General features: G+C 40.6%; 1 protein-coding gene across 1 annotated transcript; it reads right to left on the bottom strand.

The window, feature by feature from the left end:
- Positions 1-27,493: 27,493 nt before the first annotated feature.
- On the bottom strand, positions 27,494-71,805 carry SAMD5 (sterile alpha motif domain containing 5). Its single transcript, XM_040350580.1, has 2 exons — positions 70,387-71,805; positions 27,494-28,234 (listed from the first exon to the last, which is right to left on the bottom strand). The coding sequence occupies exons 1-2, from the start codon at positions 70,849-70,851 to the stop codon at positions 28,226-28,228; spliced, it is 474 nt and encodes a 157-aa protein (XP_040206514.1). The 5' UTR covers positions 70,852-71,805; the 3' UTR covers positions 27,494-28,225.
- Between the last annotated feature and the right edge of the window lie 284 nt (positions 71,806-72,089).

Genomic DNA, 72,089 nt, shown 5'->3' with positions numbered 1-72,089 from the left:
ATGAGCCTATTCTACATCCTTAAATTTTTCCAGAGAAATTGGTGTGGTTATATTCAATGGAAGCTCAGAACTGAACTGAAAGCTACAAGCATTGCATTTCTGGAAATACAGTAAACAATAAACCTAGATGTTATCATGCTTGTCTGTAGTCAGACAAATAACAAAGTCATCTACACAAGCCTGCAGGTCGGCCTTGTGTAGTGTGTTGCGGTGGTTAAGAGAGAACAGAGAGAGACAGAGAGACAGCATTTTTTGCAGGTAGATAGAGCAGGCAGGCAGGCAGGCTAGTCAGTTAAAGTTACAGTGTGTAGAGGATATATATATGCATCCCAGGTGTTGTATATATATTTATACACTGTATAGTTTAGCTAGATCTGCACTTCCTAATTTACTGGCAGGCAGGTGATTGTGCTAGCTGCATTATTCTCACATGGTGTACTGCCTGTGTCCTCTGCAGTGTGCACCTAAAGCTATTTGGTGTGTACTGCCTGTGTCCTATGCAGTGTGCACCTAAAGCTATGTGGTGTGTATTGCCTGTGTCCTCTGCAGTGTGCACCTAAAGCTACGTGGTGTGTGTACTGCCCGTGTCCTCTGTAGTGTGCACCTAAAGCTACGTGGTGTGTACTGCCTGTGTCCTCTGCAGTGTGCACCTAAAGGTACGTGGTGTGTACTGCCTGTGTCCTCTGCAGTATGCACCTAAAGCTACGTGGTGTGTGTACTGCCCATGTCCTCTGCAGTGTGCACCTAAAGCTACGTGGTGTGTGTACTGTCTGTGTCTGTGCTATTTTTCTCAATGATTTGCATCCATATTGCAGGGACCAGACATTACATTAAAGCCACAAGCAGTTTTAAATTACTTTTTTCTTATAGTAATCTCATTTTGTGCAGGGACAGTTCTACACAAGTTCACAGGCATACTATAGACACCCAGCAGGTAAGATATTTAAAGGAATTTTTTCATTTTTTTTTCACTTTAGGCATCATTAAAATCACTGCTCCAGAAAAAAAGAACCATTTTTAAAACTTTCTTTCAATTGATACATGTTCCCTGGGGAAAGACCCGGGTTCTCAAAGACGTTTTATGACAATAACTTGCATATTAGGCTTTATAATGAGCACTTTTGAATTTGAACGTTCTGAGTACTCAGGGCTGTCTTAATGAGAGGGCACACCTGGGCACTGCCCAGGGGCCCTGAGAGTGATAGATACACAGGGGAGGCAGTCTGCCTCCTACCTACTTGATGTCTGTTTCCCTGCACTGTCACCATTGTAGGGGCCCCAGAGCATTACTTTGCCCAGGGGCCCATGATGCTATTAAGACGGCACTGTGAGTACTTCTGGGTTCAGAACCTTCAAGCCCTGGACACTCTGGCCAGGAGGTAGCTGATCAAGCATGGAAGCTCAACCAGAATGCAGTAATGACATTAGGGATCTAAAAGGCTCCCGGTGTCTCCTTAAAGAGTACCTATCACCTGCACTTTGTTATCCTCAGTATTTTGAAAATTTTAGTTTAATAAGAAAAAAAAACATCCCCATTCACACACACACATATGGATGCAATTTAACCACTTGACCTCTGGAAGGTTTTATCCCCTTCATGACCAGGTCAATTTTCTCTTTTCTCCAAGTCTCAAATGGAGGTTAATGAGGACGTATTGTGCACAGCGGGAGAACACTGTTTATTTAGATCCCCAACCACTGCGTAACCTTTGCCTAGTCTGGTGCGTTAAAAAGTGGAGTTCAACAAACTGGTCCAATACAAAATTGTGCATAGAGCTCACTACACGCCTCACAGGCTGCACCAGATGTCGCCGGCACATTCTCCGGCGTGCTGGCGTTGCTACTACCAACCGGGTGACTTTTCTCAAATTTTTGGGGTTTGCCCAGCAATCGAACATTATTGGAAAGAAGTACTCCAGGTCATTGCTAAGGTCACTAAGACTCGTGTTCCTTATGATCCTAAATATTGTCTGCTGGGGCTGGTGGAACAACTGTCAATGCTCAGAGCCAGGAAAATACTAATATCCCTGCTATTGTACTATGCTGGTAAGGCCATTACGATGAACTGGAAACAATCGTCAGATTCTGGAAAAGCCTAGTGAATGACAGTTTACCCCTGTATAAAGCCACCTACTCGGACAGGGGTTGTCCACAAAAATTTGAAAAGGTATGGACCTGTTGGCTAGATGACAATACCACGGCAACTGATGCAGTAACCAATTCCTAGATTAATACTATGGCCCAGATTCACAAAGCACTTACGCCGACGTATAACAAGATACGCCGACGTAAGTGCAAATGTGCGCCATCATATCTGTGCGCCGGACCCACAAACTAAGATGCGCCTAAAAACAGGCTTCATCCCGCCGACGTATTTCGCCTACGCCGGCGTAGGGTGGGCGTAAATTTAGGCTGGAAGCATGGTGACGCTCCCATTGATTAGCCATTCAAATATGCAAATGAGTGAAATACGGCGATTCACGAACATACGTGCGCCCAACGCAGTGCGCGTAAGTTGTACGTCCGGCATAAAGTTATTCCCCATAAAGGAGGTGTAACCCAGCAGCAGACATGCAAAGGTCTGCACCAGGGAACACAAGCCGGCGTATTTTACGTTGGACATGTCTGGCTGGGCGTAGGTTATGTTCACGCCGTACGCAGTGATCCGGCGTAGTTTAGGCATTTGTTCCGACGTGGTTGTGAGCATGCGCAGGGGGATGTGTCCACGTCTCGGCGCATGCGCAGTTCGTGATACGTATCTGTCTGGCGCGTGGCCCATTTGCATGGCTCACGCCCACTTCCACCTACGCCGGCGTACGCCTTCGAAATCCAGCACAGCGCTGGGAGCACTGGCTTGGTGAATTCCATGCTGCCTCTCTGCGCTGCGTTGGTGTAGCGTACATTGTTTGCGCTACAGCGGCGTAATGTGCGCCCGCTCTCTGTGAATCTACCTATATGTCTCTAGTCTGTTGTATATTGACCCAACTATTCTCATTTTGCATTATCCTGTTGGTACCAATTTGAGCACAGATTCTCCTGAACTGAACCTCTCCCCCTGTTGGGGTTATAGTATAAGTTAGTTTGTTTATGTTGTATGTTGTGCCCTGTTGCGGTATGTTGCAGCATCAGAAGAACTGCCCTTGCATGGGCAAAGGTTTGGCCCCTGCGTGGGCTAGTTTTGTATGCTAATGAAAAGTTTAATAAAAAAAAAAGTGGAGTTCAAATCTCCAGTATGGATTATTACTACCAGAAATGCTACTAGACCTGCTGGGGTCTTCTTTTGAGCTAAGAGGATGGGGGACACTATTGGTGGATTGCACATGGTGGAAGCAAATGTGATTACATGTTTTAAGAATTGATGTTTGTTTCTGCACTGGACTTCCACATCTACTACCAATTTAATTTTATTATTTGGATTACACAAGCACCTTCTTTGAATCTAGGATTAAAGAAACACATTTAATTTGCACATGCTTATTTTGCACATCTTATGAATCACTGTTTGGACTTAAAGGGGTTGTAAAGGTTTGTCTTTTATTTTCTAAATAGGTTCCTTTACCTTTTCCTTCAATTTCGCTTCTAAAATTTTTTTTTCTTTGTTTGAATTTCTCACTTCCTGTTCCTCCTCAGTAAGCTTTCCACCATCATCCGAGCGGTGGAAAGTCATTTAGAACAGCTTACTGAACACCTTACTGAGGAGAAACAGGAAGTGACAAATTCAGACAAAGAAAACAAAGAAAAAAAACATTTAGAAGAAAAAGATAAGTGGACCAACAATGCCCTAGCTTAAAGTAACCTATTTAGAAAATAAAAAACGAACCTTTACAACCCCTTTAATTAAGGACTTCATTGAATATTGATTATATTTTGTTGACTTAAGCAATTTACTTAAAGTTAGCTTCACATTATTAGTATTTTACTTACTCTGTTTGTGGGGATGCTTTTTCAATGTTGGCTGCCACTACTTGACATTCTTGTTTTTTTGGTTTGCACATTCGTTTTTTCTCAATCACATTTATTGACCTTGTGATCACGTGATTGCATAACAGATTTGGATTGGCATCAGAACACTGACAGAGGGTAAGAGTCGGTTCACACTAGGGCGACACGACTTCCAGCGCGACTTTCAGAGGCGACTCTGACACGACTTGAACATGAACCACAGGGCGATCTGGGGCGATTTACAACACAACTTGAAGTCGTCTCCAGGACAGGAGACTTTCCAGTGGCCAATCAAACAACAATCAGCTCTGGGAGAGGGAGGGGGAGGGAGGGGGGCAGGAGAGGTTTGCCTGAGAAATGTATGTTATCTTCCTGGAAAGTCGCTTCAGTTAAGACAGTGATCAGACTTGGAGGCGACTTCCATTGAAATCAATGGGTACAAATCGCCTACAAGTCGGATTGAAGTAGTACAGGAACCTTTTCTGAAGTCGAATCGCCTTGAGTCGTGTGTATTAACACCGCTCCCATTCACTTCCATTGTTTTTCTCTACAGCGCAACTTGGGACGACTTGAGGCGACATGAAGTCGGATCGCAAGTCGCCCCAGTGTGAACCAGCTCTAAGGGGAAATCTTCCAATGAAGACACTAGTTCTGGTGACACACCAGGATTCCCATACTTTTGGGGGATTTCCTCTCACTTTCTGTTTTGGCTATGGGACAGGAAGTGATGTAAAATCCCCCCAATAGGACAAATATGGCAAAAAAAACTGATAGGGTTATAACGCTCCATTACTCAATCACGATATTAAAGAAAGTTTTGTCTTTCGTTACATTTTTAACAGTCTTATCATAACCAAAATCTCAGCATTGCATATGTATTAGCAGTCTATGTAGGTGGTTGGTGGCCTACAAGGCAGAATATTTTTTATTATTTCCCAAGTGGATTTATGCTCATATCACAAAACAGTTTTTCTAAGACAGCATTTTATGATAGCTGGGATTTTAAATACTAAGAATATTACAAGGAACTAATAAAATAAAATAACACAAGAAAAGTGATTAAATCCTTCATCTACTGTACAATCTGTATACGGTTTAATATTAAAATGATGCATATACCTGCAGAAAATAGATATTTTCTATTACAACATGAAGCAGTAAATGCGTCTAATGGACAAATGCTTGATTGCAACTGCCAGATCTCCTAAAATCAAACATCGTAAAATGCTTATGCTGCATTGCTGGACTGTAATTAGTCTAGATTCACTCTGCGTGCTTTCAATTTTCCATGAGAAATTGTGTCGTGTGTATGTGGACTGCCATTCTGACCTATATACTACATTCATGTTAAATATATTACTTTTCATTTTTGCCTTCTTAAGAGACACTCTTATGCTTTACACGTCATGTACCTTCAGTATCACAATGTTGGCAACATCATTGCATGGTAAGTATCCAACTGAAGATCATAAAAACCACATAATAGTCTGGTCAACTTATACACTAAAAGGAATGTCTCCCTGGCAATACTAGTTACTGTTTTGGTCAACACTTGGTAAACTGTTTTGGTCAACAGAGCTTCCCAAAGCAGCAGGTCTGGGGTATAGCCATACTCATAAGTATTCATGTTACATTTGTGATCAAGGTAATCAAGTGACCAATTAAATTATTCTAAAAATGTACATAACATTATTAACCACTTGCCTACTAGGCACTCCTACCACCTTCCTGCCCAGGCCTATTTTCAGCGCTGTCACACTTTGAATGACAATTGCGTGGTCAAGCAACACTGTACCCATAATACATTTTTATTGTTTTCACACTTTCTTTTGGTAGTAATTAATCACCACTGGGTTTTTTTTCCCTAAACAAACAAAGTAAGACTGAAAATGTTGAAATTATAAAATTTAGCAAACAGGTAATTTTTCTCCTTTGCTGATGTGCACTGATGAGGCTGCAGTGATGGGCACTGATAGGCTGCACTGATAGGCACTGATGAGGTGGCACTGATAAGCACTGATAGGTGGCACTGATAGATGGTGGTAGGTGACACTGATGATGAGGCACTGATGGGCACTGATTGGAAGCACTGTTGGGCACTGATAGGTAGCACTGGTGATCACTGATTAGAAGTACTGATGGGCACAGATAGGTAGCATTGGTGGTCACTAATTTGGAAGCACTGGTTGGCAATCACCCTTTAACAGAAGTCGGTTATCGGCTTTCCTGTCAGCGTGAGAAAATAAATCAGATAACCGGCTTCTGCTTATATCATGTGATCAGCTGTCATTGACGGACAGCTGATCACATGGTAAAGGGCCACTGTGATTGGCCCTTTACCCTGATCTGTGATCAGCCAAGTCCGAAAGAATCGACAATCACAGAGTGTGCCGCTTGCGTACAACTTTTTATTTTCATATACAGTGGGATTAAAATCCATGTCATGTCCCACAGCTCTGCCCTCTGCACAGCCTACATAGTGCACAATGCACAGTGTAGCACAGTGATGAAGTCACTACCACTATTACAAGGAAATAGCTGAGTTTGCAAAGGCATCTGGTAGACACAAACTAGATGTATATACTTTGTAGCTATTGAGGACTATTATATAATTTCCCCAACACAGCTAATCTGAATATTTGCAAACAATTTTACGATCAACGAAAACTATTCTGGCATGCAGATTTCTGGAAAATTCGAGCCCAGGGCAAAAAAAAAAAAGAAAAGAAGAACTACAGTGGATGTATACTTGCATATCAGAAAAGCCAAGTCAGCATGTGGTGTTGTTAAGATTCGAAATCTATCATTATATGGATATTAGGAAATCTCACTGAGCTCATCTAATTGAGATTGAGGTTCTAAATTTTCACCCTGAGCAGACCCCGTGTATCTGCAGGAGCTGTTGCCAGACATGAAGTTGCTTTACATGAAATGTGTGGTAACCAAGGTAATAATCCAGAAAGCTGAAAACATTACAGTCAGCTGCAATCCCAGAATGAATTAGCTTTCTGACATGCTCTGTGGGTCTTGTTTGGATAACACAAAACTCATATAGAGTTATGGTTGGAATGAAAGTCTTTTTTACAGTAAGCTTAAGCAAACTAAAGGAAGCCATTTTTTTTATTTTATAAATGCAACTTTTCCATTAAATGTCACAAATTAGTTTTCTTTCATATTGAGTGTATTGACATATTATGGATCTTTTCATAATTGGATCTCCCTTTTCTGACTTAATTTCGGGTGAGTACACAAATTATGGGCTTAATTTACTAAAGAAGTAGAGAATATTTATTAAGCTTAGTAAATTTGGTGAAGCTGTGTTCACTTTAGTTATCCAAGTCGTGTACAAGCAAATATTCAGCTTTCTTTTTGCAATTGCACATGGTTGTGAGTGAACACACCTTCACCTTATTTACTATGCTCAGTGAATGTTCACTTTGTAATGTGAACATTCCCTTTGTTCAGAGAATAGTTTCTACCCCATTATTAAAGCGTTTTTTTACCCTAAAAAAAATTGTTCATGTTTCCTTAAAGCATGAATAACAGAACAATGCTTCTGCTGTGTAATTTGGCCCCTTTGATCACCTAAAAAACCTGGCTGATCCTGCCCTCCCCCCTGTAAACTGACCACAGTTTATCATGGCTGCTGAGCCCTGACACCGTGGATAGTTTATGTGCCTCCATCATCCATAGCCCTGCTCTGTCCTTCTCTGTCCTCCTCACCTCCCTTACTTCCCTGACTGTCTGCTTGTGACAGTGGCCGCCTCTTCAGCCCCTGCTGCTTTAAAAACTATAATATATTCATGCCATCCGCTCTTTTATATAACAATATGTGCCAAGTGTCTGATCTATATAACAAAAAGGCAGATTATACCCTATATCAGAGCGTCTCCTGGTGCTCACATGACTCCTCAGCTCTCTCTCCTCCCTTCCTCCCATGTCAGCTGATGTCAGCGGGAGTGGTTGGCCCCTCCCACTATAGCTGTCAGTCTGGGAGAGGAGAGAGCAGAGGAGTTACGTGAGCGCCAGGAGATGCTCTGATATAAGGTATAATCTGCATTTTTGTTATACAGATCAGACATTTTTGCCAAAATACACCAAAAAACATCCCTTGCCTATTTTTTACTTTAGTTTCAGCGCTTTTAGCCAAAAACAAGTGAGTAGGTAGGAGGTTAAAATCGTTGAACTTGTTTTGCCATTCATTTTGCCAGAGATCACCATTCACTTTCAGTCCTGCAGATTCAACAGGAAGTGAGAGGATGACTTTCCAAAGTGATGGAAATCCACTCTTAGGCCTCGTACACACGACCGAGGAACTCGTCGTAAATGAAACATCGTTTCCTCGACGAGTTCCTTGTTAGGCTTGTGGAGAAACTGGACAAGCTTTCTTTGCGTATACACTGTCAAGATAAAATCTCGCCGTTCTCAAACGTGGTGACGTAAAACACGTACAATGGCACTATAAAGGGGAAGTTTGATTCCACTGGCGCCACCCTTCTGAGCATGTGCGGGTTTCTAAGCATTCACACTAACATGTTTCTTGTCGAAGAACACGACGAGGAAATTGAGACTCCCAAAGAGGAAAAAGAGAACGTGTTCTCTTTTTTTCTCATCAAGGTCCTCAACAGTTTTCTCGATGAAAAACATACACACAACCATTTTCCTCGGTAAAAAAGCTCTGCCACCAAGTTTCTTGATGGATTCTGTCGAGGAAAACGGTCGTGTGTACGAGGCCTGATGCCTTGTACACAGGGTCGGACTTTTGACCGTGCAAAAGTTCGCAGTGAGTCCGTTGGAAGTCAGATGGAAAGAAAAAGAACAGATTCTATATCTAAGGTCCGTCGGACTTACGACAAAAAAAGTCAGATGGAGGCTACACACGGCTGTAATTTTCGAGAAAAAAAGCCTGTATGAGACATTAGATAGCTGTCACAGTAACAAGTGTTCCCATTGGAAGATTTTCCATACATTTCCCCTACTTTCATTTCCAGCGATATTGGGGAACAGAACAATTTGAGAGAGTGAATCAGCATAACATGTATACAGACAGTAAGAAAAATTTGATATTGGTTGGTTTGTATTCTATCCCCTCACTACCACGGTACTATTCTAATCTCAAAAAAAGTTTGCATTTATTTAAACTATATTAACTGGGTAATCAAATCACCCTAATGCCTTGTACACACGGCCAGACTTTCTGAGAAAAAAAGTCAGACGGGTTTTTTTTCTTGGAAAGTCCGGCCGTGTGTAGCCTCCATCTGACTTTTTTTGTCGGAAGTCCGACAGACCTTAGATAGAGAACTTGTTCTCTTTCTTTCTGTCGGACTTCCGACGGACTCTCGGCAGACTTTTGCATGGTCAAAAGTCTGAAAGTGTTTACGAGGCATAATAGTTAATTTTCCCTTAACTTAAACTGGCCTTGAAACCTAAGCTTAACTTTAACTCAAACTTAAAGGAAGCATGTCCTGAAAGACATGTGGGTTACCACTGCTGATTTCTCCATCTCCAGGAAAATTGTGGATCTCTATATTTAAAAATGTTTGATGGTTGGCTGGGGGTTCTCTTCATCTTGCATTTTCTGCATGATTAGTCTGGGTCTGTAAATCCTATACTTCTCTCATAACAAGTTGACTTTAAATAGAATGTGAAATTATATTTTAGTTGCTGATTTGAAGCTGAGTCACTCATTAGCGTCTAATACTATTAACAGTAGAGAGATCAATCTGTCATTTAATTCAATTCTTAGTCATCTTGCCGTATGAGGTATTCCTACCAACATTGGGTTGTTCCAACTCCTTCTATAATATTCTACATAAAATACATTAATTATTTACCAGGGATAATTTCATCCCCTCATGGCAACAGCAAATAAGCAGAGCTGGGAATTCTGTAGAGGAAGGTAGGTTTACCTTAAAGTGATTGTATGCGATCACCTTGTAAAATGACACATTCCATTTAAAATAGAAATAAAACGCAAAACATTTTTGTATGGATATAAAAATACATTATAAAAATGTTGTTTACCTTTTTATAAGTAATCGCATACCCTCTGTTCTCAGCTGCATAAGAGCTATGGAGGAGAAGCAGGAGCTCACTGAGCTTCCAAGTGAATGGCTGTGCAGTGGCTGCATGTCAGAAGAAGTCTGATCATTGGAGGAGGGCAGGCTGAATTCCAAGCATAGCTAGAGAACTGACCACAGTGAGTTCTCCTGCTTAGTGTGGTCGGTTTTTAGTAGGAAAGCAAGGTGACCGGCAAGGTCATCAGGGATTTCACTCACAGGAAGTAATACAAGGAGAACATGATACTTTCTCATGCAAGTACATAGCGCACCATGTAGATATTTGACAGCACACCATGGAACAACGTAAATAGTGTCCAAACCGATGATTTATTGCATGATCACAACACAGGAGAGTGCAACGTTTCAGAATCACGTAGGACCCCTTCGTCAGTCATGTGACCACATGCCTAACAAAGGGGTCCTACGTGACTCCGAAACGTTGCACTCTCCTGTGTTGTGATCATGCAATAAATCATCCGTTTGGACACTATTAACGTTGTTCCATGGTGTGCAGGCAAATATCTACATTTTGACTTGAACCAGTTCGCAGCTGGTTGTTGCTGCAGAACCCTAATCTGAGAGCTCATCCAGGAATGTGTGCAATGGGAATATGAAGTATGTGTTACATGGTGCACCAGACACATATCAGGAATATGACGTTTTGGGATAACAAAAGCTTTAAGCATATACCCAAATTGGATAAAGATCTGATATAACATAAACTTTAAAATAAACCTTCACCTGAAACCTAACAATCATTGACCTAACAAAAACAAAAATTGGCCTAACCTAACAAAAAGATAACCCCAGTCTGTTAGGTGGAGCCAACACCTTGTCAATGCATGTTAGACACATATGCTGTACATATGGTACGGGGCTCCCATTCATGCAGTTAACAACTTATCCAACACTCAATACAGAACAATGCATACACCAAACGCATGCATTGCATTATGTTGGGAAAAGGGTGATGGACTTTTTTTTTTTGGTGCATGGACACATGTGGGGGACACACAGGAAATTAATGTAAATAGGTCACACAATATTTCCTGATGCATTTGACAAAACAGCAATTAGTAAGGGTTTAAGTCAAGCAGATATGTTACGCCTGTCATACAGAATGCATAATTCTTAGGAAACCTAACTAATTAACAAACATGTCAAACATGTTGCAAAGCAGGTAAAATGCTAAATTATGAACTGCCTCACTTGCATATGTGATAATGCTCTGCTGCCTGGAATCAGTGTTATAAGTGAGCACAGGATGTACTGTAGATGTATGGGCTGGATAAATGTTTCTCAGGATGCATGAATTTTCTAGTACAAAATTAACCAGTAAGACGTATGTCACTTTGTACCTTGCATAAGTGAGGCCATTCATCTGTGCTTAAAGTGAATGACTTCTTTCAAACAGCACAGAATGATATCATGTATTCTGCAGGAAAAAGCTAAAAATAACAGACAAAGGTTCAATGATGACATCAATTTAGAAGCAGTGTTATAAACAAACATAATATTATTGCGTATTCACAGATATATGTCAAAATATCTCTGATATATCATATTATTTGAGTTTAGAACAACGCACAGTATTAAACCATGGGTTACGTGAATTTCTTTGCCAGGAACAATTTTTTAAAGAAAGGCTAAATGTCACAGAACAATGGGCTGTTTCAGAGTAAGATAAATGTTTAATCTCAGGTACCTGGTTGAAGCAAAGGGATTTTACATTCTAATGCCGCATAAACACGATCATCAGAAAAAAAACGAACGCGTTCTAAATCTAAACTCTGATGGAATTCATTGGAATTTCTGATGAAAAACTCAGATGCGGCTACACACGATCGGAAATTCCGATCGTGTGTACAGGGCATAAGAATTTCCAGAGACTGTTTTAGCTCCAAATCAAAGATTCCGCTTTCTGTGTTAGACTAATCTAATTTTAAATGAACTTTCATTTTCACAAAATTATTTTTATTTAACCAACTGAAACAAACTGATTATTATGATTATGATCTTCCAATCTAAAAAATCCTCCAAGGAACACCGTCTAAGTCATAACTCCACAGAAGAAATGTTTGTTACCACTTTTATCTGTATTACCCAACCCACCTATAAATATCAACTGACATATCAGTACATTACACCACCAAAGAACTTTGCTGTATGTGGATTTAATGATGCGCAGTATAATTCTCACTACGTAGAATTTTATGTTTTATGTAGCGCTACAGATACACCATCTGGGCCTTAGTTATTTCTAAGAATTAAAGTTACTCTGGCTATTAAGAATTTTCAGTCTTTCAGGAAAGAACTGGTGCTGATTTCTGGCTGAGAAGAAGAATCATCAGTTCGTACTAAGAATTTATTGGGGTTGATTTACTAAACGCATAGAGGCTCTATACCCTGAATGTTAAATATTCACTTTCAAACACCCGTATTCCTTTAGTATGTCATCGATTTATAGGGTTTGCATGACATAAGATCTGGAATTTTTGGCCTTGTGTATACTGAACGTACTGAATGTGGATCTAGGAACTACATGTGGGGTATTGTAACCACTTCAGCCCCGGACCATATTGCTGGTCAACGACCGGGCCACTTTTTGCGATTCGGCACTGCGTCGCTTTAACTGACAATTGCGCAGCCCTGTGATGTGGCTCCCAAACAAAATTGGCGTCCTTTTTTTCACACAAATAGAGCTTTCTTTTGGTGGTATTTGATCACCTCTGCGGTTTTTATTTTTTGCACTATAAACGAAAAATGAGCGACAATTTTGAAAAAAAATGAATATTTTTTACTTTTTGCTGTAATAAATATCCCCAGAAATATATAAAAAACAATTTTTTTCCTCAGTTTAGGCCGATACGTATTCTTCTACATATTTTTCATAAAAAAAATCGCAATAAGCGTTTATTGATTGGTTTGCGCAAAAGTTATAGCGTCTACAAAATAGGGCATAGTTTTATGGCATTTTTATTAATATTTTTTTTTACTAGTAATGGCGGTGATCTGCGATTTTTATTGGTACTGCGACCTTATGCCGAACACTTTGGACACAGCACCCCAGATGACGATCTAGAGATTGAAACGCGTCGGGACTCCATGCTGACCCTACTGCTATACTGTTACATGCCTGTTTGTATCTACTAAAATGTGAGTGCAACCTTTTATACTTTTGCTGCCAAGTAATTTTTAAACAGAATTACACTATGTGCATTTTTGCTCCTTCTCTTTTGCCCTACACGCTCTGAGCCTCTGGATTTTCTGGATACTTCCCATGGTCTTCATTGGTTGCTATTTGGTATCATCCTTCATCAATCACATCGCATATATAGTGGAAACCCTCAGAGGTTTACCTCCCTGTCTACAAGCTGTTTTGAAGTTGGGATATCGCTATCCGCTTTAAGCGTTTATGACCTATTAAGTATATGCTTATTTAGGTCCACTCTCTCTGGTAAGCCTCCAGTTTATACCTTGGTGGTGGATCTACTATCAATTCTTCTTTCTACAATCCACAATATGTCACATCTGTTTTGGAACGTTTTAGATTTTGAACTTCACTAATTTTACTGCCGTTTACCACTTATTATGGACTTTGGAGCACTTTGGTGTTAACTTTTCATGATTATAAGACTCAATTTTTATAGTCTCTTTTTCATTTGATGTACATATTTAGCGCTACACTTTTTTGTTTACTTCGGACACTTTTGACACATTTTTGGGACCATTGGCATTTTTATAGCGATCAGTGCTATAAAAATGCATTGATTACTATGAAAATGCCACTGGCAGGGAAGGGGTTAACACTAGGGGGCGAGGAAGGGGTTAATTATGTTCCCTGTGTGTGTTCTAACTGAAGGGGGGGTGGGACTGACTAGGGGAAATGACTGATCGCTGTTCATACATTGTATGAACAGACGATCAGGCATTTCTCCCCCTGACAGGACCGGGAGCTGTGTGTTTACACACACAGCTCCCGACTCTCGCTCTGTAACGAGCGATCGCGGGTGCCCGGCTGTGATCGCGCCCCCGGCTCGCGCGTCGGGACCAGGGGCGAGCGGGTGGCGCGCACGCGCCCCTATTGGCTGAATCGCGAGATGATGTATACCTACGTGATCTCGCGCAGCCGAGCCGACCTGCCGCCGTATAACTGCGGCTGGTCGGCAAGCAGTTACAGAAGCAGTATCTGCAGAAGAAAAAAAAAGCTTTGTCAAGTCCTTCAGGGGTCCATGTGCACATAGCACTTGTCCCAATAAACCACAAGTAGTGGATGTTAAATAAAATGTATATTTATTTTCTGCCATTGCTGGCTATTGCTCCACCTCCTGAAGTCTAATGACTCATACACACGATCAGTTTTCCGGATGGGAAAACTATGAGGAGAGCTTTTGGCCGGGAATCCCAGGCGTGTGTATGCTCCTCGCAGTTTTTACGATGGGAAAACTGTCCAAAAACCACAGGACAAAAAAAGAGAACCAGGAAAAAATGGCAGACTTTTGCCCGGTGGTTTTTGGCAGTTTCCCTATGGGAAAAACTGCGATGGAGCATACACACGGCTGGGATTCCCGGCCAAAGTTCCATCGCAGTTTTCCTGTCGGGAAAACCAGCCGTGTGTAGGGAAAAGACTGAACCGAGCAGGTTCTCGGCTTTCCCCTCGGGATTTCCGACAGGAAATTTTCCTGTCGAGAATCCTGCATGGGGCATTAAACTATGAAAATTCCTATGGGGGGAATTAAACTGATGTTTCTTCTCTCCAATCTGCAGCACTATGCCTCCTCATCTCTCCTGTTTGGCATGCATGGAATCCAGAATTGCCTTCTGCAATTTAGGGCAAAGAAAGAGTGGAGTGTCAACTTGTGAGCAATTGCAGCTGAAGAAAAAGGCTTTTATTCACAAATACAAGCTGACCGCACACAACAGCTACTACACTAATCACACAGGGACAAGTGTAGTAGCCAGTGTGTGCTGTTGAGGTTGTAAAGTGGTTGTAAACCCTCACATATACCCAGTGAAGTGACTGGCCTCCGGTGATACACAGAGATGAAACAAATCCTCCTACATATGTTGCACCTGTTTATCTGCGGTCTTCTCTTGTCTACATCCATTCAAATTCCATCATTTATAAAGCTTGCCTGAGCTGTCAGAAAAAAGGGAGCAGAGATCTGAAATTACACACTGCAATACCCAGTGAGTGGGGAGAGCTCTGAGAGCTGATTTGAGAGAAGGCACACACCCCATTCACACAGCACACAGGAACAGCTGAGGCTGTCAATCATCTGGATCTCCCTCCCCGTCACCTTTTATCTCTTGGTGTCAGGAAAACTTGTCATAAATAATTCATGCTGATAGCAGAGGAACAAAGCAGCAGACAGAAATGACACTTAGTGCTCTTAATTGAGACAAGTACTGTACACACTATAGAGGGATATGCATGTTTCACGTCTAGGGTTTACAACCACTTTAAATTCCAAAACATATTTCCATTTTAAATGTGGAATTTCATAGCCATATGGACTATTCTCAGCCATACTGACCCTAAAAGCAGCACCCAACACCACAACCATGTGATTTGTTACACTTATCTGTGTGGCTGTTTGCATTTAGACCCACACTAATCATATTCATTATTTTATACCGCTATGTTATTTTAATGAAGTAGAAGACAGAAACAGGATCCTGAAGCTAGTGCCTATAAACCCAGTCCAGCCCTGGAAAAGTTGGGTATTGTGTCTGCGTGGGAGGCAGGATTTTTATTGTTAATAGCCCAAGGAAAGCCTTGGGAGATGAAAGACAGGAAATGTTAATAACTAAACATTAAATTAAAGTTAATAATGTTTAAAGTACACTTGATAACATACCAATTATCTAGGTATATTTTGCGTGCAAACATTTCCTAAATATTTATGAAAGTTAAATGTAACAATTAGCGACTTGCTGATAGCAACTATATCTAGCACATTATAGGTAAAACCTTCACAGATGTTGCATATACTGTATTTAAAGCAAACAACATGTGTAACTGATATAAGACAACAGCTACACCATCAACATCTTGTCACAAAGAAGCATCACAGTTAGAATACTAGCAATTGTACATGCTGTGTGTGGTCTTACAATGTATTTGTTTTGCGTTTTATTTAATTGGCTGAAATGTACAAGAGAAAAAGAGCACAGGAAGATGTTTTACTACAAGAAATAGAATACCCCATGTGACACAGCAATTTAAAAGAGGCCTCCAGCAGGACAATTTTAAATAGCAAGGCTATGCCTAAATTTAACAGAGGCAAAGCACACTGGGGCTTTACACTGATCCTAGATGATGCCAAAACCACAATGGCTCCATCCTTCGAAAGAAAAAAAGCAGATGTAAGCATTGTCAGTGCTGTGATCTCTGTAAGAGGTAATAAATATATACAGTATCTCACAAAAGTGAGTACACCCCTCATAGTTTTGGAAATATTTTATTATATCTTTTTCCGTGACAACACTGAAGAAATGACAATGTACAGTAGTGAGTGTACAGCTTGTATAACAGTGTAGATTTGCTGCCCCCTCAAAATAACTCAACACAAAGCCATAAATGTCTAAACCGCTGGCAACAAAAGTGAATATACCTCTAAGTGAAAATGTCAAAATTGGGTTGATTCTCATTCTCATTCTCATTCCGATCGTGTGTACACAATTCCGATGCACAAAATTCCACGCATGCTCGGAATCAAGTAGAAGAGCCGCACTGCCTATTGAACGTAATTTTTCTTTGTTTTTGACGTTCGGAATTTCCGACAACATTTGTGTGACCGTGTGTATGCAAGACAAGTTTGAACCAACATCCATCGGAAAAAAATCCACGGTTTTGTTGTCGGAATTTCCGATCGCCTGTACGCGGCATAACTCTCTCATACTGGTCACTGGAAGTCCAACAGGGAACCCCATGGTAAAAGAACTCTCTGAGGATCTGAAACAAATTATTGTTGCTCTATGTAAAGATGGCTTAGTCTTTAAGAATATTGCCAAGACCCTAAAACTGAATTGCAGTATAGTGCCCAAGACCATACAGCAGTTTAACAAGACAGGTTGCTGCAGAGGTTGAAGGGGTGGGGGGTCAGCATGTCAGTGTTTAGACCATACGCTGCACAATGCATCAAATTGGTCTGCATGGCTGTTGTCCCAGAAGGAAGCCTCTTCTAAGATGATGCACAAGAAAGCCTGCAAACAGTTTGCTGAAGACAAGCAGACAAAGGACATGGATTACTGGAACCATGTCCTGTGTCTGATGAGACCAAGATAAACTTTTTTTTTTTCAGATGGTGTCAAGCATGTGTGGTGGCAACCAGGTGAGGAGTGCAAAGACAAGCATGGTGGTGGGAGTGTCATGGTCTGGGGCTGTTGGCACTGGGGAGCTACAGTTCATTGAGGGAACGATGAATGCCAACATGTACTGTGACATACTGAAGCAGAGCATGGTAACCTTCCTTCAGAGACTGGGCCACGGGGCAGTATTCCAACATGATAACGACCTCCAAGTTGACCACTACCTTGCTAAAGAAGCTAAGTGGTAAGGTGGTGGACTGGTCAAGCATGTCTCTAGACCTAAACCCTATTGAGTATCTGTGGGGCATCCTCAATCGGAAGGTGGAGGAGCGCAAGGTCTCTAACATCCACCAGCTCTGTCATGTCATCATGGAGGAGGGGAAGAGGACTCCAGTGGCAACCTGTCAAGCTCTGGTGAACTCCATGACCAAGAGGGTTAAGGCAGTACTGGAAAATAATGGTGGCCACACAAAATAGTGTAATTTTGGGCCCAATTTTTACTTAACCTCCCTGGCGGTCTTCCCGAGACTGACACGGGGTTAGATTTTCTTGCTACTATCGGTAACCCCGAGTCAGTCTCGGGCTTGCCTCGCTAGATCCACAGGCACTTTTTACTTACCTTGTCCCTGGATCCAGCGATGCCACCGCGCTGTGTGAGCGAGCGGGACCTCGCTCGATTCACATAGTGCCTCCGTGTGACGCCGATCTCCGTTCCCTGCGACGTTACGACGCACGGGGACGGAGAACGGCGCCAAATTCAAAAACGTAAACAAACACTATACACACAGTATACTGTAATCTTATAGATTACAGTACTGTATGTAAAAAAAACACACCCCCCCTGTCCCTAGTGGTCTGCCCAGTGTCCTGCATGTCATTTTATATAATAAAAACCTTTTTTTCTCCCTGCAAACTGTAGATTGTCCATAGCAACCAAAAGTGTCCCTTTATGTCAAAAATAGTTTTAGATCAGCTAAAAAACAGCGATAATAAATTATAATCACTTGCAGAATTGTGCGATAGCGATTTGTGGGGAAATTCGTCATAAAAAAATAAAAGTAATGACAGCGACAATTCTGCAACTGAGCAAATTTCAGTGATTTTGATTTGATTACATTATTGAATAATTTTTATTATAATTATATTATTATTTGTTATAATTATTTATAATTATTTATTATATTATAATTTATAATTTTGTTTTTAAAAAAATGTAATACACGGGATGCCTATTAGAATCTTGTTTGGTCAGATTTAAGTGAGTTATTTCTAAAAATTACAGACCTACAATATAAAACGCCAAATTTCCTTGCAAATAATGGTACCGCTTTTAGCATGTTTTTTCTGAAAGAATCATACCGCCAGGGAGGTTAAGGGTGTACTCACTTTTGTTGCCGGCGGTTTAGACATTAATGGCTGTGTCTTGAGTTATTTTGAGGTGACAGCAAATTTACAGTGTTATACAAGCTGTACACTCACTACTTTACATTGTAGCACATTTTTATTTCTTCAGTGTTGTCATATGAAAAGATATAATAAAATATTTACAAAAATGTGAGGAGTGTACAACCATAGAAATGGGGATGAAAAATGTTAATAAAAAAACATATTTGTTCCCAAAATTTGCTCTAAACTCTGTGTTCCAAAACATAAAATGCACCTTCAGTGCTCAGAGTACTGATATCTTTGCCTGACATCAATCTATTCCTAACTCAAACATCTACTTATGTACTGTATTTGTTTCAGTTTCAGTATTTGTCATTGAAAGCAGTGGTTTAGAGAGAGGGAATTAGGGGTTGATTTACTAATGGAAAATAGGCTGTGCACTTTGCAAAATGCAGTTGCACTCTGCAAGTTCAGTGCTCCAGAGCTTAGTAAATGAGGTTAAGCTTCACAAACAATACCCAATCACATGCAGGGAATTAAAATAAAAAAAAGCACTTTTGCTTGCACATGATTGGATGATGGAAGGTAATGCTGCTCATTTACTAAGCTCTGGAGCAACTGCAAAGTGCACAGTCTATTTGCCGTTAGTACATCAGCCCCTAAGGCCCCGTACACACGGTTGGACAAAACCGATGAGAATGGTCCGACGGACCGTTTTCATCGGTTCACTTCTAAAGTGGCCGTACGGCCTGATGTGTGTACACACCATCAGTTCAAAATCCGATCGGGTCAGAACGCGGTGACGTAAAACACACGACGTGCTGAATAAAACGAAGTTCAATGCTTCCAAGCATGCGTCGACTTGATTCTGAGCATGCACGGGTTTTGAACCGATGCTTTTCTGTACTAACCATCGGTTTGGTCCGATGGGGCAGCGGTCCATCGGTTCGGTTTTGAAGCATGTTTAAAAATTTTGGACCGAAGGAAAACAGACCGGTAGCCTATACACACGGTCGGTTTGGTCCGATGAAAATGAACTTCGGTTCATTCTCATCGGACCAAACTGACCGTGTGTACGGGGCCTTAGGGTTCCCCCGTGTCTTGAAAGAGACTCTTTCCCAGTATCCTGGCCACTTGAGCTATTTCACACTTCTGAGTATATGAATACCAGCTCCTCCCATCGCACCCTGTATGTACTCCAACTGTCTTGTAAATCACTGCAGGATGTATAAACTGGCAGGAGAAACCACTATGTGGCAGGTGGAGCAGGTATTTAACGCACTCAGAAGGGTCAAATACCTATAGCATCCGACGATCGGTAAAGTGGTGGTGTTTGAAGATGCAGGCAGCCAGAAAGGTAAGTATAGATGATCTTTTTTTAAAGGGCTTCCCTTTTGATGGCAGAGTCACTTGAACTTGTATATGTACATTTCAGCTTGAGCTATTAAGCTCTGTAAATAACATAATTTTCATAAAAAGAGGACAAAAGAAACAAAGGAAAACACATACCAAGAATCTTTAAACTTTACCTGCTGGATGCAGAAGAATGCATATAATGGTACCTTTTAGACTAGAAAAAACTATGTACAAAACGTACTATATGATCATTTTAAAGTACAATTTCAGGATCGATCTAACTAATCATAAAACTGCTCATATCTCCCTTTAAACATCTACAATATATTTACTACCCATGGAAGAACCAACATCAGAGGAAATATGTATGTATATACATACATATTTCCTCTGATGTTGGTGTTCCCGCGATACGCTGTGGCTACTAATTTTATTTATAGACTGCTGCTAGGGTACAAGGTGAAGTGTCTCTTTATATATGCTATGTTAAACCCAGCGCTGTCTTAAGGCAATGTGATACCATATATAAGGGTAATCAAGTTATACAAAATCTCAAACTCACTCTGTGCAAATTAAACTGAAATTCAAAACAATAAAATAGTAAAAATAGTAGAATTCATAAAATAAAGTACATATTTGTGCTGCCTTCTAAGTACAAAAAAAAACATATAATCTTGTAAAGTGTAATATTGCTCCAATATTCTTATGACAGTAAAGTGCAGATGAGGGCAATAAGGTGCCGTGCTCGCCTCCTCATGTGCCCTCCCTCACTGACTCCTAATGGATATTGTGCCTGTCAGTATAAAAGCAATCCTCAGGTTCTTATGACAGATAGGTCCTAATTCCTCCATGTGTCACAGCAGGACAATAGATCTCTCAATTAATGGCATGTAAGGAGATTCAGGAGATTTCCATTTTACTAAAAGAATAAAAAACAAAACAAATGTAACACTCACAGGTAAAACTCTTGTAAAATAGCTTGTAATGCCGTTTTGGAACACAACTCCACAGAGTGCGCTCCAGGTCCTGTGTACAGTCACAAGAATATTGGAGCACCAATTATATTTTAGAAGATTAATCTGATTTTTTTGCACTTAGAAGGCAGCACCGAATATGCACTTTATTTTATGAACTCTATTAACTGACATATGGTTTTTACTATTTTATTGTTTTCAATTTCAGTTTAATTTGAGTGAGGCCTCGTACAGACGACCGTTTTCCTCGACAGAATATATCAAGAAACTTGGTGGCAGAGCTTTTTTGCAGAGGAAAACGGTCGTGTGTATGTTTTTCATCGAGAAAACTGTCGAGGAACTCGACGAGAAAAAAAGAGAACAAGTTCTCTTTTTCCTCAACGGGAGTCTCAATTTCCTCGTCGTGTTCCTCGTCGGGCTGGTTTTTGACGAGAAACACGTTCGTGTGTATGCTTACAAACCCGTGCATGTTCAGAATAAAGTATGAGACGGGAGCGCACCTTCGGTAAAAGTAGCGTTTGTAATGGAGATATCACATTTGTCACGCTGTAACAGACTGAAAAGTGCAAATCGTCTCTTACCAAACTTTTACTTAACACGCAGTAGCATGAGATTAGCAAAAGCAGCCCCAAGGGTTGTGCCAGTGGAATCGAACTTACCCTGCCGTCGTATGTGTTGTACGTCACCGCGTTTGAGAACGAGGAGATTTGGTCTTGACTGTGTGTACGCAAAGAAAGCTTGTCGAGTTTCTCAACAAGCCTAACAAGGAACTCGTTGAGGAAAACTATGTGTCTTTTCCGACGAGTTCCTCGGTCGTGTGTACGAGGCCTCAGTTTGAGATTTTGTATAACTTGATAACCCTTATATATGGGATCACATTTTCCTAAGACAGCTCTGGGTTTAACACAGTACATATTTCCTGCCCACTCTGGTCCAGTCACGTGATCGGTTGCCAATGTCAAATGGAGTGGCTTCAGCGGAGAGGAGGCAGCGCTGACAATGGAGGACCCATAGTAAACCTATGGGTGACGTCAGTCCTTGGACATTCCAATCGTCTCCTCTACTCAGTACTGGCTAACACAGGGGAGATCACGTGACTAGACTGAGTAGTTAGTATAGGTATTAGAAGGGGGTGGGCCATTTTAGGATTAGATCAATCCATGAATTCTACTTTAAATTAGGTGAAAATCTGTATACTGCAAACTAATTACATGTTTATTATGTTCTCATGCAAGGTCTATTGGGAAGGATTATTACAATGTGTAATAGCACAATGTATAGGCATCAATTTAACTAAAACACAAATTACATAAAGACCTATTTCAATAGTATAATATTTTAGATATTGGAAATCAGTAGGGGGACTGTATGGACAGGTACATAGAAGCTATGCAAACCAAAATACAGAAAACAGATTTCTGGTAAATTGGATTATATTCTTACATTAAATATCTCTTCCAAAATAGAGCTTTCTTTTGGTGGTATTTGATCACCATAATTTTTTGAGCTATAAACAATAATAGAGCAACAATTTTCAAAACAATTCAATATTTTTTACTTTTTGCTATAATAAACATCTACATATTTTTGGTAAAAAAATCGCAATAAGCGTATATTGATTGGTTTGCCCAAAAGTTATAGCGTCTACAAAATAGGGGACCCAATTGACGTCTATGGGACTCGAACGTTCAAATTCAAAAGTGCTAATTTTAAAGCCTAATATGCAAGTTATTGTCGTAAAAACGTCTTTGAGAACCCGGGTCTTACCCCAGGGAACATGTATCAATGGAAAAAAAGTTTTAAAAACGGTAGTTTTTTCAGGAGCAGTGATTTTAATGATGCTTAAATAAACAAAAAAAAAAAAAATTCCTTTAAATATTGTACCTGCTGGGTGTCTATAGTATGCCTGTGAAAACGTCTTTGAGAACCTGGGTCTTGCCCGAGGGAACATGTATCAATGGAAAAAAAGTTTTAAAAATGGTCGTTTTTTTCAGGACTGAAAAAACAACCGTTATAAAAAAAAAATCCATTGATACATGTTCCCTCGGGCAAGACCCGGGTTCTCAAAGACGTTTTCACAGGCATACTATAGACACCCAGCAGGTACAATATTTAACGGAATTTTTCATATATATTTTTTTTATTAAAATCACTGCTCCTGAATCTTTAGGTGCAAACTACAGAGCACACGGCCAGTACACACCAAGTAGCTTTAGGTGCAAACTACAGAGGACACAGGCAATAAACCACGTACTGCAGCTAGCCCAGTCACCTGCCTGCCAGTAAATTAGGAAGAACTGATCTAGCTAAACTATACAGTGTATAAATATATGTACAACACCTGGGATGTATATATATCCTCTACACACTGTAACATTAACTGACTAGCCTGCCTGCCTGCTCTATCTACCTGCAAAAAATTACACTCTCTCTGTCCTCTCTTAACCACTGCAACACACTACACAAGGCCGACCTGCAGGTGGCCTTTTATAGTGTGGGGCATGTACTAAACCCCCTGAGCCATAATTGGCCAAAGCCACCCTGGCTTTGATGAACTTCTAATAAAGAGAATGGTGATTCATCTGCATATGTGCTTAAGGGCCAGGTACATAAGTGTGCTTTTGCAGTGAAATGATGGACAAGTCCCACAGTGAAGTCTGCCAGGAGGCTATATTTCAGGTAAGTGCATAGATTGGTAACTGTTTAGACGATTGAAACATATCACTAGGGGAAGTAAAGAAAACAAAAACAAAACATAAATCTGGAATGGAATGAAGATTCCTTTATTGCAATTAATACAATACAAGACCAAAAATTTTCATTGATAAACACCCTAAGAATAAATAATTTTTTCATTGGCAGCTGATGAGCAACAGTCACCTACACTTGAAATGTATTCAACTGTATAAAGTAGAGAGAAGACCTTAGCGTGTACTGATTTTTACATTAAAGCCTTCATTGCTGTGATTTTAAAGTTCTGCTTATCTTCTATTTCTGCTCCATCCACTCCATCTATTCTAAATAGCAGACACTTTAACCTATACAAGATATTTCTAAAACCCAGAAAGAGATTCGGAAGGAAGATAGAACCCAGAAGAGCTTGGGACTTAACATATCACAAGAGGGGGACCGGAGAATTTAGTAGTTTAGCCAATAAGCCATGATATTTGTCTTGATCTGCAGAACTGCAACAAATGTGGAATGAAATGTTGGGCCTATGTTGGGCCTGTTATGAAAGATGTTAGAGCAGAAAACATCTACATGCTGCTAGAACAAGGAGTGTAAAGTAAATGAACACTGTAAAAGTAAAAATTAGTTTTTACATTTTAAAGAGTTTTTTGAGAAAACATATTGTCCAGTTTATCTTCCATGACGACTCATAAACAAGATATAACTCACACGCTATTGGGTCAGGAAGCTAAGTTTAAGAGTTCAAGATTAAAACAACTTTAACCTAGTGGGAGTCCCAATTGCCTTAAGAGACTGTGGATAAATCTTTTCAGAATACAAGTTATTCAGCCTAGCTGGGCCTTATTGTGTGTATGTTGGAGGGGCAGGGGGGTCTCTAATCTCTTCAGCAACTGTAGAGGGGCCAAGCGAGCTCTTGGGGCATCTCTATATCAGACTATCAGTCACTGTGTTGCATTCCTAGTATTTATTTAGCAACATCAGCCCATATAGACAACATATGGTTTACATTTGTTTCTAAATAGATTATTGGTCCAAACCAAAATTTTGACAATTTTTTTTGCCAAATCCTCCTTTAATGCAACTCTAGCATGAGTTTTAAAAATAAATCAAGTCCTTTCCAGCTGCCCACACCAACTAGTTCTTCTGCATTGAAGAGAGAATTTTTCTGGAAGATAATCTATTAATTCTTTAAAAAAAGTTGGATTCTGTCATTCCCCCTTTTTAGTGCTGTGGATTCTTCCATCATTCTCCACCAGATACAGTAGTGGTGTGTGTTCTACAGTAGGAACCACAGGATGCAGCGTGGGGCCAGATATTTCAGGAAGCGTCTCTTTTAAAGGCAGAGGAGTTTGAAGGTGTTGGCAATGGGACAGGTTACTAGTAACTATTTACTTTGCAGGGAGCTGCTGGTTTCAATTAGTTTAGTTTCTTTTTCAATATTAACTATTTATTTTTAAACTCTAGTAACTTCTTTACATATCTCTTTCGGGACAACAAAGGAGAATGAATATTGTGTCTTTTTTAACTACCTCAGAACAATGTTGTGATTACATCCAGTATAGTATAAAAGTATCTCACCTCTACAAATGTGATTTTATAATATAACTTCTGTCTTATTTCCCTGTACTTTTTCTTTTAAACATTCATTTTGGGGTTTTCCAGAGGAAAGAACTGCAAATGAAGACTTAATCTGATCAGTAATTTGGAATCCTCCATGACAACCCCAATACAATTTCCTTTCTAGAATAGAACAGTTATGAGACTTTTTTTACCTTGTTTCTAAAAAACACAGCAGAGATGTGGTAGAGTATGGCATTTAAACTCTCTGCCTTTCATCCCAACAAGAAAGTTGGAAAAATGTTTTGGTTATGGATTGCTGCGATGGATTCTTGAGAAACTGATTTTCAGTAAAAGTAATTCTTCATTTAAGTAACCATAATGCCTCGTACACACGCAGGACTTTCAGAGAAAAAAAGTCAGACAGGCTTTCTTTCTCAGAAAGTCCGGCTGCGTGTATCCTCCATCGGACTTTTTTTTTACGGAAGTCCGACGGACCTTAGATAGAGAATCTGTTCTCTTTCTTTCCATTGGACTTCCGATGGACTCACGGCTGACTTTTGCACGGTCAAAAGTCCGGCCGTGTGTACAAGGCATTAGAGTACAATCAGAAGAAACTTTTCATGTCAGAAAATTTGTAAAATTAAATATATATATATATATATATATATATATATATATATATTAGGGCTGTGCAAATTAACTTTTAATTAATCGATTAATTTTTTTGATCGATTAAAATTCTTTTGATTGGTACTCACCTCTCCGCCGGCTTCTGGGCCTTCAGGGAGTTCCGTCGGAGATCCGGTGACGTCACGGACACCGGCGGGGTTTGCCGTGTCCATCTGAAGGGCTCCTTTGCTGTGCCTTCATATCTGCATGCCGACGGGACCTTACTATCTGCCACATGCAAGGGCTGTTACACTTCCCTCTATCAACCTGGGATTCTACAATCATCCACTGGGAGTTGTGATAGTTCCCTTCATAGGACATCTACATGCCGACAGACTGATGTTAACCCCTCCTCATCTGGATTCAGCAGTGGTATCGTTGTACACATTTTTATACCAGTATCATACTTAGCTACATGTTTTTATGACTGCTTTTGGTACCATTTGGTATTACTCGCACCATTTTTACAGTTTATGTAGCTACATCGATTTTATCTCCAGTGCAATATTTATTTGGTTACCTACTTGAAGACTATAAAAGTTTTAATGCTATTCCCATCGAGCGCTGCCTTTGTTTGTTTTTTGTATCCTGCTATCCATTTTTCCAGTGGTTGGTAGCTGCACTGGGAATCAGCCTGCAAGGAGATCAGCTAAAAGTAGTTGGATCTGTCTGTTCGTTATAATTAATCAAAATTAGTCGATTAATCGATTAAAAAACAATTGATTAATCGAACAGAAAAATTTTGATCAGTAACAGCCCTAATATATATATATATGTATGTGTGTGTGTGTGTGTTATGAGTTGGAATAAAAAAATGTATTCAAATAAACAATAAATAAATAAATCAGTTAACGTCACTAAACTCTCCTACAGCTCCCCCAAAATTAACACCACCACTTTGAGAGTACAAAACTAATAAAAGTCTATTTATAATAAAAGTCTATTTATACCAGTGAATGCCACAAGAAATGTGTTCCAAAAGAAAACTTCTCTTTTTTTAATCTTTCTTCAAAAAATCTGAACATATATTTCTCTATTGCAGTGTGAGATCACCACCCTCCCTCCACCCTAAATCAATTTCACTTACAAAAATTTTTGAATGGAGGGATGTTTTCTTTTGGAACACATCGGTTTCTTGTGGAATTCACTACAATACACAGAACTTAATTAATTTAATTTAACTGATATTTATTTGCATATTTACTTATATTTATGTTACATAGTAGGTGAGGTTGAAAAAAGACACAAGTCCATATAGTCCAACCTATGTGTGTGATTTTATGTCAGTATTACATTGTATATCCCTGTATGTTGCAGTCATTCAGGTGCTTATCTAATAGTTTTTTGAAACTATCAATGCCCCCAGCTGAGACCACCGCCTGTGGAAGGGAATTTCACATCCTTGCCGCTCTTATAGTAAAGAACCCTCTACATATTTCACTGAAGGTTGTGGTGCTAATTGTTTTAGAGCACTACTCTTTTATATGCAATTTAAATTGTGGATATTGCGTATTGTTTGAAATGAATACTGGAATTCACTTTATCTTTTAAAAACCATTAATAAAAACGATTGAAACAGAAATGGTAGAGCAGTACATCATGACACAGTGCACCATAGTGTATTTTTATGCATTACATGTAACACTTAAATTTTTTGGGATATTTTCGTGCATCAGCACCCCATTATTTGTAATAGGCTGCCTTAATGCAATATTTTATTTTATACATTAACTGAAGGAAAAGCTGCTGGAAAAGCTGTCATGTGACCCTAAACTTAGTCACCAACTTTTCTACTTCCTTAATCAATTGCAGTTAATTCAAAGAATATATATTTGCAGTAAACTACATATTGTCAATACATATTAGGAGTTATTCAACTTTGCATAAATTTATGTGTAAAATGTATTTGATTAAAAAAAAAAACATTTGTATACTGCAGTCCATTAGAAAATGTCTTAACCTAATGCATTAAAATTTTAAATGATGTGTTTTAATAATCTTCAGATGTAGGAAATATAATATGTAATGCAAGGACTGTAAGAATTAAACATTTAATGTTGCTATAATTTTAGAATTTGTTTCTCAGACCGTGCCCGGTAAAGGTTTATTAAATAAAACTTTAATTTAAATTGCATGTGATCTTCTTCTGCATAATAAACCACAATGGTCAAAGCAAAGGATCCTGGGTCTTGAACGTCTGTCTCACATCAGTTTCTTTCATCAAATCAGATACTCTGTGTGTTGACTCCTTGGAATGGAACCATGTATTCTTTAAAACTGCTAAAGAAATAAATAAAAGAAAACAGAGTTGTAATAATTGCATCTAGAAGTTTATCTGTATTATCTGTTGGAAAACTGATACTCCTATTAGGTGATAAGGTGAGCATACTGTGTATTTTTACAAAAATTGATTTGAAAACATTGACATTGATTTACTAAAGAAGCTTCTCACTATAAAAAAAATATTTTCAGCTTAGAAACTGAATTTATACTTAGCTTAGTGAATGAGATAAAACGAAGTGAAAATTTAATTTGCAAAGGATACACAATCAAGTGCAAGGAATAAAAAAAAATATATATATATATATATATATATATATATGTTAACTTCTATGTGATTAGATGATTGAAGTCAGCATAACATCTCCTCATTCATTCGTTTAAGTAAATTTTAATTTTGCAACGTGAATGTTCATGTAGCTTCACTAAGCTAAGTGTAAATTTACTTTGCAAAGTGAAAATTTATTTGAAAGGCTAAAATTCTTCACTTCTTTAGCAAATCAACCCCATCAAGTTGGAATATCTGTGTGCAATACATGAACTGTATCCAGATAACATTCTGTAGCAGGGAATATGGTTTCCTGCAGCACAGTCTTGTCTGACAGATTTATGGATTTAACTTCAACCCTAAAGCAGATGTAAACTCTTATTAATATGTTAAAAAAATATGTAAAAACAGTATAGCAAGCACTGCAATCACATGATTATTTTGGTATTAGTCACACAGTCTTTGCCAAAATGTGCATCATAGTTTGTGTAGAGTCACTGATTGGTCAGCTAATTGGTAACCATTACCTGAAAACCTAAATAACTTTTTAGAAGGACAATAGGATTCAGGCCTTATGGCAAGCACTTATTTATAAAAAAAATTATATGCCTTTTTTATATATTTTTTTCACAATCATTCAGCCTAGGTCTTTCTTCCGGGTTCGCACGCTCCGGCTATGTGATTTGGCTGGAGCCGCAATTAGGTTGCTCCTGCACATGCGAGCAGGAGCCCTCAAAGCTCTGAAGGTATGCCAGACATTTGGAGTGCATGCACCGGTGACATAACTGGCTGCATCGAGGGTGAATATCTAACGGTGTATGCCTAGGAGCTATTCATTTTCGACCAAGTGGGATTTACTGACGCTTTAAAGGTACAATTTTTATTACTAAAAACAAAATATGAATTGATGAATGAAGTATTGGTCTTTTAAAAATAAAGACATTTTACCAAACCCAATCAGCTGGTACCAAAGTCACAAAGTTGTGAACAATTTAAAAGCCAGAGAGCTGCTGGGAGTGAATTAGAAATGTTAATATTACTGACATATTGTGAACCTATAAAGGATCTTATGACAAGATAATTGTTACTTTCATACATAACTGATCTTCCATTGTGTTGACTTTTTGTTGTTGTTGTAAATTACAAAGACCAAATATTTAAATACCCATTCAAATGTCATAATCCTTCATAGTCATTTAATTTTTTCTGTAGGGACAGTTTATAGCTCAAGTTCCTCTGATTGTGATGACTGGTAGAATTTATTGGTCTTTTAGTTTTCTTGGGAACCCTAAAAGGGTAAATGTTTCCCATAAATACTCTTCTACACATAACCCCCTTTTGTTCTTAAAGAATGGACAAACATCCTCATTACAAACGACTCCTACTTACAAATGGAGGGAGACAACAGGAAGTGAGAGGAAATCTACCCCTAGGAAGGGAAATCCACTCCTCTCAAGCCCTGTACACATGATCGGTCTATCCGATGAGAACGGTCTGATGGACCATTTTCATCGGTTAACTGATGAAGCTGACTGATGGTCAGTCGTGCCTACACACCATCGGTTAAAAAAACGATTGTGTCAGAACGCGGTGACATAAAACACAACGACGTGCTGAAAAAAACGAAGTTCAATTCTTCCACGCATACGTCGACTTGATTCTGAGCATGCGTGGATTTTTAACCGATGGTTGTGCCTACTAACGATCAGTTTTTAACTATCGGTTAGGAATCCCTCAGTTAAATTTAAAACAAGTTGGCTTTTTTTAACCAATGGATAAATAACCAATGGCGCTCACACATGATCGGTTTGGACCGATGTACGCGGCCTAAGGCCCCGTACACACGGCCGAGGAACTCGACGTGCCAAACACATCGAGTTCCTCGGCGTGTTCAGTCCTGGAGCCGCCGAGGAGCTTGGCGGGCCGAGTTCTCCCATAGAACAACGAGGAAATAGAGAACATGTTCTCTATTTCCTCGCCGAGGTCCTCGTCGGCTTCCTCGGCCGAAAGTGTACACACGGCCGGGTTTCTCGGCAGAATTCAGCTCTGAACCGAGTTTCTGGCTGAATTCTGCCGAGAAACTCGGTCGTGTGTACGGGGCCTTAGAGTTATCATCGGACAAAGGTGTCTCTATACTGGAGCTGTATCACCAATCCTTGTTTCCACAATAACCCAAAATGTTCAAAATCCAATAGCCACAGGGAAAGAAAGTGGGGTGAAATCTCCTGAGCAGGGGCACAGCCAGCAAAACAAACGTTACAGGGGTGTTAACCCTTCCCTATGCTATTAAAAAACCGTAAAAATTCTTTTTTTGGCTGGAGCTACACTTAAAAAAATGTACCTGTTCCGACTCACAAACAAATTAAACTTAAGAACAAACCTACAGACCCTATTTTGTTTGTAACCCGGGGGTTACCCGTAATGCGATTTGCCTACAATACTTAAATGCTTTATATAAAGAATTATAGGCAATATTATGTTAACATTTTAAATTATTAGGCATGCTAAGGTGTAAATGCATAAAATATATAATACATTGAACTTTCCATTATGTACTCAAATATGCAAATCCCTTTATTTTATCACTTGTGTACATTAGAGAAAACAGTGATAATACATCCTATTTTAACACATTTTAAAATATTTTTTAAATACATTTGAACACAGTGTAATTCCCCCGTACACACATCACTTTTTGTCATGAAAGAAAACAACGTTTTTCATCATGAAAAAAAACGTTGTTTTTCCAACTTCATCATAAAAAACGACATTGCCCACACACCATCGTTTTTTTAAAATGCTCTAGCAAAGCACGGTGACGTACAACACGTACGACGGCACTATAAAGGGGAAGTTCCATTCGCCTTTGGGCTGCTTTAGCTGATTCCGTGTTAGTAAAAGACGATTTGCGCTTTACTGTCTGTTACAGCGTGAGGAATGTGCTTACTCCATTAGGAATGGTAGTTTTAACAGAACGAGCGCTCCCGTCTCATAACTTGCTTCTGAGCATGCGCGGGTTTAAAACACACACGATCATTTTTTACAACACAAAAAACGACATTTTCAAAAACAACATAAAAAATGTAAGCATGTTCGAATTTTTCAGAAGACGGAAAACGATGTGAAGCCCACACACGATCATTTTAAATGACGTTTTTAAAAATGTCATTTTATTTCATGCCAAAAAACGACCATGTGTACGCGGCATCAGAGTCTTTACACTGATCTATATGCCTATCATTCACTGAACTTTCCTTCTGTTACCCTTCACCATAACAAAAATCTATTGAGTTAATCTACTAAAGGGGCAGCAACTGTTCACTTAGCAAACCTTTTCTAGTGAATGATATAAAGATTTCTTCACTTTAATCATCCAACCATGTGTAAGCTCAAACCCATTTGTTTTCCATTTTCCTTGCACAAGATTGGATATTGAAAATGAACATGCATTTTGCTATGGGAACAGTCTCTACACCTTTAGTAAAGCAACCCTTTACTAAAGGAGGAGAAGGAGGATGCCGTATAAGCTATTGCAATCTGCTGAAAGAACTGAGTAACATGCAGGATTATATAACATGAATCTTGTTCATTTTATGTTAAAATCTCAATGCATTCACATCAGGGAAGTGCACACTAGGGAGAACATCTGTTTCTACCAGGACTCCTAATAACTATTGGCATTATACTGACAGCCATTGCCAGATAAGGTCACAAGTTCAGACTTTGTATTCAGCCTGTGAAGGGTATGTGTAAAGGTTACATAGGGCAGCAAGATTTTATGTGGTGGCCCTCTTTGTTTTATTCTCCTAACATATGACTATTACTTACATACTGTTGTCTCTGGGGAATATAAAATATAAGGTAATTTACTTTTAGCACATATAAAACATATTTATGTATATTACTTGCAGTTTTTAGACATGTGAGGCATAGAGGATTACAGGGAAATTGAACCATAGTCCTGTGGGCAAAACTAAATTCCCTGAAATGCACATGCCAGAAGTAGGACGGGCTGGCTCTCCAAACGTTATATAAAGGCATTGTGGCTAATATTGCCTGAAGCATTTCAAGATATGAACATTTAAATGTGCTAAATGTTTCATAGCAATCTTAGGCCCCTTTCACATGGGGTGGATCCGCCCAAGCAGAATCCACTGATCCCCGCTGATTCCCACTGGGCAGGCAGATGACAGGTCTATGTCCGCTCTGCATGTCCATTTCCATCCGATTGTCATTCGATCCACTGGATGGATGGCCAACGTATCGTGATATATCTGTTTTCAGTGAATTTTGACAGATCGGATGCCCGGTGGGTTTCAGCGGACACCCCATAGAGAATGGGTGGTCCAATTGGGGTCCGCCTGAAAAAATGACGGACAGCCCTGATCGATCCGACCTTGTGAAATGGGCGTTATAGATGAGATAACATGTTGTGCTCTTCTTGTTCCTGGGGCCAGGTTTTTTTTCACAGCAATCCAAATTAATTACAGACAGCTCAAACCTTTTCATAGAAACATCTCAATGGCAATATTACCCTGTTTATAGTTACATAGTTGATAAAAAAAACTTATTCAACCCATAGTAAGAAATAAAAATAGTAAACCTCACACAGGAACCTATAACCACTGTTGATCCAGAGGAAGGAAATAAACCAGAGCATGATCCAATTTGTTCCAGTTGGGAAGAAATTTCTTCCTGATCCTCTGAAGGCAATTAGATATTCCCTGGATAAACAATCTCTGGTATTATTACAAATCAATGTTATTAAAACAAATAACAGAGCTGGCCGAAACTATTTCTCAAGGGATTCTATTCCACATTTTCACAGCTTTTACTGTGGAGAAGCCTTTTCATATGTGAAGGTTAGGGCGTATCTTTGGTCAAAATGTAAAATCATATATTCATTTGCACTGTGTATTTCAATTATTTATCTTCTAGTCCTAATAATATGAATAATCTTGAAGTTTGTAAACTTACGTTATGGTGATCCCCACAGATTTACTTCCTTGAATTCTGTGGCACCTATTCACTATGCCCTTAGAATTCACAGAGCCCTGAACTACAGAGGTGCTGAGAGGAGGAATCCCAGGAGGCGGAGTCAGTACAGGAATCACTGCTTGAAGGCAGGGAGGTACCATGGGGTATGTAGTCCTTAGAAAATTCAAGTAAACAGTAGAGGAGAAGCTGAAGCATGCAGGGAATCCAGGAAGTTGTGTAAAGAGATGACAAGAAGACAGGCAGCACTCACAACATAAAAGGAGATTTTTCAAGGAAGCTTACGATGGATTGTCAAATATAACTGTTATTTGTATTGTTATTACAATGCTAATGTTATAAAATAAAAGTGCATGCTGTGATCATAGATTTCTGTAAATCTAATTTCTTCCTGATGTGGAGAGTCTTCCTTAGTTTTTGTAATGACCTTAAAGCGAATAACTTTGCACCAAGCTCACTGTATGATCCATTTAAGTATTCATTAGTGGTGGTGATAATCTTGCTCCTCAATTACCATAATGACTGTATATTTCACAGTTATCTATACTTATAATATAATATAACAATAATGTTGTATTAGTAATGCATCTGTATTATAATGATGATGAGCATTATTATTATTATTTTAATGATTTAACCATTTAGTGTGATTGCATTGATATGCAAGCAAGTTTGGCATGATAATCTAGCATTCAATACTACATAAAGAGGACTATCCAACATTTGTGAAGCCAATAGACTGTAAATATTCAAGCCTGCCTCAGATTAATTTGTGATTAGAATTGATTGTATTAACAGCCTAAGTAAGCTTGCAATTATTATAGGCAATCAGTACATTTTTGGACAATGAGCAACCCTTTGTGCAACTTGGCTCCTACTGTTTGTATGGTCTTCCCTGGTTATAGCCATGCCTTTCTTAGAAAAGCATGTAATACATTATACAGTATGTAAATTATTGTTATATGTATTAAAATGCTTATACATCAGTTCCCCCCTTCAGTAAATCGGGAACTTTAAGGTTTTATCACATTCATTTTACAATCCAAATTTTAAGCCACACACGAACTGCTTTCTTATTTATTTTCTTCAGGTAATACATTTGCCTGAAACACAAAAAGTTGACAGTACAGAAAAATATTAAAAATAGAATGCTTAGACTAACAGTCAATATAGGTTCAGAAATTGCCACAAGATTTCATATGGTTGGAAACATATGTTATGAAATATGAATCATTTGGCAAATAAAGGGTGTGCATTCCTAATGATTCCCAATGGATAATATATGCAACTGGCTTATCCTTTATACACGTTCATGACACCTGCAATCTGCTGGTACAGATTTGAATTATGATCATATCTGCAAAGAACATTTAGGGTTTTGTAACAATCAAGGTAAAATAAATAAACGAGGAAAGCTATGTGTTTTAACTATTTGATATCCTATACAATATGCAGCTCAAACTGGTCTTTAAATAATTTTTATGCTTCGTGGCAATATTTAAAAACCCTTCTCCTGGTTAATAAGGGACATGGATTGCCTTGCCTATACATACATACAGCTATTCTATGGCAACAAGCAATCTCTTAATTTATTGGAGTGCACTGATATGTTTGCTCCTAGAAACCTATTTACGACAGATGTTTCCTATTTAAAGAAAAGCTGTCCAGCAGGAGTCATTCTAATAGGACCTTCCTTGTTCCTTTCAGACTACCAGTAGAAAGGTTGGATCCAGTTTTGTTGCTATTTTTTCAGTTGGATCTAAGCTAGACCAATTCCCTCTTAAAACACTTCAAATGTAGCCAAACCTGATATTGATGGTTGCGATATTATCTTTGTAAATAGCTAGCTAATATCTAATTTGATCAATGATCCCTTGTGCCAAGATGGAAATGATCAGTCTTTGGTAGCCAATTTAGACAAACCAAAACTGCCCATTGTAGTTATTAAGGGCTCATTTACACTTGCTTTGGCTTCAAGACACATTAAAGCGCTTACCGCTTCAACATGCTTTTATGATGTGTTTTTGATGTTTTTGGTGGTGCTTCGATGAAGCTTTGGTGAATGGTGATGCACAATTTCTCCAAAACAAAGCAAAGCTAAAGCTGAATTAAAGCCTCTCAAAAGCCACAAGTGCTTCAATCAAGCTTTGTCATAGAGTTTTCTTTGGAGGCTTTTAAGACGCTTTCAAGCACCACTAATGTGACCAGGGATATAATTTTTGAAGTGAAGCAGAAGCAAAGCAAATGCAAGGTGTAAACAGGACAGTAAGCTAACCATTTTATTTAGTGACAGGGGCTTTGACTGGCCTTTAGAGAGCTTTAACAAAGCCTGTCTGAAGCCTTGGTTTGAAGCAAGTGTGAACTAGCCCTTTGAGATACTTTACACTTGCTTCAAACAAAGGCTTCGGACAGGATTTGTTAAAGCTCTCTGAACGCCATTCAAAGCCTCTGTCACTAAATAAATATGGTTAGCTTACAATCCTGTTTACACCTTGATTTTGCTTGGTGCTTTGGTGGGGCTTCGATGAGGCTTCAATGATGCTTTGGTGGGGCTTCGATAAGGCTTTGGTGGAGCTTCGATGAACCTTTGGTAGGGCTTCGATGAGGATTTGGTGAGGCTTTGGTGGGACTTCAAGCGAGCTTTAACATAGACTTCTATGGAGGCTTTAAAGACACATTGAAGCATAACTAAAGCGGCATGGGGTATAATTTTTTATGCAAAGTAAAGTAAACCAAAAGCAAAGTGTAAACAGGACTTTAAGCTAACCATTTTATTTAGTGAAAGGAGCTTTGACTGGCTTTCAGAGAGTTTTAACAAAGCGTGTCCGAAGCCTTATTTTGAAGCAAGTGTAAACTAGGCGTTAATGGAAATTTATCACTTACAAAGCTCATTAAGGAAAAAAGATTTGCAGGCAGGGATAAGTGTGCCATGAATTATCTCACTCTCTGACACGCAATGACATAAGAAAACTAAGTGCAGTGCCTTGCTCACTGCTGCACTTATGGAGTTAAGTATGAAGGTGATATGTAGCAGTAGGAAGTGGAGGAAGAAGACCAGGGTAATTTCTTGAACCCTGTGAAGAGGATGACATCGTTAATGCTGAATCCTAGATGTAAAACTTGTCACAAACGTGAAAATAGAAATAGTTGGCTGTAGACTAACGTCTCTAGCAAATGTGCCAAGGGTGACTATGATGTTGATGATGATTATAATGGTAAAAGAGTCTAATGAACTGGCAGAGGATAAAGCAACTTAATTACTGAGGTTATTTCTTGCAAAGTGATGATTGTGCCATTGATATTACACAAGGAAAACATCCGGGCAACCAAGTCCTTAAAATATTGGACTTTTTAAAGCTATTAAAAGTAGCACCTTTTACAGTAGATAGTGGAAAATCTGATAAGGCACCACCCACTACTGCATCATTACGGCATTATCAGTGTTGGAAAAAGCAGCATTGCCAGTTAGCAACAGGAGCAGCTGTATAATCTGCACATAATAATAATAAAAAATCAGCAACAGCACCACACATAACCAAAACAGTGCTATGGACAGTGCTAGCAACAAATAGCCATAGTGAAACTCAACTACTCCCTGGTCCCTGAAATGCTAACTCATGACCCAAGGGGCTACTGATTGTGCACAATGAACCAATAGTTTGAACGGACCCACTTTGCCATCCACATTTTAGATCACTAATGGTCACTAATATGTTAAAGTTTTCTACTTTCTTCTCTTGTTTCTACAAATTAGAAATAAAAATGACAGGTAGATATATAAAGTGGTTACACACATACATAGCATATAATGTTAGTGACTGAATTTTCAGTATGCAATATGGGATTAAGAATCAGTGCTTACAAGTACTCATTGATCAGTGTCTGTTTAAGTACAAGTATATACACAATGTTTTATGTGAATACCCAAATCCATAATTCTCAGTATCACACAGGTAACATGATGCTCACTATTACAGTTAAACGTTAGCATTATATGATACCCTGCAGATTTGTCCTACGATTTTTCTTTTGTTAGCTCACTTCAATTTCTCATAACTTTTATTTGTTGCTTTAGAACTGTGGTAAATTGTGCAGAGCAGAGATTTCTATTATCTTTCTTCTGCTTCAGAAGACACACACTGCCTGTATGGCCATGCACTATTAAGAATGGCCCTGTCAAACGGTTGTTCCTTTACAGGCAATTAACATTTTTTTTAGGCGCTGGGTCCACAGAGATACATCTGCTGTGGTGCAGTTCACTGATCCACATTGCCCTGTCTGATCTGAGTCAGCTTTCATTTGCCCAAAGCTATGTTAAATGAAATATAAAATATATTTTTTATTCTAGCCAGCTTGATTGTATAGTACTTAGTTTTAATTTAAAATCAACAGAAATGATTTACTGCATATTAATGGGTAAATCTCGGTTGAAACCACAATTCTACTTTTGCATACAGTACCTGTTATGAGAGAAGAATCTTGAATAGAGAAGACAAGGCGCAAGACTATATTGTTGTAAGCAGGGCATTTTTTCACCCGGAACTTGCCTCTGGCTCTTGCCCTCCGCTCCCTGCTCACCACTATGACTTATAAACACAGAAGCCTGGCTTCTGTGCTTACAAGGGAAGCTTGCCTCTCTTGGTGGCTTCACAGATCCCTTCCTGCTCTGCGTTCAGGGTCGGGACAAGGGGGATGCAGCTGCTAGTGCAGTGTGCTCACAGGCAGGAGGGTGTTTCAAGTGGAAGGCTACACTCTCCGTGATCGTCGTCTGTCATCTGTACCTGGGTGCATGGATGCTGATGACCGCGATTGAGAGGAGGAGCCAGCTACAGTGTGGGGAGGCACAGCGAGTGTTTTTTGACAAATGTGTTAAAGGTTGAATGAAAGAAAAGAGGGATGTGTGCAAAGGTAGGATGAGGGGAGATAAGGTCTGTGGATGGGAGGGTGTGTGCAGAGGTGGAGGATAGGGAGGAGATGAAGGCAGTGGAGGGGAGATGTGTGCAGAGGTGGGGAGGGGTGCAGCGTTCAGAGTTGAGTAGGGGTAGAAATGAGATTTGGTTGGGGGGTGCCTGTGAAAGAGGGCTGAATTATGCACATAATGAACCCCTGAATCCTACACTCTATATGTAACACACCCCAGAATCCTGCACTCTCTATGTAGTGAACCCCCTGAATCCAGTACTTTATACACAGTGCACTCCTGAATGTTGTACCCTGTACCTAGTGCACCCCTGAACCCTGCACTCTGTATGTAGTGCCCACCTGAACTCTGTACACATCGAACTCCTGAACTCTGCACCTTGTACACTAAGTAGAGGGAAGTAAGGTGTTATCTACACGTAAATTTATTCTGTTGGGTGAGTAACCTGAAAAGCACTTTTGGGTCCCAAAACTACAATAAGTAGATGTCTCCTCAACAACTGTTCTCTCACAGACACCATTCTGCTTTATCTATAGCTATGGCTACAAACTTTGGAAAACATTCTTTACCGATATAAAGAACTTCCAATGATCAATTAGACCACTTGTTTATTTTTCCCAGAGAATAAAGGATGAAATGGTTGCTATGGCAAAGTTTATAAGTGAACTAAAAAGGAAAGCTTTGCCACAAACGACAGTTGCCTCATTTAGCCATTTTCATTTGGATCGGATAATGGTCTCATGTCCTGGGTGCACCATAGGCATAAGTGTGAACCTGAAGTTGAGCCTGTTTATGGAACTGCCATGCAGTTTTGTTTCACAAAACATTTTGAAAAATTGCACTTTAGTGGTAGTCCATACAGTCATTACAAACATATATATATATATATATATATATATATATATATATATATATATATATATATATATATATATTTGATCTGATTTGTTTTTAGTCACTGCAGTACCTAGTATCTTTGAGAGCTCATTCATGGAATGTGGACCGCTAATACATTTTTAAATATAAGTCTTTATTAAAACTTTCAATACATACCCCAGGCCAATATATAGCTACAGAATTGTATTCAATAATATGCATCCAAATAAAAGTAGTTAATAGATGTTTCAAAGACAGGCGAAAGTAACTTGAGAAAAACAATTTCTGTACACCTGCTTTTGATATATATTAGAAAATCTGGTAATCTTACAGGTCTACACAAAAATACCAATACAATAACATTTTAGCAATAAAAGTGTAGAAATGTTATCTTGGTACCTTATCTTATAAAACCAACACAGTACAGATAGTTTAAAACTAAAATTGCAGAAAGAAATTGTGCTATTGTTGTGCAGTACCATGCCTTTTATTAATACACAATAAATCCTGCCTATGACTTTGTTTCTCAATGCTTTTCTTAAAGGAGTTGTAAAGGAATTTATTTTTTTTGCTGAAATGACTGTTTACAGGGTATGTATACATAATAGTTAACTGATTCCTTTTAAAATTGATTAAAAATAGATAAAAACCAATCATATAATGTACCTCTAGTTTCGTTTTTGCATCTAGTTACGTTTTTGCATGTTATCCTGCCTCTGTGCTAGAAAGAGCCATAGAGCAGTGATGGTTTGGAAAATGAAACTAGAATCTCCCAGTACTGTGGTCCTCAGGAAACAGACAACCAGAAGTTGTCCAGAACAGAGAAGGATTACAGCAACATCAGAGCAAAAACTAACAATGAGGACATGAAACCAGGACTGCAGTTAGGTAAGGGAAGCTATTTAGCTAAAAAAAAAAAATGCTTTAGTGACCCTTTAAGTTCTTTACTTTGAAGCCAATATGTGCATCAGATCTTTACCATATGTACAGTAGTTAGGATTTTTACATTTTGTCATGTAAAAAATGACAGCTTTAGTAACATATCCAAGCAAAAACTGGTATCAATACATTTTAGCTACTTTGTCTTATAAAGGTATTTATACCCCTTGAAATGTTCCAAATCTTGTCATGTTACAACCAAAAACATAAATGTATTATATTAAAATTTTATGTGATAGAGCAACGCAAAGTGGCACATAATTGTGAAGTGGAAGAAAAATCATACATGGTTTTTAAAATGTTTCACAAATAAATATCTGAAAAGTGTGACATGCGTTTGTATTCAGCCCCCTTTACTCTGATACCTCTAACTACCCCTCGTGTATATGTATGTTATAGCTCCTGAAAAAGTGGTAAATGTGAGCCGTGAAACATGTAGAGTAACTAATACACAGATGGTGATAATGATCTAGTGGCAACACCTTGGTGTGACCATAGAACTAGAACACTGTTGATTATCATTGTTGGTTTTTAAAAATAACTCTTTGATTTTTCATTGTTAAAGAAAATGTATATTTTTGTAATAAAATGAATTAAAATATTTGACATATGACTGTTTAATTCAGTTATTGTACGGTACCACTAAAGTCCACCATATCCCTCATCTAAATTGTTGCCTGCAAACCTACCAAGACATGGCCATCCACCTAAATTAACAGGCCAGGCAAGGAGAACATTAATCAGAGAAGCAGCCAAGAGCCCATGGTAACTCCGGAGGAGCTGCAGAGATCCACAGCTCAGGTGGGAGAATCTGTCCACAGGACAACTATTAGTCGTGCACTCCACAAATCTAGCCTTTATGGAAGAGTGACAAGAAGAAATCCATTGTTGAAGGAAAGCCATAAGAAGTCCCGTTTGCAGTTTGCGAGAAACCATGTGGGGGACACAGCAAACATGTGGAAGAAGGTGCTCTGGTCAGATGAGACCAAAATGTTACTTTCTGGCCTAAAAGCAAAAAACTATCTGTGGTAGAAAACTAACACTGCACATCACCCTGAACAGACCATCCCCACCATGGCAGTGGCAGCATCATGTTGTAGGGATCCTCTTCTTCATTAGGGACAGGGAAGCTGGTCAGAGTTGATGGAAGATGGATGATGCCAAATACAGGGCAATCTTAGAAGAAAACCTGTTGGAGTCTGCAAAATACTTGAGACTGGGGGCAGAGGTTCACCTTCCAGCAAGACTAGGACCCTAAATATACAGCCAGAGCTACAATCAGTAGTGTATTTAAGTTTTGTGCTGCCCTAGGCCTCACTAAACTCGTGCACCCTCTAATTTAAATATGACCCACCCTTCCTGTCAAGGCCATACTCCTTTCTGATTAAGACCCACCTTGAAATTTTCGAGTGGGAACACTAGTTCTGAGGGCCTGTGGGGGGATGGATTTCCTTAATTTGCAAAGATTTCCTCTCACTCCTGTTTAGCTACGGGGCAGGAAGTGAGGGGAAATCTCTGCAATGGGACAGGGATGGCTCAAAATAAACCGACAGGGGCTATAACCCTCCCTTACTCTATCCAGAATGAAAAAAAAGTGTTGCCTATAGTTCTACTTTAAGCACAAATTTCTGATAATTTTATGGAGAGGACTAAGAAGATAGAACCATGCCAATGGTGCAACAGAAAACATATAGCACAGTGAGGAAGGTTTCTGGTCCAGGATGATAGGACAGTCAAAATTGGAAACAGCCCCCCCCCCCCCCCAGTTGCGGAATTCTGGAAGCAGTGCGGCCACTTTATGGGGGCACTAGACTAATTTGCCTCTAAGCCCAGTCCACCCCATAAGACTGGCGCTACACTAACAGTGTAGCGCAAGCCGGCGGGGACTCTTTCCGTGCTTCCCCCCCTGCAAAGTGCTGCCCTAGGACTGGGCCTCGTTGGCCTAAGCCAGGATACAGCGTTGACTACAATAGGATGTTTTAGATCAAAGCATATTCATGTTTTAGAATGGCTCAGTCAAAGTCCAGACCTAAATTCAATTGAGAATATCTGGCAAGACTTAAGAATTCCTGTTCACAGATGCTCTCTATCCAATCTGACAGAGCTTGAGCTATTTTTCAAAGAAGAATGGGCAAAAATGTCATTCTCTAGATGTGCAAAGATGGTAGAGACATACCCAAAACGACTTGCAGCTGTAATTGCAGCAAAAGGTGGTTCTACAAAGTATTAACTAAATACAAAATTATCTCGTAGTCTGAATTTTTATGTACAGGCAATTGCAAGACACTGATACCAAATTAAGCCCATGTCCTTAAAATGGCTGCATTTATTTTTATTTTTCATCAAATACAAAAATCAGAGTTTCTCAAGGTAATGAATATAGACCCCAAGGGTCGATTGGACTATCATCCTATCGATACAATTGCTTTGGTCATAAGGGGTCAGTCAGTGATCAATAAATGATGGAAGGTTGGTTAGGGTCAGTTAATCTTTTAAGGTGTTCGTAGAGTTGCACAAATATTAAAGTAACTATTGTTGCTGAATACTTCCAGCCATATACAGTGGCTGAGTAATTTGTACTTGATTGCCCACGTTCATACCTGATTGGAGGATTGGAGAAGGATTAAGTCACAAAAGTGCAGTTGTAACTGAGCTGAGTAACAGACAATTGAACCAAGAAGAACATTGCCAATCCAACAAATACACTGCCCTTGTTGACAGTCATTAGGTGTATTCTTCCCAATAATGATATCAACAGTTTCAGTAAAATATGTTATATCTTCTATTTTATAATTTAAATATTACCTATCTTTGTTGTCATTAATAATAAATGTTATACTTATTATTTGTAGTAAAATTATTTCAAGTGTTTTTTTTTAATTATTATTTAGATATAATTAAAGTTGTGGGGTAAATGGACAATGTGAAATATCATGAGGGAATCAATGTAGAGTTTGGGGGCTACTGACATAGCTATAGTTATTTGGTGGAGTTGAGCTTAAATTATGTAAACTTACTATAAATGCACAGTGAGGTAGAGTTAGGAGTAGGAAATAAGAGTCCAACAGCTTAGGTTAGGTAAAAGAATAGCAAACAAGTTTTTCAAACAAAGTAATGTTGCTCCTTGGAGGCTTTTACACAAGGTGGTGTCTACTGACACCATAGACATGTGATCATTGTCTGATCCTACTGAAATCAACCTGATCTGGCAATGATTATCGTATGTCTATAGTCAGCATTATTATTATTCTAAAGATAAACATGCTTGTAATTGATTTATCATAAATAAAATCAATATAGCACAACATTTACCAATTAGCATATACATAACCTTCCACCCAGCATCAGATTCTGACAGATATACAAGATGGCAACTCTCTGCCCTTAATTTTTTTTCCAAAGTGGATGCCTGGCAACAATTTACTAAAAGCTTTATATATATTCGATTATTCTGTGTGTTCACCCAAAAAGCTTTTAGAATATACTTTATCTGTCAAAAATGTATTCTAATTATATAACAAAATTTACAATCTGTGCCTCATGAATGTAAATGTTAGCATTCAGTGATTTAACTCCCAAGCAACATAGAATTAGAGCAAGCTTTTAAATCAATCTAAGCGAGTGATATGATGCACTTAGCGTCATTTTTATAGTATTATGAAGAATATGACAGTAAAATATTTCTAAGAAACTACCATATATGTATATACACATATAATGAATTTTGGGGCTGTGTTAAATAGAATTTGAGGTATACATAGAAATTACATGCACAAATGTGTATACATGTTAAAATGATTCTTAATACTTTGAGCACTAAAATGTGAACTGGTTATTGAGAGGTTTCTGACAAGACACCAATCAATAAAAATTGCAATCAAAATATATATAGACATATAGGTGTATTAGAATAAATTATCCCATCATTAGTAGCACTAAAAAGTTTCTTTCTGTTAAACTATAACTAGCATCTTCAAGCTGGTAAAGAACTCTTCAATTTAATTAGATTTCTACTGCATGGGCTAAAAATTGAGCCATGGGTTACCCGGCAAGTAACACCCAACTTAAGAAAACTCGACTTAAACAATTGACTTGAGTTGGATGGAAAATTATCAGTCGAAGATTAACAGCATACCGTCAGATGCGGTCACTATTTGGCAGCGAGGAGCTGTATGGCTCTTAAGCGTCCAACTAAACTATCAATTTAAGCCCCAAGGAAAGAAGAACTTTATGGTCTTTGCATTGCGTTGAATGGTCAGATCTGTTATTTTTTGGACTTCCGTGATTTAATAAAAAAACAGTTGGGCAAAACTTGGGCTTTAAAACTAGTAGTGGGGCTCATACATGCCAATATAATATAGAGTGGGGCTCATACATGCCAAAATAATATAGTAATAACAGTACCCACTAAATGCTGATAAAACTTAGTCAATATTTGCAAGATAATCTGAAATGTCAGACTTTTCCATCCACAGCAGTGAATACAGAGTCATAGGTATGTTATCATAGTTCCTGAGATCTGAACCATCCCTGTTAGTATATTAACCTCTTGACCACTGGGCACTTAAACCCCCTTCCTGACCAGACCAATTTTCAGCTTTCGGTGCTCTCACAATTTGAATGACAATTACTCCGTCATACAACATTGTACCCATTTGAAATTGTTGTCCTTTTTTTCACACAAATAGAGCTTTCTTTTGGTGGTATTAGATCACCTCTGGGTTTTTTATTTTTTGCGCTATAAAAGAAAAACGACCGAAAATTCTGTAAAAAAAAAAAAAAAAAACTTGTTTCTGTCATATTCGCAGGTTATTTCTCACACACAGCATATGCATACCACGAATAACACCCCAAAACACATTCTGCTATTCCTCCCGAGTATGGCGATACCCCATGTGTGCAACTTTTACACGGCGTGGCCACATACAGAGGCCCAACATGCAGGGAGCGCCATCAGGCGTTCTGGAACACCCAGGCCAATTCTGACATTTCTCTCCTACATGGAAAAATCACAATTTATTTGCTAGAAAATTACATAGAACCCCAAAACATTATATATGCGGAGTATTGGGGTATTGCGGAGTATTGGGGTATTGCGGAGTATTGGGGTATTGCGGAGTATTGGGGTATTGCGGAGTATTGGGGTATTGCGGAGTATTGGGGTATTGGGGGTATTGCAGAGTATTGGGGGTATTGCGGAGTATTGGGGTATTGCGGAGTATTTGGGTATTGCAGAGTATTGCAGAGTATTGGGGTATTGCAGAGTATTGGGGTATTGCAGAGTATTTGGGTATTGCAGAGTATCGCGCAGGGTATTGCAGAGTATCGCGCAGGGTATTGCAGAGTATCGGGGTATTGCAGAGTATCGGGGTATTGCAGAGTATCGGGGTATTGCAGAGTATCGGGGTATTGCAGAGTATCGGGGGGTATGGCAGAGTATCGGGGGGTATGGCAGAGTATGGGGGGGTATGGCAGAGTATGGGGGGGTATGGCAGAGTATGGGGGGGTATGGCAGAGTATGGGGGGGTATGGCAGAGTATGGGGGGGTATGGCAGAGTATGTATGGGGGGGTATGGCAGAGTATGTATGGGGGGGTATGGCAGAGTATGTATGGGGGGGTATGGCAGAGTAAGTATGGGGGGTATGGCAGAGTAAGTATGGGGGGTATGGCAGAGTAAGTATGGGGGGTATGGCAGAGTAAGTATGGGGGGTATGGCAGAGTAAGTATGGGGGGTATGGCAGAGTAAGTATGGGGGGTATGGCAGAGTATTGCTGAGCTGGGAGGGATGGCTGGATCTGTGACTGCAGTTGTCACAGATCCAGCCACAGCACTGCTGACACCCCGCGCTCCCCCCCCTCCTCTCCTCTCGCACTGTACCGAACGGTACAGAGAGGAGAGGGAGGAACCGGCGTCATCAAATGACGCCGGTTTGTTTACAAGTGATCGCTCCGTCATTTGACGGAGCGATCACGTGGTAAACAGCCGCGATTCGCGGCAATTTACCGTGATCCGTGATGCGCCGGGTTTTCTAGACCCGGCGAGCACAGACACTTCCGCGAGCGCGCCCCAGGGGACGCGCAAACGCGGAAGTGCACGAGGACGTCCCAGGGACGTCCTGTCACAGTAACTCGACCGCGCTGTAGCAGTATTTTTGCTATGGCGCGGTCGGCAAGTGGTTAAATAAATTAAAGCAGCTGCCTATTTTAAATTAACATGGTAAAGAATCTTTGATTCTACATTTATATTTGAGAACAAGATTTTTGAGTCCTTATTATATATGGGGGGGGGGGGGGACAGGATACTCAAACCATAACAATATTTCTGCTATGTCTGAGTCTAGTTAGAACTTACAATGCCACTATCATGAATTCTAGCCAGCTGTATTAACACCAGGAAAACATTTATACACAATGTAATCGCACTTTTGAGTATTGCCAATGCACTATGACTGCTGTTTAACCCTCATAAAACTCTGCTTACAATAATAAACTCAGCAAAGCAAATGCAGATACATTGAGGTTGATTTAGAAAAGTAGTACAGCATGTTAATTTTGCAACGTGCATTTTAACTTTTCAAAGTAAATTAGTAAACTATATTAGTGAACGAGGTAAAGCTTTGTAAAATTAATTTTGAAAAGAATAGCTAATCATGTCCAAAGAGAAAAAAAGGGATTATTTTGGACTTCATTGGATGAATCTCAGTGGCGGCTGGTGCTCCAATTTTTTTGGGGGGGGGGGTGCAAACAAACTGAAAAAAAAAAAAAAAAATCAATTGCAGCCACTGTGCCCATCAAACGCAGCTACTGTGCCAATCAAACGCATCTACTGTGTCATTAAACGCAGCCACTATGTCCATCAAATGCAGCCACTGTGCCATCAAACACAGTCACTATGCCCCTTCAAACGCAGCGACTGTGCCATCAAACGTAGCCACTGTGCCCATCAAAGGCAGCCACTGTGCCATCAAATGCAGCCAACGTGCCCATCAAATGCAGCCAACGTGCCCATCAAATGCAGCCAACGTGCCATCAAATGCAGCCAACGTGCTATCAAATACAGCCAACGTGCCATCAAATGCAGATGCTGTGCCCATTAAACACAGCCACTGTGACATCAAACACAGCTACTGTACCCATCAATTGCTGACACTGTGTCCATCAATTGCTACTACTGTGCCTATCAATTGCTGCCAGTGTGCTCATCAATTGCTGCTACTGTGCCCATCAACTGCTGCCAGTGTGCCCATTAACTGCTGCTACTGTGCCCATCAACTGCTGCCAGTGGGCCCATCAACTGCCGCTACTGTGCCCATCAACTGCTGCCAATGTGCCTATCAACTGCTGCCAGTGAGCCCATCAACTTCCGCTACTGGACCCATCAACTGCTGCCAGTATGCCCATCAATTGCCGCTACTGTGCCCATCAAATACTGCCAGTCTGAATCCCCCCTAGCCCGGAACTTACCTTGTCTCGGTGTGGCAGCGGGCGTCCTCCATGCCCCTCGATCCCTTCTCCCACTCTCTCTTCCCGTCCTCTGCTATGATTGGACACCATCAAGTGACAGGTAACAGACCCAAAAACCTAATTGGCTGAGAGGCGGTTCAGTGTTAGGAAAGCAAATTAATTGCTTTCCTAACACAACGCTGAGTGAACATCGAACGTACACCATGGTGCCCGATCTTCACTGTTTTGGACGGCTATTAGAGCCTAAGGCTCTAATCAGGTGCTTCCAAAAAATACCCCACCGCTATAATTCAGGTGCCCGACGCCCAACAAGGGCCCGGACACCTGAATAGGGGGTGGCAGTGGCGACTATAGATAGATGAATCTATCTATTGGTGATCGAGCGGTGCCAGGAGAGAGGGGGCCACACCCATGCGCCCCTTGTGGACGCACCACCACTGATGCATCTCATTAGCTATACTATGTGAATTTTCACATTGATTTTTTTTTTTTCACTTAGCTTAGTGAATGAGGTGAAGCTGTGCTGACTTCAATCATCCATTCATGTTCAAGAAAACTTATTTTCTATTTTTGTCTGCACATGAATGGTTATTTTTTGCAAAGTAAATTTTAGTGTCACCTTATTCGCTAATCTAGAAAAATTTCTTGCCAAAGTGAACATGCTCTGTTCCACTAAATCAATGCTACCATGTTCTATATTTCTAGATTTATACAAAATAAATAAATTGCTAGGGAAACTGGAATATTATTTAGAAGCTTTTATCTCAGTAATTAGTAATGCAAATATTCTTGTTTTTTTGTTCTATTGACGGGCAGTATCTTAACTGCGTTTATTAAAAGATCTGGTTAAAACTATAAAACTGTACCATTATGTAAAACCCTGCCAGTTTATTCTGCTTATGTATAAATAGTGCTTTATTTTATATAATGTATAAATAATTGTCTACAGGTGACAGGAATGCTTATGAAAATAAGAACTGATTGGCTCTACAATCCGATGTTCCATTTATATGTAAATGAAGAACACATGAGCTACAGCACACTAAAGGTAATGAATGGAACTAGAATCTTTCTGGATAAGGTGTGATGTTATCAAAATTAATGGAGATGGTGGTGAAAATCCACAAAGAGATCAATCAAAAAAGCTTGTAACAAGCATTTTTATGTAGCTTTGCTTGAATACCTTCAGTACTACAATCCCATAGTTTCAGAATAATTTGGATAGCTAAAAAAAAGAAATGAAAAATGTACATTGGGCTGTAAAAATGTTTTCTGCTTAAAACTGCAAGCAATGCTTTTGGGCTTTTTTAGTAAAGCAATGAAAAAAGAAAAAGTTATGCTGACCAATCAATCAGGCCTCGTACACACGACCGAGTTTCTCGGCAAAAACCAGCAAGAAGCTTGCTGGGGTTTTTTTTTCCCGAGGAAACCGGTCGTGTGTACACTTTTTTCGATGAGGAAACCGTTGAGGATCTCGTCGGGCCAAAAAGAGAGCATGTCTTCTTCTTCCTCGACGGGAATGGGGAAATTTGGCTCGCCGAGATTCTCGGCGGCTTCACAAGGAACTCGTCGGGCAAAACGATGTGCTTCAGGCTTCATTTTCCATTGGCTTATATGAAACATAATTGGGTTTGATCAGGTTTCAGTAGGATACTACACTTTGCCTCATAGCTTACCGATGTTTAGATTGCAGGCCTAATACAAGGCTCAATTCACAATTTCGATTTTTATTTTCAGCCATGTTACTGCTGTTACTTCTTTTGAAAATTCAGATAATTTAGAAGAAAAAGTTACTGCACTAAATATAACAGCTCCGCCACTTCCATTCTGTGGTCACTTTTCAACTAGTAATCTGTGAGAAAATATTAAAGTGGTTGTATCGATTATTTTTTTATCTATAGGTAAGCCTATAATAAGGCTTACCTATAGGAACTGTAAATATCTCCTAAACGTCCACCATTTAGAACAGGGTTCTCCAAACTGCTGCCCGGGGCCAGATGCAGCCCTTTGCTTGCCTTTATCCGGCCCTTGGGGCACTTTTCCTTCCACTGATATAGGACACATTTCCTTCCAATGACATCACTATTTCTCACATTGATGCCAACAATGGGGCACTTTTCCTCAAACTGACACCAACAATGGGGCACTATTATTCCCACTGACACCAATGGTGGAGCACTAATTCTTCCACTAACAAAAACGATGGGGTACTATTTCTCCCACTGACACCAATGATGGAGCACTCTTCCTCCCATTGATCACCAATGATGGGGTACTATTTCTCCCACTGACCCCAGCGATAAGGCACTGTACCTCCCCCTAAAGCCTCGTACACACGACCGAGTTTCTCTGCAAAAACCAGCAAGAAACTTGCTGGGAGATATTTTTTTGCCGAGGAAACCGGCCGTGTGTACATTTTCGTCGAGGAAACTGTCGAGAAACTCGACGAGCCAAAAAGAGAGCATGTTCTCTATTTCCTTGACGGGAATGGAGAAAATTGGCTTGTCGAGTTCCTCAACAGCCTAACAAGGAATTCGACGAGGAAAACGATGTGTTTCGCCCGTTGAATTCCTTGGTCGTGTGTACGAGGTTTTATACCAAAGATGTATTTTTAATCCCACTAACGCCAGGATAATTTTCACATCACAATGGCCACAGTCTGGCCCCCGTAAAGTTTGGAGGACAGTAAACTGGCCCTTTATATAGAAAGTTTGGAGCCCCTGGTTTAGAAGGTATTTACTGTATATACAGCCGAAGACATCATCGCCCCATGCGTTCTAAAGGAAAGGCCACCAGTGCCGTTTCTTCAGAGCCCTTTGCTGTGACCGGCGGCTCCCGTACGCATGCGCGGGAGTGACATCATGCGGCTCCAGATAGTCACACAGCCGGAGTCCAGGGACCCGGAAGGAAGACGGGTGAAGATGGATGCAGCTTCCAGCGGTGACAATGCGTTGATGGAGGGCTTCGTTTGCAGATAATTTTCACATAATGTGCTAGAATGTGATAAATACTAGTACATTATGGGCCAGATTCAGAAAGAGATACGACGGCGTATCTCCTGATACGCCGTCGTATCTCTGAGTGCGCTCGGTCGTATCTATGCGCCTGATTCATAGAATCAGTTACGCATAGATATCCCTAAGATCCGACAGGTTAAGTGTCTTACACCGTCGTTTCTTAGGCTGCAATTTCAGGCTGGCCGCTAGGTGGCGCTTCCGTATTTTTACGCAAGGAATATGCAAATTACTATTTTCATCGATTCAGAAACAAACGACCGCCCGGAGCTTTTTTTTACGCTGTTTGCGTTCGGCTTTTTTCGGCGTATAGTTACCCCTGCTATATGAAGCGTAGCTAATGTTAAGTATGGTCGTCGTTCCCGCGCCGAGTTTTGAAATTTTACGTCGTTTGCGTAAGTCGTTCGCGAATAGGGCTGGACGTAATTTACGTTCACGTCGAAAGCAATGACGTTTTGCGGCGGACTTTCGAGCATGCGCACTGGGATTTTTTCACGAACGGCGCATGCGCCGTTAAAAAAAAAACGTAAAATACGCGGGGTCAAAGCAAATTTAAATAAAACACGCCCCCAACATCCCCATTTGAATTAGGCGGGCTTACGCTGGCCCACATACGTTACGCCGCCGTAACTTAGGGCGCAAGTTCTTTCTGAATACGGAACTTGCGCCCAAAGTTATAGCGGCGTAACTTATCTAGGATACGTTACGCCGGCCGGACAGATACGCTCGGGTATCTGAATCCGGCCCTATGTCTTTACTTTGCAGATCAGAAAAAAAGAGGCAGTGATTTCCTTCCTCTTTAAAATCGGGTATTTAAATGTCCCTGCACGTGCTTTCAGATATCACCCAGAGCACCCTAGATCAGGGCCGGCCCTACCATGGGACCCAATGGTACCATTGTACCAGGCAGCACTTTCAGGGGGGCAGCAAATTTCCTGCCTGCACGCCATCCCATTCCGCCAGCTCCACTCTCCACTCCACTGTGGGGCTAATTGCCGCCTGACCACTCCTCCCGTTCCGCTCTCCGCTCCACTGTGGGGTTAATTGCATGAACAGAGCCATAACAGGTCTTTTTTATACTCCTATATACATGTATAGAGCCATGATAGGTCCACTTTAGTTATCATGGTATAAAATAATGGATGTGTGGGCATTTTGGTGGGCGTAATTTTTTTTTTTGGGGGGGGGGGGGGCAGCATTTCATTCTTGGTACCAGGCAGCACAATGTCTTGGGCCTGCACTGCCCTAGATGTACTCTACTTTTTGAAACAGTAGATTAAGCTCTGAATTAGAACCTCTAGACCACCCCTTTCACAATCTGCACCTCACAATTGGCCTTTCAATGTAATGCATGGCCATGCTGAATAATGCAGTGCAAGAAATAGGAGGGGTTGAGTCAAAGCTAAAGGGACTATTTGCAAAATTAGCACCTTGGACTGAAAACTAGGTTCTGAGTAGTGATTAGTGATCCCATGAAAGGTTAAGCTTCACTGCCCCAGAACTTGTATGAGTCAGGAATGGTTGCCTTCATCAGAGTCTTCCCACAAAGAAAAACACAAAGAAAAAGCATATTGTTGTTGCTCATGTACTGGCTGTGTTGAATAGTTCGTCCCACATGGCATCGTGTGGAGATAAGTGGGTCTATTAAAGCAATCACAGCAATCGGTGAGAGATTTCTTTTTCATTATGATCAATACGACAGTTCACAATTTAAAATCAATAAGATGTCTAATTATTTAGGATCATTCTTTTATATGTACTGTGCACCCTTTCATGTCCTTATTGCTTCCCCTATTCAGAATATGCTTCTGTTTGTGTTTGAACATGTTAAGGCATCGTAATGCACTTTTTAGTGTGATTTCACATTTATAATTAAAATTATAACTTATTTACTATTATTATTATTATATGGGATTTATAAAGCGCCAACAATTTACACAGCACTTTTTCAATATAAAGGAGCACAGTGCGATTACAATATAGTTCAATACAGAAGAAATAGCAGGGCCCTGCTCACTACATTTTGGGTGAAAGGTGATAATGAAAGCCTGACTGAAAATGTATACTTCCCTTTGCAGCTTTTGTTCCATTGTTCCAATGAACATTTCCATCTTTATTTGTGACCAGCGGAGAAGGAACAAGCTTGAAGGCTTAAAGGGGTTGTAAAGGTTTGTTTTTCATTCTCTAAATAGGTTCCTTTAAGCCAGTGCATTGTTGGTTCACTTACCTTATCCTTCCATTTCCCTTCTAAATGTTTTTTTTTCTTTGTTTTCTTTGTCTGAATTTCTCACTTCCTGTTCCTCCTCTGTAAGCTGTTCTGTCTCACTAACCCCACTCAGATGATGGGGGCAAGTTTACTGAGGAGAAACAGGAAGTGAGAAATTCAGACAAAGACAAAAAACATTTAGAAGGGAAATTGAAGGAAAAGGTAAGTGAACCAACAATGCACTAGATTAAAGGAACCTATTTAGAAAATAAAAAACAAACCTTTACAACCCCTTTAAGGTATTACCATCATGAAAGAATGCATCAGCAAACACCTATGTGTGGGTGATCCATATGGTATGTTTGGTATATTAAAAATGAAAAAAAAAACAAGCATAAATCTGCGCTATCTGTGTAAAAAGCTGCCACAAACAATCTAGTGAAACAAGAAAGTGATAAATATACGAAAACAATAAAAGTGGCGCTAGAAAGTGATAATATTAAAAAATATTATAGTGAACTGAATCATATAACTGTGTGAACAAAAATAAAAAGTCCATATGTGATAAATCCAAAAGCAGTGAGTCGCTGGAAAGGAACACCGTCTGTGAATGGTCTCCTATGACGGACAATTAAAAACACCACGGTGGAATGAATGAATGAATGTGAAGAAATGACCACCACCAGGAGGGGAGGCTTACCAGAGATATTGAACCCTGTTAAGCATATGCCTAGAGGGTCAATATAGGCTGTTATGTGAGTTGATGGAACCACATCAATCGGATCCGGATACACTAAGAAAACGATGGCTTGAACACATCACTTTAAATCAGAGCGGAGGGGGGTGGCAACGTCTTGATAGTGACTCCCAAGAGGTCAAACCGTATCCAAAGCACATAAAAGAAAACGAAGTCTCATAGTGTAATACCGTAATACTGGTGAAATTTATTAACGGTTAAAAACACTTACAGTTATGATGAAGATAAAGGGCATCAATAAAAGGTGGCGCATGGCAGCAGCAGAGTCCCGACGCGTTTCGCAATAGTTTGCATCATCTGGGGTTGTTTTCGTATGTTTGGTATATTCATTTCCTAGTAATGGGGCTTAACTTTGTTTTGCTTTATCTATGTATTTACCTCGAGTAAAGTGACAGCAACAAAGCTCACCTCTCATTAACATATTACAACAACAAAAAAAAAAAACTGTTCATGCAACTGCTTTGAGGAGCAAATGCACTCCTGAAGTTTACCACTTCAATGCCACTTTTGGTTAGTTCTTGCCCTGGCTTTATCCAAGAAGATGACCTTTAACCACTTGCCTACAGGGCCCTTTTACCTCCTTCCTGCCCAGGCCAATTTTCAGCTTTAAGTGCTCTCACACTTTGAATGTCAATTGCGCGGTCATGCAGCACTGTACCCAAATCATTTTTTTTTCCTCACACAAATAGTGCTTTCTTTTGGTGGTATTTAATCACTGCTAAAAAAATTAAAAAAAAGGGTTTCTTAGTTTCTGTCAGTAAATAAGTAATTTTTCTGTGCTCTGGTGAGGCACGGATGAGGTGCCACTTATGGGCACTAATGAGGCGGCACTGAAGGACAGTGATTGGGTGCCACTGCTGAGGAGGCACCAATATGCTGCATAATGAGCACTGATAGGACGCACTGATGGGCACTGATAGGTGGCACTGGTGGCCACTGAAAGGTGGCACTGATGGACAATTATTGACGGCACTGGTTGGCACTGATAGGCGGAACAGATAGATGGCACTGATGGGCGACACTGAAAGGCACTCATGGGCAGCACTGGTGGGCAGGCGCTGATGGGCACTGTAAGGCAGCACTGACTGGCATCACTAATGGGCACTGATTGGTGATACTGATGGGCACTGCTGGGGCTGCACTTTAATCAGGGAACTGATCAGTGCCCTGAATATATGTACAGGTCTCCCCTGCGAGAAGGTTTGCCACTGATTGGCCCTCCTCGCCTCACACTCTGTCAGTGTGAGGGGAGGAGAGCCAATAAAGGGCACTTCCTTGTTTGCGATCGACCGGCTGTGTGCAATCACATGGATAAAGAGCCACATCATCGGTTCTTTACCAAGATCACGTTCCTAGGACACGGTGCGGTCACATTGGCCATGCTGTGCACCCACGCGGGTACACGAAAGCGTCCTTTCTGAAATGACTTTATAAGACGTCATCCCAGAATGACAGTACATCCCGCCCTCCGTCATTTTACTACACGGCGGGCAGGAAATGGTTAAACAGATGTATGTGTTAGGGTTCGTTCACACCAGTGCACAATGAAAAATGTATTACCATGCAGGCTAGCGTATGTATGAGATCCAACATGGGGTGGTGCAATGCACATTTCAGTGCATCACACTGTTTACTTTTTTCCTTTTTTTACCTTGAATTGAAGTGTTACATAATTACCCTTTATTAACGGCTCTGCAGAGGGGGTTTAAAGTAGGGTACAGGCATACCCCACTTTTAAGTACACAACGGGACCAGAGCATGTATGTAAAACGAAAATGTACTTAAAGTGAAACAATACCCTTTTTCACTTCTAGGGTGTAGTGGGGGGTCAGGGACTGTAGTGGGGGTGTCAAGAGCTGTAGTTGAGGTCTCAGGGTCTGTAGTGGGGGTGTCAGGGGCACACTGGAACAGGGTGGGGTATGCTCTCGGAGCTTCAGCTCCTTCTACTGCGGCTGCAAAATGTCCGTACAGTACTTGTAAGGCACTTTACATACACTCGCAGGTATGTCCTTACTCGCGAGTGTATGTAAAGTGAGTGTACTTAAAGCGGGGTATGCCTGTATAGCAAAAAATGAAGATTTTCCCAAGTGAAAAATTAATAAAATGCCTCAGTAGACAAAGTAGTTAAAAAACATTCCTTTGGGATGTTCTGACCCTGTTTCTGATCTGAGGAAAAGAAAAAAGCATTTAAAAAGAAAAAAGTGTGTTTAACAACTTGACCTCCAGAAGATTTTGATGACAGAGTGATGACAGAGTGACATAGTGATGACAGAGTGATGACATAGTGAGTGATGACATAGTGAGTGATGACAGAGTGATGACCTAGTGAGTGATGACATAGTGAGTGATGACAGAGTGATGACAGAGTGAGTGATGACATAGTGATGACAGAGTGATGACCTAGTGAGTGATGACATAGTGATGACAGAGTGATGACATAGTGAGTGATGACATAGTGAGTGATGACAGAGTGATGACCTAGTGAGTGATGACATAGTGAGTGATGACAGAGTGATGACAGAGTGAGTGATGACATAGTGATGACAGAGTGATGACATAGTGAGTGATGACATAGTGATGACAGAGTGATGACATAGTGAGTGATGACATAGTGAGTGATGACAGAGTGATGACCTAGTGAGTGATGACATAGTGAGTGATGACAGAGTGAGTGATGACATAGTGATGACAGAGTGATGACATAGTGAGTGATGACATAGTGAGTGATGACATAGTGAGTGATGACATAGTGATGACATAGTGATGACAGAGTGAGTGATGACAGAGTGAGTGATGACATAGTGATGACAGAGTGATGACATAGTGATGACAGAGTGATGACATAGTGAGTGATGACATAGTGATGACAGAGTGATGACATAGTGAGTGATGACAGAGTGATGACATAGTGAGTGATGACATAGTGATGACAGAGTGATGACATAGTGAGTGATGACAGAGTGATGACATAGTGAGTGATGACATAGTGATGACAGAGTGATGACATAGTGAGTGATGACAGAGTGATGACATAGTGAGTGATGACAGAGTGATGACATAGTGAGTGATGACATAGTGAGTGATGACATAGTGAGTGATGACAGAGTGATGACATAGTGAGTGATGACATAGTGAGTGATGACATAGTGAGTGATGACATAGTGAGTGATGACATAGTGAGTGATGACATAGTGAGTGATGACCTAGTGAGTGATGACATAGTGAGTGATGACAGAGTGAGTGATGACATAGTGATGACAGAGTGATGACATAGTGAGTGATGACATAGTGAGTGATGACATAGTGAGTGATGACATAGTGATGACATAGTGATGACAGAGTGAGTGATGACAGAGTGAGTGATGACATAGTGATGGCAGAGTGATGACATAGTGATGACAGAGTGATGACATAGTGAGTGATGACATAGTGATGACAGAGTGATGACATAGTGAGTGATGACAGAGTGATGACATAGTGAGTGATGACATAGTGATGACAGAGTGATGACATAGTGAGTGATGACAGAGTGATGACATAGTGAGTGATGACAGAGTGATGACATAGTGAGTGATGACATAGTGAGTGATGACATAGTGATGACAGAGTGATGACATAGTGAGTGATGACATAGTGATGACAGAGTGATGACATAGTGAGTGATGACATAGTGATGACAGAGTGATGACATAGTGAGTGATGACATAGTGAGTGATGACAGAGTGATGACCTAGTGAGTGATGACATAGTGAGTGATGACAGAGTGAGTGATGACATAGTGATGACAGAGTGATGACATAGTGAGTGATGACATAGTGAGTGATGACATAGTGAGTGATGACATAGTGATGACATAGTGATGACAGAGTGAGTGATGACAGAGTGAGTGATGACATAGTGATGACAGAGTGATGACATAGTGATGACAGAGTGATGACATAGTGAGTGATGACATAGTGATGACAGAGTGATGACATAGTGAGTGATGACAGAGTGATGACATAGTGAGTGATGACATAGTGATGACAGAGTGATGACATAGTGAGTGATGACAGAGTGATGACATAGTGAGTGATGACATAGTGATGACAGAGTGATGACATAGTGAGTGATGACAGAGTGATGACATAGTGAGTGATGACAGAGTGATGACATAGTGAGTGATGACATAGTGAGTGATGACATAGTGAGTGATGACAGAGTGATGACATAGTGAGTGATGACATAGTGAGTGATGACATAGTGAGTGATGACATAGTGAGTGATGACATAGTGAGTGATGACATAGTGAGTGATGACCTAGTGAGTGATGACATAGTGAGTGATGACAGAGTGAGTGATGACATAGTGATGACAGAGTGATGACATAGTGAGTGATGACATAGTGAGTGATGACATAGTGAGTGATGACATAGTGATGACATAGTGATGACAGAGTGAGTGATGACAGAGTGAGTGATGACATAGTGATGGCAGAGTGATGACATAGTGATGACAGAGTGATGACATAGTGAGTGATGACATAGTGATGACAGAGTGATGACATAGTGAGTGATGACAGAGTGATGACATAGTGAGTGATGACATAGTGATGACAGAGTGATGACATAGTGAGTGATGACAGAGTGATGACATAGTGAGTGATGACAGAGTGATGACATAGTGAGTGATGACATAGTGAGTGATGACATAGTGATGACAGAGTGATGACATAGTGAGTGATGACATAGTGATGACAGAGTGATGACATAGTGAGTGATGACATAGTGATGACAGAGTGATGACATAGTGAGTGATGACATAGTGAGTGATGACATAGTGAGTGATGACAGAGTGATGACATAGTGAGTGATGACATAGTGAGTGATGACATAGTGAGTGATGACATAGTGAGTGATGACATAGTGAGTGATGACATAGTGAGTGATGACATAGTGATGACAGAGTAATGACATAGTGAGTGATGACATAGTGAGTGATGACATAGTGATGACAGAGTAATGACATAGTGAGTGATGACATAGTGATGAGCTTTCTTTTGGTGGTATTTGATCACGTCCGCGGTTTTTATTTTTTGCGCTATAAACAAAAAAAGAAGGTCAATTTAAAAAAAATATATATATTTTACACTTTCTGCTATAAAACCTATCCAATAAAAAAAATGAAAAAAATCAAATTTCTTCATAAATTTAGGCCAATATGTATTGTGCTACATATTTTTGGTAAAAAAAAAAAAAAAAAAAAATCTGAATGAGCTTATATTATACAAACTATGGGATATTTAGATTTGTTTTACTAGTAATGGTGGTGATCAGCGACTTGTAGAGGGACTGCAATATTTTGGTGGACATTCTGACACTAAGGCCCCGTACACACGACCAAACATGTATGCTGAAACTGGTCCGCGGGCCAGTTTCAGCATACATGTTCGGTCGTGTGTAGGCGCGAGCGGGCCGAATTCCAGCAAACATTTGCCCGCCGGGCCTTTTCCCAGCGGGCAAATATTCCTGGACGTGTTTTAAAACCGTCCGCTGGAATCCTGCCCGCTCGGACATGTACGGTCGTCAGTACAGACCTACCGTACATGTCCGAGCGCCCGCCGTCCCTCGCATGCGTCGAATGACTTCGACGCATGCGTGGAAGCCTTTAAATGGCAGGCCCGCCCACGTCGCCGCGTCATCGTCGCGGCGACGACGCGGACACGCCCCGCGTAGTGTTTACGCGCGGACTTCTGTACGATGGTTAGTACAGCCATCGTACAGAAGCCCTCTGGCAGGCATGTACAGTGAAAACGGTTTCACGGACCGGTTTCACCGTACATGTTTGCTCGTGAGTACCCGGCCTAACTGACACTTTTGACACCATTTGGGGACCAGTAAGGCCCCTTTCACATGTACGGATCCTGTGAGGATCCATACATGTCTCATCCGCTTGCTCAGCAGGGATCTCTCCGTTGATCCCCGCTGAGCCGGCAGATGACAGGGCGGTCCCTGCACATGTGCAGGGACCGCCCTGTCAGATCTCTGCTCTCCCCTATGGGGGGATCGGATGAACACGGACCGTCTGTCCGTGTTCACCCGATCTGCTCTGCAGACGGGTGGAAAAATAGGATTTTCTTCCGTCTGCAGAATCGGAGCACTCCGGACACCAATGAGATCGAGTGTCAGAGGATGTTCAACCGCTGACACCTGCTATCTCATAGGGATACATGTATGTCCCTTTTTCATCCGTGAACGGATAGATGAAAAAGCAAACATACGGTCCGCTGGTGTGAAAGGGCCCCAACACTAATATAGTAATTTGTAAGCTAAAAATATGCACTGTCACTGTACTAATGACACTGCTAGAGAAGGGGTTAACATCAGGGGGATAAAAGGGTTACATGTGTGCCTAGCCAGTGTTTTACTATACTGTGTGAGGTGCTTTTACTAGGGGAATAAATGCCCTCTCTTCTCTCCTGTCAGAACAGCGATCTGCCTTGTTCACATAGGCAGATTCTGTCTCTCTGCCTAATGATCGGCGGGTGGCAGAGGACATTGGGTACCGCATGCATGTCCCCTACCTGGAAGAGTCAGGTCACGTAAATATATACATGATTCGGTGCATGGGTACCACCTTGTAGCAGGGAAATTGCTATGGGGTGGACCTCTGGTGGAAAACTGGTGAAAAGTCGTTGTTGGAACAGGAAGGGATCATCCCCAAACTGTTCCCAGAAAGTTGGGAGCAGGAAATTGTCCAAAATGTCTTGGTTTACAGACGCCTAAAGAGTTTCCTTCACTGGATCTAAGGGGCCAAGCCCAACCCCTGAAAAACAACCCCACACCATAATCCTCCTCCACCAAATGATTTGGACCAGTGCACAAAGCAAGGTTCATAAAGACATGGATGAGCGAGTTTGAAGTGGAGCAACTTCACAGGCCTGCACAGAGTCCTGACCTCAACCTGAAAGAACACCTTTGGGATTTATAAGAGTGGAGACTGCAAGCCAGGCCATTTCTCGTCCACATCAGTGCTTGACCTCACAAAAGCGTTTGTGGACGAATGGTCAAACCTTCCCATAGACACACCTAAGGCCCCGTACACACGATAGAATCCATCCGCTGAAAAATCTCAGCGGATCGGTTTCAGCGGATAGATTCTATGGTGTGTACAATCCAGCGGATCTGTTTCCGCGGATTTTTATCCCCTGGGATGGATTTCAAGCGGATATAAATTTGAAGACATGCTTTCAAATCTATCCACTTGAATCCATCCCAACGGATTGATCCGCTGGTCTGTACAGACTCACCGGATCAATCCGTCTGAAGGGATCCCCCGCATGCGTCGTAATGATTCGACGCATGCGTGGAATTCCTTATATGACAGCGTCACGCTCGTCGCCGCGTCATCATCGCGGCGACGGCGCGACACGTCATCGCGAGGGGATTTCGGCACGGATTTCGATCCTATGGTGAGTACACTCCATCGGATCCAAATCCGCTGAAATCCTCGAGAGGATTTATCCGCGGAAACGGTCCGCTGGACCGTATCTGCGGATAAATCCTCTTGTGTGTACTAGGCCTAAACCTTGAGGACAGCCTATAGCTGCAAAGGGTGGGCCAACTCAATATTGAACCCTATGGACTAAGACTGGGATGCCATTAAAGTTATTTTCAATTCTTTTTTTATAAAATTTTAAGCATGAACAGGAAATCAAAGAGTACAACATTGGTTTACATATTACAGTATTCAGGGATAGAAAAACGTTGTGATGTTCTACATATTTTCACCAGTTTGCAATACTCACAATCTATGAGGAACCGTGCATCCTACTGCACAATGTGGAACCACGTTGTGCAGTAGGAGCAGCACTTCACCCTATATGGGTGAAGTGCTGGTAAAAAAAAAACATCACCAATTTGAAAATACAAAAGAGAATGAGATATTCATATGCCTGATTCTAGTAAGTTTGCCAGTGAGTCATTACTTACCGTATTTATCGGTGTATACCACGCACTTTTTTTCCCTTAAAATCAGGGGAAAATCGTGGGTGCGCGATATACGCCGATACCCGCTTCCCGCTCTGTGTTTGAACCGGCCGCCAACATATACCGATTATATATATATATATACACACACAACATACTATGTCATATCATTGGGTTGTGGGGTGTCATTATCAGGATGAAGGTCTCTATAATATTTCATAAATGCATTAGCAATCTGTGTTGGGTGGTGTTCTAGTTTGCCTGTATGTGGATCTTAGTTAATTTTGCCTGTTGTTGTCGTTTGTTAATATATTTAGCCAGTAATTTCCCTGCTTTGCTGCCATGAGCATAGTACATTGCTTTAGTTTGTCTTAGAAATTTCTGGTGTGTAGAAATAAGCAATAGGCGGATTTTATGTCTGCAATTAAATAAATCAGTGTCTAGTGAGGAAGAGGGATTTTGTTTTTGCTGTGTTTCCAATCTTTTAAGCTCCTCCAGTAAATTGTTCAACAGCCTTGCCTTCCCTTTTTTCTCTCTAGCTGCTGCCTGAATGAGTAAACCCCTACTAAATGCCTTATGAGTGCACCACAAGGATGCTATGTTGGTGTCCTTGTTGTCGTTCACTCAGAAAAATTCCTTGAGTTGCAGCTTTAGTCTATTAACCTGAATGGTATTAGAGAGTAATTCTACATTGTTCCTCCACAAATAGGTCGGGGGGGGTCAGAGTTCGGATCCTATAGGACTATGGACACTGGAGCAAGGTCCGACCAAGTAATAGAGTGAATTGTGACTGACAAGGTCTTTTGTAGCAGGTCTAGGTCCGTGAGAACAAGGTCGATCCTAGAATATGCCCGATGAGAATATGAATAATGGGTAAAGTCCCTTTCCGAGGAGTGAAAGCACCTTCATGTGTCATACAAGTTATGTTCTGAAAGGAGGGGATGGATCTCCAGTCTTTGTGACGACTGTGGATGGGAGCAGTCCATAGCTTTGTTGGGTACATAATTGAACTCACCACACAAGTCCCTTCTTAACCCTATCTATTTTTTTCAGTAGGGAATTTAAGAATCTCGGTTGTCTTTTGTTCGGAGCATAAAGATTGACCAGGGTATATGTTGAGTGGTTCAAGTCACAAGTCAAAATGATATATCTCCCGTTAGGATCACATATTAGATCATGTAGCCTAAATGCAATAGAATATTTAATGGCACTTATCACACCTCTTTTTTTAACCGGAGCTGATACCATAAAAATATTTGGGTACACTTTATGGGAGCATTTGAGTTGTTTAGAAGTCAAAAAATCTGTCTCTTGGACACAAAGCACATCCCTTTTAAGTCTATCCATCTCTTTGCACATAGAGTTTCTTTTAAAGGGACTATTGAGTCCAGGGCTGATCCTAGGGTCACAGGCGCCTGGGTGCTGTCAATTTTCTGGCGCCCCCCACATGGGTGTGGTCATTTTACTGACTCCTCCCCTTTACAAATGTTTTTATGGCAATGACCCAACCACAGAGATGCTCCCCCACGAAATCTTCATTAACCTGGGATCCTTACATGATCTCTTAACAATAAACAAAATACAGGAAGAGAAGCAGAGTACTTTATGCAGACATAGTACAGGAGATGGTCAGAGACTGCAGACATAATACAGGAGATGGTCAGAGACTGCAGACATAATACAGGAGAGGGTCAGAGACAGAAGACATAGTCGAGGAGATGGTCAGAGACTGCAGACATAATACAGGAGATGGTCAGAGACTGCAGACATAATACAGGAGAGGGTCAGAGACAGCAGACATAGTACAGGAGATGGTCAGAGACTGCAGACATAATACAGGAGATGGTCAGACTGCAGACATGTACAGGAGATGGGCAGGGGCTGTGTATCCTATGCAATCAATCATGCCATAAAACATCTAGAGCAGTGGCAGCCCAGAACACGTGTAAAGGGATGCTGGGGATGCCATCCCCCAGCACACTGAACACTGGAACTCACCTAGGTTCTCGCTCTGTGCAGCCCGAGATAGAGATGGGAGGGGGAAGCATTCCAACTGGAGTTGGTGGAGACAGTGCGGGATCCAAGACTTCCAGTGTGAGGAATTCATTCCAGCACATCAGCACTCAGCAGAAACTGAAAACTAGAACCCTTGTGTCAGGAAAAGGAGCGGCCCCTCCCCCGAGCACTGCCAGGCGGGAGGGGAGAACTCTGGAACTTTGGCGCCCCCACCTCTGCAAGTGCCTGGGTGCAAAGCACCCTGTGCACCCTGCCTAGGATCGGCCCTGATTGAGTCCATGAACGTTCATAGAAACAATCGACAGCGTCATCACTTCAATATGCCATTAAAGTTCATGTGCGTGTAAAGGCAGGTGTCCCAATACTTTTGGGTGGGAATAGAGTGTATATTCAAAAAGCCAACAGGAAAATAGTGATTTACTTTGGAGCAATGTAGTCTTTTTTTTTTAAACGTATAACTTTTGAAGTGTGTAAATACAAGCAGCACAAACAGATGACGAGACTGTGTAATGTGTGGAATCCATGCCAGATAGAGATCTTAGGTTTTAAGAACATTCCTCTGGATTTTGTGACTCACTTACTGTACATGAAATCACGGCATTCATTGAAATTTGCCTTATTTCAGTATTGTCCTCTCTCCTGTAGTTAATTCAAGCTTCAGGAATATAACTATTCATGACTAGGTTAAACAGAAGGCTCATCTGCGTCCTCATCAGATCAGTGAGTTTGAGTGCCAGGGGAAAGTTCAGTTTTATGAATGTCACAGGAAGGGGTCCTGCTGTCTCCGTACTAACCAATGAAATGCAAGCCATGGATGCTAATCGCCCCCTTCTGTGTATGTGTACACAGCACATTTCTTACAACACTTTACCATCCAAACTAAGCCTGTTAGAACTATTCCTGGAATGTGAGTATGCTCTAGATCACTGCAGCTATTTTCTGATACTTACTCATTTAACTCTTGTGACTCACAGTCATTTGAATAACATATCCTTGAAAAAATCAGCACTTTTCAGCTACTTCACGGAAGGACTGCTCTACTCCCTGCAAACCATACTATTATTGCTGCAGTTGCAAGATTTAGCTGCGTATGTAATTTGTTAATCTATGTCTATGGTGACCATATATTGGCAGACCTCTCACTAAGAGCAATGGGCGATAAGAGATTTGTTGTTCTCTATGAAGTATAATGCAAACCAGGTGGTACAGGGACAGCTTCCTCTTGTATGAAGAAGAAACAATCACAAAGCAATGTCTAAATCATGGGTGCCCAACCAGTGGCCCGGGGGCCACATGTGGCCCGCAGAGCCCTCTGATGTGGCCCTCGGCCTCCTGCTCTGGGATAGCAGGTTGGCAAGCCCAGATCACGGTTTGTCGACCACCATCCCAGAGCAGCAGTTGTGTGAATAAGCCACTGGTAGAGGAATCAAGCACTGAGCCATAGACTTCTGTTATTACCTGTGGGTTTGTTGTGCTTTCAGAAAGTGCGCCACACCTGCAGGATATAAGTTTACTCCAAAGTGCAGCTAACCCGCAAGAAATCCACAGGCGCACTGCGCTGCACCTGCGGTTTGGGCAAATTGCAGTGCATCAGTGTAAAAGCAGCCTTAGCCCCTTTTCACATGATCGGTCCGACCAATCAGACTTAATATTCACCTTTTTGGAGCAGCAGATGTAAACAGACTTGTGTCTGTTTACACCCGCCTACCTAAAAAAATAAAAAAAAAAGGGATCTGCCCCCTTCCATCTTGGCTAATCAGACCTATTATCCTCCCGCTCCGCTCATTGTGGCCCGCAACCAGTTACTAATTTGCTTAAGTGGCCCTCGCTCTTCAAAAGGTTGGGCACCCCTGGTCTAAATGCAATAATAATGTTCAAAAGTACTTTTCCTGGTGTCTTAGACCTTCAAATTTCCAGGCTTTCTCATTAGATTGTAAGCTCCTTGAGGCAGGGACTATTGTGAATATGAAATATATATGTAAAGTGCTCCATAAATTGTCAGCGCTATATCAATACCTGTATTAAATAAAAAAAATAATGGTTGTAAAGCCTCATACACACGATTGGATTTTCTGCGGACAAAGCGTAGTACTTGTATTGGAACTTGTATTGCATATAAATGGCAAAGAATTGGTCGACCAACAAACACAAAACTATGCGTTTTTTCAGCTCTTTAGTGCCACCCTTTGGGCAACTTCTGCTAATGTTGTGTTATGGTTAGCATTGCTTCTGAGCATGCATGTTAGTCCGACGGACTTGTGTACGCGCGATCATATAATCCATCAACACACATTTGTTGGCGGACAATTTTAAAGCATGCTATCCCACATTTGTCCACGGAAAATCCGACAACAATTGTCCAATGGAGCATACAAACGGTCGCATTATGCGACAACAGCCTGTCGTCATGCAATTTCCATTGCATAATCCGATCGTGTGTACAGGCCTTTAGGTAAACCCCAGGCAGCATTCCCAAAATCTGTTAGGGTGATTGGTTGGAAAAAACAAAACAGTGCCATCACAATAAACTAAGGAAGAATTTCCCACTCCTGCTACAGGTCCTTGACATACATATGTCTAGACAGAAAGGATATTTTATTGCCTAATGCATTTCAAACTAGTAGTGATAAAAAGCCCAGTTATTGTTTCTGACATACATCATTTGAATATAAAGATAATTGGGTTGATGTACTAAAACTGTAGAGTGCAGAATCTGGTGCAGCTGTGCATGGTAACCAATCAGATTATAAGGCTCGGTTCACACTCTCTGCTTGGGTACGGCAGCCTAATCATTTGAAAGGACTGCTGTGCCCGCGTTTCCCACAGGAAAAAACGGTATGCATCTTTTTAACCACTAGAGGCCCGCGCTATAGCTGAATGAAGACTATAGTGCGGACCCAAATTTCCGGGAGGACGTAAATAGACGTCCTCCCCTTTGCACGCTCCTTGCGCACCCTCTGCAGGGCGCATGCGGCAGGGGCTGTGACCACGAGTCAGTGAGACTCGGGTGATCACAGATCTGAGTAAGGGGCCGGTCCCAGCCCCTTAACACTTGATCAGCTGTTAGCCAATGACAGCTGATCACGTGATGTAAAAAATGCTCGGTAATCTTTTTTTTCTCCTCGCACTGACAGCGTGAGGAGAAAAAAAAGCCGACCGCCGGCTCCTGCATAGGAGACATCAGTCCCCAGTGGAAGAGGCACATCAGCCTCATTAGTGCACACCAGTAACCCCTGCCAGTGCCCCCTGCCAGTGCCCACAGTGACCACCAGTGCCACCTGTCAGTGCCAATCAGTACCACCTATCAGTGCCCATCATTGCCACTTATCAATGCCCACCAGTGGTGCCAGTCAGTGCCTCATCAGTGCCGCATATCAGTCTCACCTACCAGTGCTGATCAGTGCCCATCACTGCCACCCATCAGTGCCCATCACTGCCAACTATTAGTGCCCATCACTGCCAGCTATTAGTGCCACCTATCAATGCCACCTATTAGTGCCAATTCTCAGTGCCCACCAGTGCCACCTATCAATGCCCCTCAGTGCCACCCATCAGTGCCACCTCTCAATGCCCACCAATGCCGCCCCTTAAGTGCCCAGTAAGCAAGTGGTTAAAAACACAGCCGCAGGAAAACGGCATGGTCTTTTATTACCATGCAATAACCCTGCGGTTTCGGTACCCACAAATGCGCTGTGGGCTGAGATGCGTGGGGGTGACATTCATTCTGAATAGCAGCTCCGCGTATCTTGTAAGAGCATTGTGATTTGGCTGTGGGTGGGGTGCGATTCCTGCATCCGTATCCAGCCTGCAAGTGTACACCGAGCCTTACTTCAGCTTGTTCAATTTTGTTTGGACAATAAAACCTAGAAGCTGATTGGTTGCTATGCAGAGCTGCACCAGATTTTGCACTCTCCAGGTTTAGTAAATCAACCTCATTGTCTAAATAGGAATCCATCTTTAGTCTCATCATGGATCATTATCCAGCAAAAATAGATTAATATACCACTTTTCTGTACCTGATATCATGTTCATGTATCCATTTTCATTTTTTACTCAACAGGTCAGTTCCATTTGGGTGTGCACTTATCCATAATACAACTGCATTGTGCAGAGTCACAATTTCATTATGCACAATGAGGTTGATTTGCTGGAGGAGTTCATTTTTAATGAACTCTCTAAAGCTCGATTCATTGAGTAATCCAATCATGTGCAAAGGAAATGCTATCTTTTTTATTCTCCTGCACATTCATAAAGGTGAGCATAGGTCCAATTGGCTTTTTATCATGTAACTCTCCCCCAGGGTCGAATGTTCACAGTTGGATCTTTCTTGACACACGTGGTTTGCATTTGTAGTCTATAATTTTTAAAAGGTTTTTTTTTTGTGGTGTGGGGGGGGGGGAGGGGATTTTTAGGGTTAGCACTGTCATAAAATAGAGAAAGTATATAGAGCTCTTGCTTCACATTGACTACAGCCTTAAACACAACTAATTATTTGTCAGCACAGACCACATGGTTGTACTTGTACTTCACAAGCTTGTACGTGAACTTATTCATGCAGTGAGGGAGGCTAAGTGCACCACATTCGGGAGAGAACAGATCCTCCCTGTGATGTTCTTTATGATCCATCAAAGTGAAGATAAACCCTTACTGAGACCTAGAACAGACCTTGGCAGATGCTACCAAGCAACATGCTTAGAATCTGCATGCAAAATTATACGCAAGCCTTATGCCTTGTACACACGACCGGTTTTCACAACGAGAAAACTGCCATTTTTTATATTGGTTGAGAAAACCGGTCATGTGTATGCTCCCTAGAAAAAACTGCCCACAAAAAAATTGAAACCAGCCATCTTTTTTCTCGTCGTGTTTCTCATCAGTCTTTTTCTCGTCACGAAAAACGCTTGTGTGTATGCTTTTCCGAGGGAAAAAAACGTGCATGCTCAGAATCAAGTATGAGACAGGAGCGCTCGATCTGGTAAAACTAGCGTTCAGAATGGAGATAGCACATTCGTCACGCTGTAACGGACTAAAAAGCAAGAAGACTGAAAAGCGCAAATCGTCTCTCACCAAACTTTTACTAATACGAGGATCAGCAAAAGCAGCCCAAAGGGCAGCGCCATTTAAAAGAAACGTCCCCTTTATAGTCCCGTCGTAAGTGTTGTACATCACCGCGCTTTGGTCAGAGTTTTTTTTGCATGAACTGTATGTAAGTCAGGCTGGAGAGGAATCACGTCATGAAAAACTACGGCTTTTCGAACGTCAGGAAAAACGATGGTGTGTACGCGGCATAAGATAAAGTCAACAGAAGACTTAACACAATAAAAATGTATCATTTACACACGTCTCACATCACTTGTTAAATGTCTGCTTTTTACACATTTTTTAAGGACGTGTTTTTCTATATTGACAACACACAAAAAAAAAACATTCTTATCCTTGGTAAATGAATGTTATAAAACAAATTAGACTCATTTTTATCAGACCACAAAGCTTGTGATGAAATGACCTGCTGCACAGTGAGCAAGTCACCAGGCATATCTAGTGCTCATTGGAGAGATAGGCAGACAGACAGACAGGTCCCTGTATTTAACTGTGATGTGAAAGATGAATGAGGTCTGCACACAGGGAAAAGGCTCTGAATGACAGCATTGCAAACTTAAACTGTGTGATTCAGGAAATGTTGCATGTAAGCAATTTCCCTTATGGTAATGACAAGAAAGAGATGGCTGGGATGGTGATCCTTATTATAGTTTGTAATAACCGCATCAGTATAAAGGCTAAATGTTGCATGAACATGCACAGACTCATCTGTTTCACAATGTTAATTCATAAGCCACATTTCTCAATACTTGTATATTCCCTAATAGTATTAAAAGCATAGTGCATACCACCTAAACCTATTAAATTGAATAGAATCCTATATAGTTCAGCAGGGATTTAGAATTTCTGAGCAGCCCTAAGCAACCTGTTCAATTTAACCTATCCATTTTAAAACACTCAAAACAGCTGACTGGTCGTTATGGATTACTGCATTTTACACAATGCTCTGTGATTTACGAAAAATTGCCATACCAAATATTTTATAAAATCATATAACAAATAACATCTTCAGATGACTAAAGAACATAAAAAAAATACTCTTGGAAGTGCACACCTCAATGACAACTTGAAACCAGTATCCACATTTATGTACAATTACTGAGCAGATGTCAGGTAACATCGTTCGCTTATAGTCATATTTATGAAAGGCTACTGTTACCTGAAAAATGTTGGTCCTATGGTGGCTAAATCATATCTACAGTTATATTTATGTCATTTTTATTCAACTGGGGACAACGTGATGTAGACATCTTTAAAAATGGGACCTTAGTACAAATCAAATCACGGGCACATCCACCCCTGTTTTCATAAAGGTCTGCCTTTATGTTCTCAATAAAGAATTACACATTTATAACAGCAGATAGCAGATATGGTACTGTCACCATGTGGCTAATGCCATGCATATGCACACTACTTGCATACATGGATCAATTACCTTACAATAGAAAAGTACTTTAAAAAACGAGTCTCATTTACATCACAAATGAGGTAGACCATTTAAATAATAGAGTTGGTTGAATTTTTTTACACCTTAAAATGTCCACAGTCTAATTAAGAAGTGTAACTTGATGACAAGTAAAGAAAGCCAAATATTACCTCCAGTGGTGATATTTTTGTGTAATGTCTTACCTTTTTGGAGAAAGGTGGCTTGCTGAGGTTGACACCATCCCGAATAAGTTTATCCCTTATCATAATCTTTAGCTTCAGTTTAGGATAAGTTACCAAGTTTTTACTTAGTTGGCTAGTTTTATTACTCCTTGGTACAGGTTTGTGACCCTGGGCTTCCTTCCAAGCTTTGGTTTCATACTGCTCCACCATGTGGCTGGAGTAGATATCTGGAGTTGGGGAGTCTACCTGGGGTTCCAACGTGAAATATAATCCACTTGCAGCTTCTTTCTCCTCTTCTCTCAACCTGTGCACTGCGTCATGGATCTTCTTCCGATGCTGCTGGACCATCACGCCGATGGCATCCAGATCTGGGTCCCCAATCTGTTTGCACACCTCCAAGTCATCGTATCCATTATCCACAAATGACTCTGCATACTGAGAAAGCTGCAATGCTTTAAGCCACTCATATACTATATTAGTACACATGGTAAATAACCTTAAAAAACAATTTAAAAACTGTAGAGAAACAATGGGATCTTACTTCCAAAAAAATAAGTAAAATAAAAAAAAAAATGATAATCCAAAGTCAGACTTCAATTTTGCAATGCACAGAAGAAGCTAAAATCAGCGACTTAGCATGTTTTGTCGACTTTCTACAAGTAAACAATTTTAAAATACCAATGAGATAAGGTGTAGCACAGGTAGGTAATGTTGCATGACATTCTGCAGGCAGAGTAAAGCTTGTCTGGGTCCTGAAAGTAAATATCCAATTTGTTCAATTAAGAGAGCAAAAATTAGACTGTCGATGTAGATGGGTCCTGTGTGCTCTTCTTCAATCAGATCAAGAGTAAACTGATTACACATCAGCTGTCTCCTGATTTTTACATCTCTGATAGAACTCAAAGCAGGCAACACCCTTTTGCCATGTCGTTAAATATTTTCCAAACTTGTTAGTATTGAGCAGCACGCCGGTACTTTTTTTTTTTTTATATCCACATTGCGTCCAGGATTCAGCATTCCACTTCGATATTCCAGAGTGATCCAGCAAAGGCTATGTCTCGCACTCTGTCGTTAACACTTTGCTTCTCTCCTCCCTCTCTGTCTTCATCTCTACGAAGCTAGACGCACTTCTTCTTCTTCTTCCTCCACCAATAAATACACTAAAGAAAGTCAATATTTTTTCAGGTTAGCTGTCTTGTTGGTGGCTCTCTGTCATCCTCCAGCCCCACCTTCTTTTATTTTTACAACCTAGTAAAAATAGTTCTTTATCGTCCTCTGCTTGTTTCATTTCATAGCACCAGCTCTACATTGTTTTTTTTTTTTATTTATTGTTCCAGATCACATTTGCAGCCGCTTCGGAGAGAAGATTACAAGTGTGGTTCATCCAGCAGCAGCTCTGCTCTGTGTGTGTGTGTGTGTGTGAGTGAGTGTGTGGGGAGGGGACTTTGATTCAAGATTAATCTGCAAGGCAATACAGCAGGCAGTTTGGCTACAGACAGGCTCTTTCCATAAGGTTATTTGTGTCATTCACTCTTGTTTAAAGCATAGCCACTCTTTTATCTCCCTTTTAATTTGTCCTCCATTCACAGCGAGAACGCTAATTATACTTTGCGTTTTTCATTCTGTGCTTGTCTCTTCCATACAAACAAGAAGCCCCGAGCCTTTTAGTGAAATATTCTAATCTGTCAGTTATTCTGAGCAGAGAAGGAAAGCTGGAATCTCAA

This window comes from Rana temporaria, chromosome 4 (genome assembly GCF_905171775.1).
Source record: "Rana temporaria chromosome 4, aRanTem1.1, whole genome shotgun sequence".
NCBI classification, from domain to species: domain Eukaryota; kingdom Metazoa; phylum Chordata; class Amphibia; order Anura; family Ranidae; genus Rana; species Rana temporaria.
Note: the sequence above shows the minus strand (reverse complement) of the source record. Positions and strands in the feature narration are given on the sequence as shown.

Bases quoted from the DNA above. Each gene is read 5' to 3' on its own strand.
- SAMD5 (XM_040350580.1), bottom strand. From the start codon at position 70,851: ATGTGTACTAATATAGTATATGAGTGGCTTAAAGCATTGCAGCTTTCT.